This window comes from Emys orbicularis, chromosome 6 (assembly GCF_028017835.1).
Source record: "Emys orbicularis isolate rEmyOrb1 chromosome 6, rEmyOrb1.hap1, whole genome shotgun sequence".
Taxonomy (NCBI): Eukaryota; Metazoa; Chordata; order Testudines; family Emydidae; genus Emys; species Emys orbicularis.
In genome coordinates, this window is record NC_088688.1 from 46,019,695 (window position 1) to 46,091,783 (window position 72,089).

Consider the following 72,089-nt stretch of genomic DNA (forward strand, 5'->3'; position numbering starts at 1 on the left):
CTGGGTCCTCCTGGACCTGCAAGGTATTACCCCCTGAAGCCTCGAGCACCAGAGGGGGACGGGATACCGAGGCCGCTGGCCTCTCCGAGGCTCCCGACACCGAGCGGGCAGCCTGGGAAGGTTGGGTGAACCCCCAGAGGTTCCATGGGTACCATGGCGCCGGCCACTGCGCTTGGGGCCACGGGGCAGGTTTCGGTGCTGATAATGTAGTTGGCACCGCCGGTACTGGTGCTTGTCCTGCAGTCAGGGAACCTCACTCTGAGCCGGAGCTACCAGCAGAGTGGTCAGTACCGGGCGACCAGGATCGGGGTGAGTGGTGGCTCTTGTCTGACCGGTGCCGATCGTTGCGTCCTGAAGCCAACCTGTCTGAGCGAGATTGTCTTGGTTGGGCTCTCGGGGACGGACAGAGTTCGGCTGATCTGCGTCTGATACCTGGCAATCCACGCCTCGAGCTACTCGACCAGTACCAGGACGTCAAACAGGACCGGGAGGATCATCCTGAGTAGGGTGATCTCCTTCTTGGAGACGGGTGATGATGGCCCAGCAATCGGTAATCTCTGGTGTCTGATTAGTCCCGGGATCAGTACCAGGCCGTTGGAGACAGTCACGGCCGGTCCCGAAGTTCTTGCTGGGTGGCGCTTGCCCCAGAGGGTCTGCGCCATTCCACCAGCGAGGTACGCCTTGAGTCCCTTGATCGGTGCCCCTGGTGTGGGGATTGAGGCGGGCTCAGCTTATTAACAATGTCACCTGAAAGTGAGTACAGGTGTTCGCATTGCACTGTTATAGCTGCCACTGCAAGGTATTTACATGCCAGATATGTTAAACATTCATATACCCCTTCATGCTTCGGCCACCATTCCAGAGGACATGTTTCCATGCTGATGACGCTCGTTTAAAAAAAAAAAAAATGCATTTATTAAATTTGTGATTGAACTCCTTGGGGGAGAATTGTGTGTCTCCTGCTCTGTTTACCCACATTCTGCCATATATTTCATGTTATAGGAGTCTCGGATGATGACCCAGCACGTTTGTTTTAAAAACATTTTCACTGCAGATTTGACAAACCAAAAAAAAGGGACCAACGTGAGATTTCTAAAGATAGCTATAGCACTCGACCCAAAATCTGAGAGGGGTGAAGTGTGGAGCATGCTTTCAGAAGTCTTAAAAGAGCAACACTCTGATGTGGAAACTACAGAACTGAACCACCAAAAAAGAAAATCAACCTTCTGCTGGTGGCATCTGACTCAGATGTTGAAAATGAACATGCATTGGTCTGCACTGCTTTGGATTGTTGTTGAGCAGAACCTGTCATCAGCACGGACGCATGTCTTCTGGAATGGTGTTTGAGGCATGAAGGGACATGAATCTTTAGTGCATCCGGCACATAAATATCTTGCGATGCTGGCTACAACCGTGCCATGAGAATGCCTGTTCTCACTTTCAGGTGACCCTGTAAACAAGAAGTGGGCAGCATTATCTCCTGTAAATGTAAACAAACTTGTTTGTCTGAGGGATTGGCTGAACAAGAAGTAGGACTGAGTGGACTTGTAGGCTCTAAAGTTTTACATTGTTTTGTTTTTGAGTGCAGTTATGTAACAAAAAAAATCTGCATTTGTAAGTTACACTTTCATGATAGAGATTGCACTACAGTACTTGTATGAGGTAAATTGAAAAATACAATGTCATTTTTACAGTGCAATATTTAAAAAAATATAAATGAGCATTGTATACTTTGTATTCTGTATTGTAATTGAAATCAATATATTAAATGTAGAAACATACAAAAATATTGAATATATTTCAATTGGTATTCTATTGTTTAACCGTGCAATTAAACTGATTAATCAAGTCTAATTTTTTAATCATGATTAATCTTGAGTTAATCATGTGAGTTAACTGTGATTAATCAACAGCCCTCATACTGAGCAATATAAACAAGTCATTTCTATATGACATTTTAGTTTACTGACTTCACTAATGCTTTTTATGTAGCCTGTTGTAAAATTAGGTAAATATCTAGATGTACTGTACCCCACTCTGTACCCCCACGCATACATCTACCCCTGGTTGAGACCCACTTAGAAATAGGCTCTGTTAAATAACCACCTTTGACTATCTGCTATTGCTCCTCTCCAAATATGAAAGTGATGGCTTGTTAGAGTAATACTGCTTTTCCTCCAACAGGTTCTTATGAAAACTCAGACTCTGGAATCTGTCAAACCTACATTGACTTATATAAACAACTGACATTTTTGAAAACTATCTTTAAAGTGATGGAGACAAGGTGAGTGAGGTAATATCTTTTATTGGACCAGCTTCCGCTGGTGGGAGGGACAAGCTTTTGAGCTTAACAGTGCTCTTCTTCAGGTCTGGGGAAGGTAATCAGAGTGTCTGAGCTAAATACAAGTTGGGACTATTAAGCAGATGGGGCAGGGGAGGAGGGAAAAGCATGCCTGCTGTAGGAGACAACTTAACATGGAGTGGGCAATTAAGAGTTAGCAGGCTCTAGGATGTTAAAGATTGTCGTAATGAGCCTTAAAGCCAGTGTGTTGGTTTAGTCCATGGTAATATCTAGCAGAATTATTAAGTTCCCAAGCTTGTCTTCTGAAGGTGTTGTGCAAGTTTCCTTTGAGGACAAAGAGGTTGCATGCGGTGTGATGATCGTTTAATGAAAAATGCTCACCCACGTATGATTGTATTTTTCTGTGAGAGTTCATTCAGTACTTTAAACTGATGATAATTTATAGAAAAAATGGACAGTTACGACAATGAAAACATATCTAATGTTAAAACAACAAGGAGTCTGGTGGCACCTTAAAGACTAACAGATTTATTTGGGCATAAGCTTTCGTGGGTAAAAACCTCACTTCTTCAGATGCAACATATCTAATGTTGTGTATCTTCACGTACAACTCTTCTCCCAGACGGGGAGTGGAGAGAAAGCTATTACTCTGTAAAATTACATTTAACTCAAATAGCTTTTAGTCAATTTGAACCCTCTGAAGAATTTTTGACTTGTACATTCAAAGCAAACTGTGGGACACCTATTAAGTATCTACAAAATATTGGCAGTGCAGCAGTTCTTAAAACTGTAGTAATTAATACTTAAGATTCAGGTTCTAACAAACTTTTGGAAAGACAATCCAAGAGGGAAAACAAATGCTTCTATTGTAACTGAATACTTAAGTTACACTACTGTCATTTCACAGTAAATCTGACTAGTCTTTGCAATGGTAACCAGAACTTGCTGTTAAATATTAAATCAGATACTTCTATCAAGACTCTTGATTTGCAAGAATGTTGCATTGTCTTTCAATTATCCTTTCCACCCACTATAGTTCCCTTTCCTTTACTAAGCTATGAGGCTTCACATATGCTACCTTCCTCCCCATCCCGTGGGCAGGGGTGAGAGAAAATGTTAGCTAATGCCAGAAGGGCTAAGGGTAGCAGAAACAGGCAAATAAAAGGCAGTGCTGTGTTCATCTCAGCTTTGACAGAGGACAACTGTAGGATCAGATACTAAAGGAAAAATTTTCAAGGGGCCTTTGTAGTAGACAAGCACACCTGTTTGTGAACATAACTCATTTAACATGATTATATGCTTGAACCACTAATCTGAAAAGTAAATATTTGCTAGCAGCAGAGAAATACAGTGTCTATAAGTCGTGGTGGTGCAGATTCACCAGGTTCTTATTGCATATGCATGAGCAAGCATACATTTTTATTTGCAAGGAAAGTACTTTCCTCATGTAAGATCAAAATCTCAAATATTTTTACAAAGTATCTTGTTGCACTTTTCCAGTAAATTTTTTTTTTTTTTTAAAGGTACTTGGAGGACTAAGCTTCCCCCTTAACTATAACAAAAGCTTCAGAATGCCTTGGAATACAAGTCACACTTCTGGAGCTACACCTTCAGAAATGACTAATTTGTTGTTATGGAATATAGTCTTACAGGAAAACGTTAGCACTAAACTATATTGGTAATTGTGATGTCTTCAATTTACCTGTACATTTATATAATATTGTGTACAAAGACTAATGTTAATATTTTGATTTCTTTGAAGATAATTTAATACAGAATTGAACAGTGTTGCTATAGCCATTCTAAGCACTTGTACACAACTGTTTAAAATACTACCTCTGGGCAAGGCATTTTTCAGTAGCTGCTTTCAGATTATTAAACAAAGGCTTTAAACTACAACATTAAATAGTAATCAAAGCATTGTTATTTCTTATTACACTCTCTGGTGACTCTGATGATGATAAGAAATGTTAAGAAGAATGACTAGCAGCTGTTCTGGCTTCAGCAGTCTGCTTGCTGTTGGACAGTTTAGCCCTGGTAAATTAGGTGGATGTTATGTCTGCTTACTAGTCTCCTTTACTGTGACAGCAATATCAGGATATTTTAACCTGAATGAAGAGAGATTAGGAAAGTGTCCTAATTTTAAAGAGAACCCCCACATCCAACATACTCATAAGTTAATGTCAAGAATCACACAATTTAAATTTGACAATATTTCATTTATTGTGTTTAAGAACATTCAATAAATATCAAGTTTTCAGTTTTAGATTTGCAATCCTTGTGCACGGAAAGTCTGATTTCCCCCCCGGCATAAACTCCATTGCCAGCAATGGGTGTATCAGAACAGCCAGCCTGAAGAGGCTAATAAATATTTTAATACTCCTAGATAGCAGGTTTCTGAGCATACCCCTTCTAAATGGTATGTTACAGATTCACCACACAAATTCTTCACAGAAGAAAATAAGACTTTACTACAAACTGTCCTCTGAATATTATTCTTTTACTAACAGTGGTCATTTATTTCATGGAACACAGTATTTAGAAATACAAAGTAGACATGGATTGTTAAAAATATCAGGAATTTAATTTCATATAAAGAGTAAATTGAGATGCATGTGATCAGTACTGAATTGTATGAATTTAGTTGTAATGTGCCTCTTGCTAAGTTTCACAGCAGTTCGGACCAAATGCTCACAAGAGAGGAAAAGGCAACATTTAAAAACCTCTTGCATTGTTTTGTGGGTTTTTTGCTTGTTAGAACATTAAAAAAATAATCTTCAGAAGTTTGGAAAAACAGTTTAAAAGCAAATCAAAATAGTTTTAATTGCAGTGGGCTATTGTATTAAAAAATAAATATTTAAAGAAAATTCCTTCCCTTAATGAGCATCACATTCAAGTACTTCCATTTGAACATCCTTCTAAACAAAACCTGCATCAGTCTGATTTTCAATGCTTATTTCTTTAAAAGTGTGTTTAAAAAAAAAAGTGTGAACACTAGTGTAAACCAAATAAGACTATAGTTAATCTTAATATACACCTCTGAATCTTGAGGAGATTCTTCACAGCTGTATATTACTTATCACCCAACTTCTAATTTAGCAAAAAATAAACTCTCAGCCACTCTTTATATACATGAATTATCCTGCTCTGGGCCTGAGTATTTTCATTCTGCAGTCCCTCTAACCCAAGGCATAACTTTGGGTGCATCTTTCTGCGTTTTAGCTTCCTGGAAGCTTTCAGCAAACCTCTCTCTTGCTTTATCCCAGTTCTTTTTGTTCTTGCTTTTGATGATCTGAACATCTTCAACTGAAGCTGGTCTACTTGTACCCAAGCCTGCATGCATCTTGTGTATCCGAAGCTGGATCTGTCAAACACATTGAAAAGTGTTATGGATTCCATATTTCAAATACTTCGACATTACTGTCAGAGGTGAAAGTAACTTAAAGGACATACTGGTACACCGGAGTCCTGAGCAGGGGCGTGGCCTCAACCAGAAGAGGCGGGGCCTTTCAAGATTTAAAAGCCCTGGGGCTCCAGCTGTGGCTGGGAGCCCCAGAGCCTTTTAATTCACCCCAGGGCTCCCAGCCGCCTCTGCAGCTGGTACCTCCGGGGTGATTTAAGGGCCTGGTGCTCCGGCTGCTGCGGGGAGCCCCGGGCCCTTTAAATCACCGTCGGAGCCCTGCCGCCACTGCCCTGGGGTAGCAGCAGCAGGGTTCCGGTGGCGATTTAAAGGGCCCAGGGCTTCCTGGAGTTGCAGGAGCACCAGGCCCTTTAAATCGCTGCCCGAGCCCGGCTGCCGGAGCGCCGGCGGTGATTTAAAGGGCCCAGGGCTCCCTGCAGCAGCTGGAGCCCTGGGCCCTTTAAATCACCGTCAGAGAAGCCAGTCCAGTCCGGCACAGTACCGGCTCTTGCCAGTATGCCATACCAGCTTACTTTCGCCTTTGATTACTGTACACCTATCAAGCTCTGCAACATTAAGAAACCTGCTATGTTTGACTAACAATAAAATACCCAAATCATGAACACTGATTTCATGTTGATAAAAGCCTGCTACTCATCCAATTCATTTTAGAGGTGATCTGCGGGGAAAAAACAAAAACAAAAAAACCCAAACCCTGAACTTTTTAGATGCTGAACAATCTAAACAAACGTAAGAGGATGTTTTAGCATGTATGCAACTAGTGTAATTTTTAAATCTGTGAGGCACAGTCCACCCTCTACCTTTTCCATGCAAGTGCCAGATTCTCACTCCATAATATAGCACCTACCACTCTAAAATCCAAACCCCATATCTATTCCCCCATCTGCAGTCTGCTGCCCCACAAGGATCCTTTCATCTTCACAAACCGACATAGTGGCTGTGCTGGTGGGTGCAGAAGGGGTGCATGGGGGAGATGCTGCAACACAGCACTGCGTAGATTCTGGGCAGCTCGGTTGCCCTTAGGCAACCGGAACTTAAACGGAACTCCCACAGCTCTCTAGGTTACACTTTTTTTGGTGGGAGGTGTGGCGAGGAGGCCACACTGGCTTCCATGGCAGCCCAAAACTGGAAGGGTACAAAGTGGCTTAAAGCCACCGTAGCCCTTTTCTACTCCTCCGTTGGTTGCAAGTTCTGTGCTACACCACTGTGGGGCACAGCAGAGGATCTTACCCAAAGTCTGTCTTTTAAAATATTTGCATGCTCCCTATAAAAGGGAGAACAAAAAGGAAATTAGTTCTGTCTTCCTCTAGGCTTTGTGTGAAGCATTAAGATAACTGAACTACTGATTAGCTATCTAGACACAGTCTGTACCCCAGCCCCAACCTCAATTCCCTAACAATGTATACACCACTAACATTTTCCAATGAAGCACCGCAACTATTGATGTATAATTTCTAAAATACTAGATTAATAATTTAAAAGTGAGTAACTGCCCTGCTGAAATGCCCCACATCCAGTACTTCAAAATCCTGTAAGTTCCTCATGACTTACAATGAAACTAGCATTTTCAGTGCAAATGCATTTTTATATTTCTGTGTAACCTGTAAAGCAAAAGTCACAGAAACCTACCGGATTCTTCATTCCGCCACCATCCTTGCCTAGCCCTTCTCCTTTTTTCCATCCCATCTTCTCCAGCATTTTGCGACCCTTGTTGCTATCACTGATTTCACTTTAAAGGAAAGTAAAGTTAGCTAAAATATGAGGAGGACAAAACAGAATTTTAACGCTATTCCTAGTATTTGGGGTCTATTTTTCAAATGCGTGCACAACTGCTGCTCCTGAAAACTTGCCATTACCTGATATGCAAGCATGAGGGGCTGAACATGTTCATGTCTGCCTCCGGACTATGCTGAACACAATGCAAAAGTTAAACTTTATTGAATTTTTGTTGGCATTGACAAAATCTGTTTCAAGAAATGAAGTGACTTTTTTAGTATACACTAGCTTTGTGAAATCGAGTTAGTCACCTTTGCGAAAACTGCCATTTTAAGTGAAGGGACTGTTCCAATCTTGGCTAGCTATATTTTCCATGAACAGAACTGTAAAAAAGTTATCAGTAGTAACTCTTGTTCTCCAAATGAATTGCCTCCACAGAGCCTCATTGTACGGTCTGAGTCCCTGGCAGCTTGACACCCAATACTATCACTACAAACCCTATACGTCCTGAGCCCCTTGTTTCCCCATCCCAAACCACCAGCCTCTGCGTCCATCATGACCACCATCAAAACCCTCCTCTGCCCACCAATCCCAAGTGCCCTATCTGCAAGTTCTCCCATTTGACAACCTTTACTATCCTTGTCTTCCCTATGCCCCAAGTTTATCATTAATCTCCTCTTTAAATAGGAAATATCTACAAACAAACAAAAACACCTTTGTTGCCTCAGAATTAGGGTTGGCTCAAGTGTATATTCTACCAGTGCAATCATAATTAAAATCAGGGATATCGCCAGGTAAGGCTACATTAATATCCAGAGCAATGTCAATTCACCTGCCTTACTACCCAAACTTCATAATTCTTAAAGGCTTATTTGCCACAACAAACTTCTTTTAATTTCCAACATACAGCTCCCCACGAATGCATACATTCAATTCCTCTAAAACCCACTCTTAATGATAATCTTGGTGAGATTATGACTTGTCATAGTTAAGCATGTGAAACAATGTGATTTAGAACAGTGGTTCTCAATCAGGAGTCTGGGGCCCCCTAGGGGGCCTTGAGCAGGTTTCAGGGGGTCTCCAAGCAGGGCCAGCATTAGACTCGCTGGGGCCCAGGGCAGAAAGCCATAGCCTCACCGCATGGGGCTGATACCCAGGAACCTGAGCCCTGCCACCCGGGGCTGAAGTTGAAGCCTGACCAATGTAGCTTTGTGGGGGGCCCTGCGGCATGGAGCCCCAGGCAATTGCCCTACTTGCTACCCCTGATCGCCAGCCCTGTCTTTTATATACAGAAAACCAGCTATGGCAGAGGTTGGCCATGGAGTTTTTATAGCATGTTGGGGAGGGGGGCTCAAAGAAAAAGGTTGAGAACCTCTGATTTAGAAGAAATGGTTGTATGCATTGTGCGTGACTGTATGTTGGAGGTGAAGAATCTGAGTAAATGTGGATGTTACAATGGGTTATAAGTAGAGCCCTACCAAATTCATGGCCATGAAAAATGCATCACGGACCATGAAATCTGGTCTTCCCCCATGAAATCTGTTTTGTGTGCGCTTTTACCCTATTCTATACGGCTCTCACAGGGGAGACCAGCATTTCTCAAATTGGAGGTTCTGACCCAAAAGGGAGTTGCAGGGGTGGGGGGGGGGTGTATCTCAAGGTTATTTTAGGGGGGTAGCGGTATTGCTACCCTTACTTCTGCGCTGCCTTCAGAGCTGGGCGGCTGGAGAGCAGCGGCTGTTGGCTGGGTGCCCAGCTCTGAAGGCAGTGCCCCGACAGCACAGCGCAGAAGGATGACAATATCATACCATGCCATCCTTACTTCTACGCTGCTGCTGGTGGTGGCTCTGCCTTCAGAGCTGGGTTCCTGGCCACCAGTCACCCCCTCCAGCTGCCCAGCTTTGAAAGCAGTGCAGCTGCCAGCAGCAGCGCAGATGTAAGGGTGGCAGGACCGCAACCCCCCTTACAATAACCTTGCGATCCCCCCACAACTCCTTTTTGGGTCAGGATCCCTACAATTATAACACCATGAAATTTCAGATTTAAATAGCAGAAATCATGAAATTATTTTTAAAATCCTATGACCGTGAAATTGCCCAAAACAGACCGTGATTTTGGTAGGGCCCTAGTTGTAAGGCATAGGAACTGAGGTTGCTGTGGATACTAACGTAACTGGTTATTTCCTTGACTTTAATTTATTGTGTTGATAAGAAATGCACTTGAGCAAACTTAATGCTAGATTAAAGTTTGTGTGTGTGGGTTAATGGTGGCCTAATGTGAATTTGGGAGTCAGTGCAGTAACCTGAGCTGTCTCACACTGTACATTAGCCCAAATGATATCAAATCAGGTTACCATTGTAAATTCACTTTATCACCACCTATAAACGTGCACAAAAGGTTTGCTATGCATTAGCAGAGCACAGAATAAGATTTTACAGACTTACACATGAACTGAAGCTGGAGTATCGTCCCTTTGAAATGTCCCCTCACTTCCAATGGTCTCCCTGCGTTTTCCTGCTCTATCTTTGTAATTTGGATTTTTTACTGCTTTGTTGTCTTCATAGTCTGTATTCTTTACAAACACAAAAATTCCATTGTGGAAAGAGATTAGTGACAGGCTTTAAATGCTCTTTTTTTGTAAACCTGTTTTTCTTTTTCCCAAACAACTAGAATAGCTTCACCATATTTTATTAATTCAAAACCTCATGACCAAATACTATAAAATTCTCCTTCAGTAGTTCCATGTCACTACCACATGATAACGTGTTATTAGCAAGTACATCAGTTTTATGCCAGTCTAATTAAAACCATATAATCGCTCTACAGTACCATGTTCCTGGCGTAATTAAATGCATGTGATCTCCTGACATGAAGAGTCAATTTCCTCATATTAAGCACAAAACCATATTGACAAACCATTGGGAATTTCATGTATTGCAATTTTATATCTCTAAGTAGTGTCCCAGGAATCTTGCTGCCCATTAATGTCAATTACTACAGAATGAACGAGAGATTCTATACTTGTACAGATTCTGTGCTGGTGACATTTGATTAGCTGCCAAAGTAAAGGGACCCTGAAGACATCCTATTCCCCACATGAATGTGCACTACAGAGGGGCTGGTCATGACTCCATGTTAAGGTTAGGTTCTAAAATATCCTTAAAATTGGACACATATGCATATACACATAATACAACCAGTGTATGTAAATACATGCACACAAATATAGTATGTGCATATACACACACACACACACACACACACCATATTCACAATGTGTGAACAATATATGCACCACATTTTAAAGTATATAGATATGTATGGATACATATGCTACACTACTGATTGAAACAGTATTATGCTCCCCCCCCAAAAAAAATTGTACTATAGCATGGAAAAAATAAAACAAATTAAAAACATATGGCAACTTTTACAATAAACTGCTTAAGTGAGACTCAAAGAACCCTCAACTAAGCTTCAGAACACTCCGAGTATTTCTTTATGGGATGGTGGAAATAAGAGATTTAATTTTTTTTCTTAAATCCTGTCTCTCCTCCCATCATTTCTTCTCCATTGCTTTTCCTTTTTCTCCCTCCTTATTCCTCAGGCTCTCTCCTTCCAACTCTAGTTTGTGCTGAACTGCAGTGCCCCTTTCCCAGCTTGTAGTAAGAAAATCACAAGATCTCTTATCTTCAAAGGAATAGCCATCTGGCTTTATTCTCAAATCATTACAATTGGTCATTTTTTCCCTGAGCCTTTATGAGAGAACTTCCACCTCCCCCTACCTACTTCTCTTCCTCTTTGAAAGATATTTGTAAAATAGCAGCTATAATTAGCATGTGTAAGACTAGAATTTCTCATTAAACCAGAATACTTTAAATAAGTTGCATATTTGAAAACTTTCCCTATTAAAATCTATGATTTAAACTAGGAATCAGAGTAAATATAAACTCCACAGATTTCGAGCACTTCATAAACACTTATTGTGAACTTACCTGTAAACCATATTTTACCCGTATTTTTTTTAATGCTTTTCTTCTGACTAATTCTCTCTCTTCTTTGCTCAGTGCTGGACCTAAAGGAGACCACAAGACCAGATTTAATTGGATAATTAAGTAATACTGTTTTGAAGTATAGACAGAATTAATATTATAGAAAATTTTGTTCTAACTACTGTTCTACAATTGCTAAAATGATCAATACAACTGAGTATAATGACTGGATATAATAGATTTCAGTTTCCTTTCTGTTTTGTGTGTTCCTAGATCCTAAACAAAAATTGTTAGTAGCAGCAATGATCAGAATGTTGTATTTCTGTTACAAGTTAACTTCAAGAACACAATGCTACTAAATAACCCAAATCTTTTAACATATTTATGTATATGTATTGAGAGGAAAATACAGCACACGCCATATAGTACAGAAATATACCCAGTTGACAGCAGACCGTTTTCTTTTTTATAACTATTTGAAATAGAACTACCTGGTTCAGGGAAAAGGGTGACTATTTTACACTCAATTAATTTTGTAATGTAAGAGCTACTGTCAATACCATATCCAACAATATCATCACTTACCAGAAAATTCCTTTTTCTTATCAAGGCGAAGATGTGCTCTGACCTGTCCTGGTTCACATCCATCACAGGTGTCACTGCCAGGATGTATGTGGAAGGATAATACAGTTTCTCCGATCTTCACTTCATCCCCATGTTCCAGAACATAGGGGTCACATTTTGTTTTAGGCTATAGAAAAAGAATTACACCATTTATTAGAATAACTGATAACATGTACCATTACATGTATTCCATGAATATTGTTTATATGGGAGTTATTCAGTATATTTCAATTGGTATCTCGGTAATCTAACTACATTTTTTACTGGAACAGATTTCTCATAATTCCTAATCCAAAATAAATATGAAAATTTATCATAGGTACACCTAAAAACTGAGTAGAAGCAAAGAAATGATCAATGCATGGAAGAAAAACCATTCAGCAAAATCATCAGTGGTGATTTATAAGTCAGAATTTCATTTAAAATGACCATGTGACTGATCTGCTTTTCTATAATGCAATATATGTACCTAGTTTCCTAATCACAGTAAGTTGCAATGCTCACCTGTAGAATCTGATTTCCGTTAACAACAGTGCCATTCTGACTGCCTTGATCCACAAGAACATAATTTTGCAATTCATGGTCAAAATATACTTCTGCATGAAACTAGAAAAATATAATGAAATAAAATGTTTTCACTGCATATCATTTAGTTTACATATTATCTTAATATTCCAGGATGCATTTTAGTGGTCTGTTAACTTACAATACCAGATGTATGTTAAGTCACACTGTTGCAGGCTTTCTGACTTGACCAAATTGAGGAGGACATGAACAAAACCTAGTATTTCTAGCATACTAAATTCCATATTATCAGTACAACTGTATTTGTTGATTGGGCTGTACAGATTTACAATAGGGAACAATCCTATAATGGCAGAGAGATTGACGAAGATGACCTCATAGATCTTTTCTGTCTCTAGATTCTATGAATAGGATAAACCACAATTCAACTTAAGTTTATTTTCAAGGTGCTAACCCTGGAGCTTTTTGATGATCTTATTTTAATCTTTTTTTAAAAAAGATGTAAACGTGAAAGTGATCCAGACAGCAACAAAATGCTGCCAAGTGTTGCAGGTGGAAGAAAACAGCTTACTGCCACTAACTTTCTATGGTTCCATTGGAAAGTCACTTAACTTCTCCCTGCCTTAGTTTCTTCATGTAAAATGAGAATAAGCCCTGACCTCATGGGTGTTACGATATTAAAGCAGTTTGAGATTCTTGCATGATGAGTTGTTTTAAAACAACTCAACTGCCCACAAATTGGTGAATTTGGTTATTCACACTAGGAGGGGAGTTAAAAAACAAATTATGGTGTTACAGAGAAATGACAGCTCTTGACAGAAATGACAACCTTGTTCTGAGAATTTTAGGGATGTTTATGGAAAAAAATTAGGGAGGTTGTTTGGACCAGCAGCAAATACCAAAGCCAAATACAGGTAGAGGGCCTTGGGTAGCATTTGAACACTTGCAGTGAATTTCAGATGCAATTCTGTCCACATTAGAGTAACTGGGGCCTCTCTTCTTCTATCCTCCTCCTCCCCTCCCTGCAGAAACCACCACCTTTGCCCCCTCCCCTCTGAAACCAGGATCCCTCTCCCCTGTCCCCTCCCAGTCTATGGCCAGGAGGGGGCCCTGGGACCTCCCTTGTTGTGCCCCGACCCCACAATCCCAAACAGGGAGAATGGTAGGATTGGCCCTAGGAAAGCTGTCCTCCAATATCACCTAAAGCCCTTAATTACCTTGGCCAGTCCGGGGCCTGGAGCTCCTTCCCAGATGATCCTCCTCCTCTGTAATGTTCCCTCTCTCCTCCTCCACCACCACCTCCTTCTCTCCCCAGCAGAATATGCAGCTAGGATCTGATAGGATGCAAGCTGTGGTGATTGTCAGTGGGGTTTGGGCTGCAGGATTCACTGCTCAAGCCACAAGCTGTGTGTTGCACTCCAGTTGCCTAATGTGGAGCCTGCTGGCACACTCTAGGTCCAGCAGGGTCCACATAGGGCAGCTAGAGTGCAACATGCAACCTGTGGCTTGGTCCATGAATCCAGCAGTGCCCCAAACGATTCTAAATCAGTGTGGCGTGCCTCCTATCAGACCCTGACTGCAGTGTCTGCACATATGCCACTGGGTGGTGGTGAAGAATGCTACCCTGTGGCACTTTTTACTGTGTTGGTCAAACCCAAGTGGCGATGAGTGACGGACCCACACTTTTCTATATATAAATAAAGTGTGCATAGTTCAGCTTGCAAAATTTGTAGATTTAAACTTATTTAGTAATTTTATAATTACATGAAAAAATTAGGATTACAAAAAATAGGAAGGGATGGCATTTCTGTATTGAGTTGCTATATACTCCTGATTCAAACAATACCTTCCCAAAAGATCATTAATGGTCACCAATCATTTAACCATCAGAGGAATGAGGTTCTGGAACTGCCTTCTAATAGGAGTAATGGGGGCAAACAATCTAACTAGTTTTAAGATGGAGCTTGATATATTTATGAACAGGATTATATGATGAGATTGCCTGCAATAGGTAAGGGATTGGACTCGATGACCCAGGAGGTGCCTTCCAGCCCTATGATACTAATAGGAGAAAAAGGAATTTCACGGTTTTCAGTAGAAACCACTTAATTGGCATCCTGATAAATGGTATGGTTGATTAACTGGAGTGATGGTCAGGGAACAGATTCTGTAAGATGTGTTTCAGGTACTAGAAGCAAAGGATAACTGGTAGACCTAGTTTGTTTAAATAGCTTATCTGTAGGGCCCTACCAAATTCATGGTCCATTTCGGTAAATTTCACTGTCACAGGATTTAAAAAATCTTAAATGTAATTATTTCAGCTATTTGAATCTGAAATTTCATGGTGTTGTAATTGTAGGGGTCCTGACCCAAAAAGGAGTTGTGGGGGGATCACAAGGTTATTGTAGGGGGTTGCAGTACTGCTACTCTTACTTCTGCACTGCTGCTGGTGGCGGCACTGCCTTCAGAGCTGGGCAGCTGGAGAGCAGCAGCTGCTGGCTGGGAGCTCAGCTCTGAAGGCAGTGCCAATGCCAACAGCAACACAGAAGTAAGGATGGCATGGTATGATATTGCCACCCTTACTTCTGTGCTTCTGCCTGCAGCAGCAGCCACCACTCTCCAGCCACCCAGCTCTGAAGGCAGCAGGGCAGAAGTAAGGGTGGCATGGTATTGCCACCCTCACTTCTGCCCTGCTGCTGGGGGAGGGGGGAGAGGAGAAGAGGGGCGCTGCCTTCAGAGGTTGGGGCCTGGCCAACAGCCAACGCTCACTGGCTGCCCAGCTCTGAAGGCAGCGGAGAAGTGAGGGTGGCAATATCGTGACCTCCCTAAAATAATCTTTTGATCCCCCTGCAACTTCCTTTTCAGTCAGGTCCCCCAATTTGAGAAATGCTGGACTGCCCCCATGAAATCTGTATAGAATAGGGTAAACACACACACAAGAGACCAGATTTCACAGTCCATGACACATTTTTCATGGCTGTGAATTTGGTAGGGCCCTAGTTATCTGGTTCTGTCTGAAGCCTATTTACAATAGTTTACAGGTGTAAAAGGTGTTTATATAGCCTAAAGGTGCTCACTTCATACTGCTTTTCTTGATGAAGACTGCTAAATTTAAGGTCTGTACTTTTTTATTGAAGTAGTTAGTGAAATAAAAATAAGTATATAACAAAATATAGTCGTATGAGCCTCTGGTAATCTCTTAATTGGAAAAAATATTTTTCCATTGCCCTGTATCAAAGAAAAGAATGCTACTAAATTTCCTCTCCCCTTGAGAGCTCATTTTACATAACAATTACCTAGAAGATAAATCAGATGAACACACGAAAAAACTAGTGATCTCAACTCATCTGTGGGGATTTTAATATTGATATGACCAGCAAAAAGTCCTAATTAGTTTTCCAGAATAGTCCATACCCACCGCTGTAATAGGTTTTAAACATTTTGAATAACTGGGAAACTCAAGATTAAAATTGTATTTAATAAATTGCTTCCTGTGTTACTATCACAAGCTATTTAAACGCAAAGAATTTAAAAAAAAAATTTATATTGTGAATTTTTAAGTTTTTCATGTCACTGCACTTGGACACTGAAATTAAATTGCTGGTTTTGGTCAGTTTTATTTTGTTTCCTTTCCATTGGGACAGTGCTGCACTGTTTCCAAAACTGCAGGGAAATTATTAAACACATTCCTCTGCTTAAAGACAAGTTCATTAAAAAAAACTTGTTAATAGCAAGACACTTACACACACACACACACACACACACACACACACACTAAAATTTTGGCCTATATTTCTGACAGTATACTTTTAAATTTCTTGATCTATCGGAATACAAAACCAAGAATTTAAGAATTACCTTACTGACTCCAACTTCAGGAATCTGGAGGGTATGTTCCATATCTTTCTCTCTGTAAAAACAGGTAAATAGCTAGTTAACTTGATTTCTGTCATACATAATTATGTAACTTACATCATGGTACCAGAGAGATTTAAGATACTTCACACTACTTTGGTTGTGTTATAATTTCTTAAAGAAAAAGTTTTTTAATATAATCAGTGACAAAAAGCACACTTCGTACAAATCGCAATATCAAGTTTCCTTTCTGAACTATTAAGAAGCTTTACAGACTGAAAGCTATTGTGATGCAATATATGATGGGGAGAATTATGTTATGTACCTTGTTACATCTATAAATACTAACCCATGCAGCAGACAATGTACATATTAAGCTGAATCTGTAAACTTATCAGGGAAAAAAGGCTGATTCCACAGAAGCAGACAAGGCCTGTAAGAAAATGGCTTTGGTTATGGAGAGACCACATAGGGAAATCCTGCATCCTTTGTGCTCTTCAGTGGGTCTCTACTGTAGTGTTTAGGGCACAGGTATGCATTTTTAGCATCAGAGAGGGGATATGACTAGTGGAACTATAAACGACATGGATCCCTTGGCCAAAATTCCTGTGTAGTGAACAGTCATCACAATCTAGGAGCCTGCTGTAGTAACGGATGCGTGGCTGTACAGATAGTAAAGGACCTCAGGATGCAGGTTGAGAGTTAGGGGGAATTTCCATCTATTACAATCTCCACAAAGTTGTATACTACAATGTCCATTTACTGAGCCTGTGGAATCAAATCCTATATACATATCCCACCATTGAAATGCCAACAGCACGCAGCATACTACACAGCTGAAAGGGAGGAGAAATTTTGGCAAACACCACTGCTCTTACATAATATCACTACTCTTGCATAAATACATCCAAGAGAACTCTGATATCCACAAGGAGCAGACAGGACTTTTTGAAGATCTCATCCAAAAGACACCCATGGCAAAATAAACTCAAACTCAATTTATGTATTTCAGAGATGAAGAGTTGAGTCAACTCTACTGGAATGTGAGTATGTGAGACCAGGGTTCTATCATAAATATCTGATATGCTTCACTCTGAATTTCAGAATTATATATTTTTACTTGTGAAAGAGGCACTTAGTGGCCTCAAAGTCATTATCACCTTTTGGGAGGTGATAATAGCTTTCACTGATCACACTGCACTCATTTGCAATCTACTGGTTACTACTATACCAAAACTTCAGAATTGCTAATGTAAAAGAAGATTAACACAAACCTAGTGACTCATCACACAAATTTTCAATGTCAGACATGAGCCAGGACTGCACAGATTCCAGTCAATTTTACCTTCCAATTGTAGCAGCTTTCACAGCTGTGATGATATAAAGTGATCCAGTCTGCAGTACTGGTGATCTAATTACAATTACTCTGATACATGGAGGCCAAATTCTCTCTTCATCTATATTTATAAAAAATAAGTATTAGTAAAAAGCAAAGCCTACAACTATGATATCACAGCCCTCTAACTTTTCAGATGCTTGGAAAGGATTTAGCCACACCTCAACTGCAATTAATTGGTGTTGTCTGGCACAATCCTGCGTCAATCTTAACAAATGAAATATACAAGCAGTTCTGACAGAACAACTTTGATTAAGCTATTCTTCAAAAGGCTTATTTGTCTATTTCCAGTCCAAGTGGTCAGACATGTTTTTTCTCAATGTGTTGGAATGGGCTACTTGGATTACTTGTATGTATTGAAGTGCATATTTACTTCAACCAGCATAAAAAGTAGCTTTGTAGAAGTTATTGACATGCTGTTTATTTATGGGTCATTAGGGATAGTTGATTAGAGATAAACAAATTAACATTTTGTTTAAAATGTAGTTCTACTCTGAAAAGGAACTATCTAAAATATAATCTTATTCAACAAATGTGCTCCTTATTGGTATTCAGAGTTATATCTGATTACTTTAGTAACTAAAGTTTAGTTTTGAGTACTTTTTAGCACTATAGAGCCATCGCAGTTGAGAGAATGAGTAGTATTCTGTTCCTTCTTGTGCATGAAGAGAATTGTTAAATGAAGTTGAGCAGGTGTAATTAAGGGCACAATTTGAAAATACACCTCTACCCCGATATAACGCAACCCGATATAACACGAATTCGGATACAACACAGTAAAGCAGTGCTCGGGGGGGGGGTGATTATTATTTATCATTACAGTATTTTTTTACATTATGAAAACAGCAACACTTTTCCAAGATCTCACTTTTGTAGCTTGTATCACTTTGAATAAGCCTGTTATAAAACAAGGCTCCTATGTTTCATCAAGGAGTATCAGATGTGAAACAGCATGAAGGTATTTAAAAAGCCAACTCAAAAGAGTTCCTCCTACACAGGCATTCAGGTCTTGAGCAGTCCAGGCAAACAACGCACGTTACAACAAAGCTTAAACTTGTTCTTCATAATAATTTTAAAAACAATACTAGCTGCCTATTTCATTTTAAAAACAGCAAAAAATATCCACCTCCCTTTCTATTTCTTATAAGGAGTCTTGAAGTTTAAATCTCCTCAGTCTGACAGACATGCTTGCTTTGATCTGCTTAGCTCTTGGAAGTCCACAGGCTGCTGGTCCTGTGCTGCCCGGGGTCACTAGGGACAGCTCTGTCCACCATTAGGGATTTTTTTCTTCAAGAACCCCCTGTAACATTTCGCGAACCCCCAGGGGTTCACGAACCTCAGTTTGGGAACCACTGGTGTAGACATACCCTTTTAAAGGGCATAGAGGCCTCCCTGTACACCTACTCCATCCACAGCCACTCGAACATGTCCAAAGTAGGACTTAAAGTGGTCTGGAGGGATTGTGCTCGTCCTCTGCAGCGTAGATGAGCTTCACCCTCAGTGGATTATATGGTATTTATCTGGAGAACGTTTATTAATAACAGAAATTCTATGCACTAATTGGAGAATTGATCCCATAAATTACTATAAGCATAGGACTGTGATCTTAATTTTAGTATATATAGGTTACACTCTCTAGTGTATACATATTAGGACATTGCTTCCCTGTCTAAAAGCTCCTGTTACAATTTTCTCTACACAAACGATATTCAGTCTATGTAAGCAGAGAAAGAGTATCATGTTAACATCACAAAATAACAAAGATATACTCATATGACAGCTTTTACAAGAACAAAATTCATATTTGTTTTTAGTCCTAACAATAGTGGAAGGAAAGAGTGGAAAGAACACAATAAATATTGGCATAAGCTTTTATATTTCCACTGAAGACTGCAGTTTTTAAAGCTAAACTACCTCAAGTCATCCCTTTTCAGTTTTATTTTTGAGTCACTATCATTTTCTTATAGTTTGCTCTTATTTATTTACTGACTTCTGAAAAAACTACAGAAAATACTGTATATAAAAGCCATAATAATTCACCTTCATTTTCAGAGTCTTCTGAATTTACACTCTCTTCACTTGTTACTTCATCTTCAGTGCTATACTCCTCACATTCAGAGTCAGTAATTTCACCTTCTTCTGGCTCACTCTCTGTCTCTATTATTTTACTGTCATCCATAAATGCAGCAGTATCTTGTATTTTTCTGTTAAGGTGTGAATTTATACCATCTGTAATAATTGATTCTTTGGCTGTTAGTCTGTTTCTTACATCAATGTCCACTTTAGCCTTCTTTCTTGCATTTGGAGACTCCTCCTCTTCAGTAGAACTTATTTGCTCATTAGTGGTGGAAAGGCAATTCAGGCTTCTGGGTGATTTCTGCTCTTCTTTGTCCAAATCCTGGAGAGGATTTATAGAAACCAAACTTGAGGAATTAAACATTGTCTTTAGGGACTGAATTCTTTTAAACTATAAATAACACAGATTTAAATCCTTCACTAGATGTTATAACTAGTGTCAAGAGATTTTTAAATCAAGAAACTTGTGTGTGCATGCAAGAGAGAGATTCCGGATGACACCTTTCACCCATTTCAAGTGTATCCAAGATGTTATGGCTATCTTCAATTCCTGATATTGTAACTATCACTCTCTTCTTCTAATCCCTTCACTGACAGCCTCTTTCTTCACAACAAGCTTCAGGATCCTTGTTCTCACTCTCAAAGACCTGTGTAAATCCTTCCCAAATATGTCTGGCTCTGCTTTCATCTCTCCTAATTTCTCTTTCCCCCTCACTCAATTCCTATGCTCCTTCCAAGCTTCCTCAATTGTTCTTCATCTCTTCCTCTATTTCTGTCTTCTCTTTTTTCACACTGCTCCCTATGTCTGGAACTCCCTGCTATGTTCGCTGATCGACCTTCCTTTCTTTCTTCTTTCAAACTTGCATCTTTAACAAAGCCTTTCATTACAAGGCACTGCAGAGGTAGTTTAATATTCCAAGTTCCCATTATAATGCCACAGAAGATTCATACTGAAAATCTATTTCCTTACTGAAAGACTTTTCTCTATTACACATACACACGCGGCTTTATTGCATGTTTGTCCATCAGTGTTTGGCTTATGGCATTCATTTGATTTTCCTTCACAAGACCATCAAAAATTTCTCAAGACAAAATATTAAATCAACACAAAGAGTTACATCAGTTTTTCTTAAATACTCTGGAAAAGGTTTAGTCATAATTCTGAATCTACCAACCCTGACACTTTTAAGTGAACAGAAAAGCTTTGTCAAGTAAATGAAAAACATTTAAGATCCCAAATTATTTACTTATTTGGAACCCTGAACTCAGAATAGATGTTTTGCAATAAATCCAATACTCTTGAAACAAAGCAGGTAAACAATGGAAAAGTGCCTTTCAAGTATTTTTTTTAAAAGATTATTTTATATAAACATGAATTAATCTTAATGTAAACTCTGTGAAAGAAGTTAAGTATTTTCATTTTATAAATGTGGAAACAGGAATAGAGAGGTAAAGTAACTTGCTCAAGGCCACAAGGCTGGTCAATGGCAGAACTGTCATTAGAACACAAGAATTCCTGCCTCCCAGCCTTGGCCTTAACCCACTAGGCAGCAAAGAACATTTAAGTCTACATACACATTTAGCTGTTTTGGAACTTGAAAACATTTTCAAAGAGCTTTTCCACTCAACGCACATTAAATTCTCATTAAACAGTAATTCTAGAAGAACCTTAGCCTGTTCCAACCATAGGACCACCACACTGCATCACTTAGATCTGCATAGGAAGGGAGGGGATGTGTGTCTCAGAGCACAAATCTTTCCCCTTCTGCATCAAAGGGTATGTCTACATTACAAACCTAAGTCGACCTACAGCCACCGCAATGCATGTCCACGCTACCCTCCCTGGGTCGGTAGTAAGCGTTCTCACCCCCCCTTCGCCCCTCCCCCCCCCGCTCCCCAGGTGAAGCCGCCTGGGCCTTCTCGCCTCTGCACCACCCAGGGCTCACCAAGCTGTGAAATTGACAAGGCTGCCCATCTCCTGGAAGGGAGCGGGGTCCGAAGCCGCCCATTTCTCCAGGGGAGCAGAGGACAGCTGGGCTCTAGCTGCCTGGCTATCTTGTCAATTTCTTGACTCTTGCTGTGAAATTGACAAGACAACCAATGTAAGGAGCACAGTGCCTACACAGACATTGTGTCGCCCTAACTACACCAACATAAGCCTTACACCACTTGTGGAGGTGGAGTTACTATGTCGGTGTAGTAGGGCACTTACATCGGTTGGAGGAAGGCTGTAGTGTAGACACTGACATAATTAGGTCGACATAAGCTGCCTTATGTCAACCTGTATAGTGTAGACCAGCCCAAAGAGGGATTCACTTGATTGCCTCAGCAACACCATCTCTGCCTCCTTGGGTGGAGAAGGTGTAGGCCTGCTTGTGGTGAGAGGGAAAGAATGGATGCAAATCATTCCTGCTCCAACCCCACATAAACAAGGCACAAAAGATGATACAGCTCATATTGTATCTCTTCCATGCAGCCGTCCCTGGGGATGCTTGGGCTTCAAGTGGCCATGGCTGGCTCCAATAGCCGAGGAGGGACTGGATGAGAGGGTCATTAGGGATCAGAGCCATTGTCATTTATTTAAAATTGTAATTAGCAATGTGGCAACCTGGTTGGTGAAGAGGTTACACAGGTCACAAGTGCCTGAAAGAGAATTATGTTAGAAGCTTCTTTGGTCAATTAGATCATAACTTTAGTATTTATGCAAATATGTGAAGATATTGTTTTAACATCCCTTCAGATGTTGTATATTAGAAAATAGATAGTTGCCTGGCTCAAAACCTGACCAGTAAGATTAGATACTCTTGGATGAAAACTGCAATACACATTTTAAATTCTTGTATGCAGATCAAATGTTCAGAAAAAGCATGACACATACATCCTAAACAATATTTTTTTTAAAGTATCAATGCCCATATAAACATAAAACTTATACAACATTCTGATTTCAGCAGTAACAGACTACTCAATTTAAAAAAGGAAAGCAAGTGAATATACATAAACAAATTATCTAAAAGCAATCTCCCCCTCCTCCTGACAAAAATGTAGTATTACATGCGAACTCACTGCCCCAAATCAACAAATATAGATGGCTTTCAGCACATTACGCCATGTAAAAGAAAAAAGCAAAGTCAGCTTCAGAAATGTACTGAAACATCCCAATTCAGCTGTTTAAGTGGGGGCATTCAGTACTTAATAGAAAGCCTGTTTATTTAAGTGTAGATATTTGCAGATCACCTTTAAACCAACGAAAAAGAATTTAGTGTTACATTTTTAATTGACAATTTATTGGCCCAATTCTGCTCTTACTGAAGTTCATGGCAGCAGGGTCAGGAATTTATTGACTGGTTGTTTCAAATGTACAAAAACAAACGCAATGTTATTCATGATATATACTGAATACCCCTGTTGGAAAGTTCTTATTTGAGACCTGATCCTGCATGATGCTGAGCCCTCACAACCACAGACTTAGTCCTGATCCTGCAAAGTGAGCTACAAGCTTGGATCCTTATGCATGTGTAGACTACTGCTGAAGCAAAGCATTGAAGACAATGGAACTCTGTGGGCATAAGGATCCATGCTTGTAAATCCCTTTGCAGGATCAGACACTCAGTCTGAGTTCTTTGGGGAAGGCCCATGACTTTATACTTGTTCATAAAGCTCCTGGCATGCTTTGGGTACAGCAACAAATAAATTTAGGAATCAAGGATGCATGAAATATTTATGGTTTTGTTGGTTAATCCAACATTTCTGTAAAGATCTGGGGTTTATTTATTTATTTACGGGTGGCAGCTTCCACCTTTCCATTCTTAAAAGGAACAAATTTTGTTCCTTCCGTCATGCCCTGGTGCTCTGTAATGTTAAACCTGTAGACACTCTTCAATTCATTCTTAAAGCACAAGGGCATCTTAACGGAAATATGGCATCTGAAAAAAAATGCAAAAGCAGTGACGTACAAAAGAGTAACAGTGCAGAAGAAGACTTTTCATAATATATCAGTTGTAGTATTAATGCAGAACAGAACATCTCTGTAAATGTGCAACAACACATGTACTATATTAATAATCAGACTTCATTCAACATAACTACTGCTTAGAGGAAGGAACCAGTACTTTTTTTTGAAAAAGCTGAGACAAATGTCAATTCCTTAAGATTCCGAGAAATATAAACGGCAGACTTCTGATTTTTCTACTGGAGGATTTATAAGACGCTCATTCCCAGCCTGGTGACAGGGCATGGAGAATCATATATCTAAGCTTCCACTTGTTTAATGCCACCATTCCACTAATTCTCCAGTTATTCCAGTCTTCCAGCAACCCAGAACCCGAGTTTCCAATGTAAAGAAAAAAAAAGAGTCAGGCCATTTTCATATATCATAAGTTAAAAAAAAGGGGGGGGGCAGCAAAACCCCCACCCCAGTCCTTTTGGCAGGCACCTTTACAGAGCAAGCAGCACAAATGTGATTGTTACCGTAAGAACATCAAAGGTGATTCTTGGTTAGTCAAGACACCATATATTGATGTAACAGGATGCTTAATATTTCTTTTGGCAACTATAATTTAGACAGAAGGCTTGTCAAAGTTTTCTGCAGATGTCTGGATTTGTACATTTCAGTTCAATTAGAAAATAATTTAAAAACCGGATTTGATTTATGGCAAATAGGTGCAATAAATTTAATCCTATTTCCTCCAGGTAAAAAAACATTTAAACAGCAACTACCCAGCTACTAAGAATTTTTTTAATCTATCAAGGTTAAAGGTAAACATCCACAGACTAACGTGTTTGGTGTCTCAACTCTACCTTCACCAGAAGCTGCCAATTCAAAAGAAGAAATCTTCAGATTAGCCATGGTTTCTGTCAATTGATGTACCTAAAGACAGGATGAATAGCAGCAAATAGTAAACTGCACACTGTAAAAAATATCATCTGTTTCAAGAGTTCTATGGGAAATATTTGCTATTAAACGCTGTCTCCTGGAAAGATAGCTAAGATGCGTCTAGTTTTGAGATAGCCTATTGAATTCTGTCAGAGAAGTGAACTGTACAGTCAGCATGGCATCAAGATAAAAATGTTGGACACAGACAATCAAAACTAGTTTCTATTGTGATCAAATAAAAGCTACTAATGTGTTTATGAGCAAATTACATAAGAAACTGGATGCAGCCAACAGGCCTCAAATTAGTAATTTTGTGTAGTCTCTCAGGCCCCAATCTGGCAAATAGAGCCACACAGAGACATCATCTTTGCACCTGTGTGGAACCCACAGCTCTAGTTACAGTATCAGAGGCCTATGTTTATCATTTATCCAATCCTTGTTCGGTTTTTAAAGGTTCTGTTTTTTATTCTCCCAAATTCACTTACTTTTAAACGTTTTTTCCATGTATGAAGAGGATCCTCCCCCAATATTATTCTTTTTCAACCCCTCACAGCCAGAAGAAATAGAAACCTGATCCAATGCCCACTGAAGTTAACAGAAAAACTTCAATTGACTTCAATATGTATTGCACCAAGCCCTTATGGATCAAGGAAAACATAAGTTTATCTGATTCTGTGTCCTATCAGAGACAGACGTTAGGATTATCTATTAAAAACAAATTTCTTGGGCAAAATTCTGTTTCATGCCTGCAAAGAAAAAATGTCTGTAATAAGTGACTGTGGAGATCTAAAAGAATGAATATCCCTATAAAAATATATCTAAAAGGAACTAGCATACATTTCCGTTATTTATACAAAAATTAACAGCTTTGTTTTATAGATGATATTAAAGATGGAAAAAAATATTTTAATATTTTTTGCAATAAAAGTGCAATATTTTAGTAGACGCCTTCTATGGCTTTCTATTATGTAATTCTATTTCTCCAAAATATGTAAAAAAAGTGTGGGATTTTTTTTTTTTTTTTAAATTAAGGTTAACCTTTTGTGTGCCTACACTTATATGTCTCTTTAAGGAACATTTCAAATGTTGGGAATATATTGCTCATTAGTATGGTGTTAGGAAAATGTCCTGAGTTGCTGAAAATAAACTGATATCTGTTTAGATTTTTTGAGACTATAGTCAATAAATGTATCATCACTGTGGCTGCAAAAACAAATATTAAAAGAAATGTGGTTGAGAAGAATAAATGAGAGAAATTAGTCAATTTACTGCCTTTATTAGATTAACTACTGAACTCTGAAGAAAAATGGTTTAAGTGGAATAAACTGGTAAAAATTCATTGATTACTTTTGTGGAAAAAACCTACTGTATTAGTACTGTATGTCACCGTATACCTAGAATAACTCAACCTATACTGTCTCAACTCTGAATTTCCTTACTTTCTGTATTTGGAACTCTCTCTTTTAATACTTATATAAAAATATTTATATCAACAATTTTGTTTATATTTAATAAGCTAGTAACTAAAGTGCACTTCTACTCTGAAAAGTTACTGTTATAAAGGATGGATGGGGCTCCAGGTTTATTGTTTGTCAATTAACCTTTGAGATCTAATCTGTTTGTACAGGAGTTTTAAACAGTACAATTAAAAATTCCTTCTCTTCCTTTATTTTTTTAAAATCTGCTAACTCTGCAAACTCAACCTGGAGTCTGCAAGTCAAGCTGGGTTCCATCTGACTTATGTATCACCAGAAATAAAGATTCTGCATTCAGAATTTAAGTTACCAATTCTGTTAATGATGTGCAAACCAAAATAAAATCCAGCTCATTCTCTCAGCTATATAGGCTCTGGAAGAGAGAAATGTAAAGTAAAATGTAATAAAAACTTATCTCTTTATGTTACTGGCTAACTAGGACTATGAATGCAAACATGGACCTGGTCAACTGAGTAAGAAGTTGCTTTTTTCAGTCACTTTTCAGAATAAATCTGCACTTTAAAGTAATTGGTAACTCACTGTGAAATAACCAGAAATAATAATTTCATTTTCAAAATAACATTACTAGTCCAATGAATATTTGTAGGCAACCTCCAAGTTTCTATTACCTACCCTGGGGGATGCTTTATATTTTGTCATAATGAAATTATAATGGACTGTTTAGGATTCCTGATATCAAGCGATAGGACTGATTACAGTATAAAGCTGGGAAAATTTAAATTGCTTTTCTCTTAAAAGAATGCTTTATAAGACAAAGAGACATGAATCAGCATCCCTTGACTATGCAATATATATTCTCTGATCTCTACAGTGACAGGAATGCAGAGTAGATCTAAATTTGTATATACTGATACATAAAGTTGGAGTGCAAGACAAGAGATATGACTTTTTCAAACAGTATTTAAAGTAAGGTATCCGGCAAAGATAATGGTTCAAGCAAGATTTAGCAGCAAATCTATCTGCATAAGATACAACACTGGAACCATAAAACATTACTCATTACAAACAAACCTGGTTCATTTTCAGATTAAAAAGACATCTTTAAAATGCTAAAATAATTACTATAAATTGACTATCTTGTGCCTCAAAAAAAAAAAGACTAGACATACAATGTTGCCAAGAAACATTACCTTATCAACATGAACTAATGACTTCTGACAGCAGCAGCAGTAGTTAATAAGGTAAGTTTTACAACAGGAAAATCTTCCTTAGTTTTTATGTAACAAGTGTTGTCATAATTTCTACACAAGCTGGTAATTTTCTTATTACTCAATATATTTCTTTATATAATAAGATGATCACTGAAAATGGAAGTATTGCAACTCAACTAGGTAAGATGCTTAAGAACACGACAATAATAAAAATGTATATAGTTATATAAAAATTCTCAAAAAACCTTTCAGTGACTATTTTCAATATAAATTGTGACTATAACAGACTATTTTTACACTTCATTTTCTATTTATGTTTTGCCATTTGCTTGTATTTACAAAACAGCAAAAAGTAATTGCTGTTAACTTTGGAAACACCATTTCTTTTTAATTATTGTGCTCAAAGATACAATAACTACATTTAAGAAAATAGTGCACTGCCTATCTTATTTACTTTGGATTTTTTTCATGTTAATGCATATCTTGTTGCCCAATCAAGTTGTAAACTGATTTGCCTGCTTGATCAAGGTACATAGTTAAAAAGCATCTAGCATAGACCACATCATAAATTGTGGATGTTTACCCTCTTGCCTTTTGACTATATCATCCAATCTCCATACAAGATTTAATTTGCTAACAAGATTTCATATATAAAATATCTTACTAAAAATCAAATTAATTCAATCCAAGAGGCCATATGGAATATGATTACATAGCAGAAGTGGAAGAAGACAAGGGCAATGTGGAAAAGCACCAAGATGTGTTGATATGCTTTTGCTAGCTAGGGTAGAGTGTTCCCTTAACTTGTATGGTGCTTTATTCTTGTAAATATTGTTAGATATGTGAAACACTTTATCACTCAGAACTGACTAAGTAGTCTACTCTTTTTTTGCCAACAGACAAGCGTTCACCATTCTGACTTTTCAATCTTGCAGATTGTCATTAGCGGAATTAAGCTCTGCATCTGTAATATACTGGGGGAGAAGTGGCATCAGTAGAGTTATGCTTTCACATTACTACTGATTTGGACATTTTGTACAAAATACAACTATTTTTAAATGCCCCCTTCGCTAGCTTTCCCCCCCCCCCCCTCAAGCCTAAGAGTTCACTGTGCTCTTCAACGGTGCTAACTGCATGCTTTCAGACTGGGATGGCCTGCTGCCTCTGATATTCCAGAGTGGGAATCTACTCTACTCATGGCAACTGTTCTAGGTATGGAACTACTTCCACTAGCACTGTGAAGGGGGTCAACTAGAGGCATCTTCACCTACAATGAAAGAAAACTAGAGATTAATCATACTGTGAAACCTGTATTAAAAAGCTACCAAAGGGGTCTGACAAATATGGGCTCCTTAATGGAGATGGTCTTCTAATAAAGATGGAGCACAACTGTATTCAGTAAATTTGTGCATACTTTGGACAGGTCTCTCAAAACCGCAGGATGCCTAAAAAGGTAGTCTCATCCTTCTCCACCTTGTCTCTCAAACAGAAAACTGGAGGGAGTCTGAGGAAGAGCAAGGAAAATAACTTAGTTGCTTCAGCTAGAGTACCCTCCAAGTTATTTGTGACAAAAAACATTTTTCTCACAAAGAAAGGAGAGAATGTAAATAATAAACAGCTGTTTCTGGTAGAAATGTATGATACATGCTAGATAATGATGCAGAATTTAAGTGTAGATGTACTTACTGACAAAGTAAAACACTTTAAGGCCATTATTTTTAACACTATATTTTAGGCAATACTGATCTGACCCTTATGACAAAGCAACACCATTTTAAGCGCCTGTTCCACACAAATTAACTCTAAGTTTGCTATGAAAAATTATCCAATCCATCATTAACTGAATAAAATTCTGCCACTCCACTTCCCCCCCAAAGGTAGCTTTCCCCTGCTTTCTGATATAAAACGTTTCTATTTTATTAACAATTCTCCCAAACAACTGAAATGTTTCTATGTAACTACTGAGCATGACATGCCTTTGGATCACTGCTACCAGGTGGAGTGCGGAAGGGCAGCCAGGCCAAACTTGAGTGAATGGCAATGCAATCTAGTGCATGTGGCTGTAATGCCATTAAAGGTTCCAACCCCTCAGGAGAGCTCAAAGCACTGAGCCTACAGGTTAAGGGTGTGTGGCTTCCATGGGGGTAGGTCCAGAGCCCTTTCCTCAACCCCCCTCCTCCCAGAATCCCTGTCCAGAGCCCTAGCCATTATATTCCCCTCCACAGCCTACAGCCTTAATGCTGCTACTTCCCAGAGGCTGAAGTGGAGCAGGGAGTGGCTGGAGTTACTATTAAGAGCCCGTTATTGTACAAGAAGCTACGTCCACCCTTCCCCCCGCAATTCCAGGGATTACCAATGTGGGCACCTCTGCAGCTCTCCAAGCCCAGAGGCCCAGTGCATTGCCAGACCTAAGGTTGAGAAAGGGGAGGCAATGTGCTGAACCCTGGTGTTGCCACCAAGTGATGTAGGTAACTGGAGGAGTAGAGCCAGGAACCTGACGTCTGTGCCCTTAAGATGCCTGGTTAAGTAACCTACAGGTGCAATCAGATCATTACTAAGTGTATGCAACTACAGGTGTAAATAACAGCACCCACAGAACTGGAGGCCATTTTTATAACGTTAGGCCTGAGTGTCTTGTGGATGGTGTTAAGTACTCTATCTTTGGATTTAGCTCAGGGAAGTAACTGCAAACAGATAATGGAACCTATTTTCTGGGGTTGCCACCTGGTATTGTAAGTAGTTGGGGGCCAGAGACCTGAGGTTTATACCCTTCCTCTCCTTCAGGCATTTGGAAAATCCAATTTTGCAGTTCTTCTAGTGCATAATCATTAGAAATAGCTGCCTTGTACAGTACATAAAATGGATCAGTTTTTGTGGCATGAAAAGAGATGGTGATTGTATTAGTGCTTCATCTTCGAAGAAACAAAAAGTTTGGAAATATGAAGAAAGTTACTTGGAAATGGGATTTACATTTATTGGCACTGCAAATGAACCTCATCCACAAAGCATTGTCTGTGGTGATGTACTGGCTAATGGCAGCTTGAAGCCTTGCAAATTGAGATGAGACATCGTGGACTAGAGGGTAGCCACCTGACTTTTTCAAAGGAAGACTCAAAGCATTAAAGCAGCCAAAAAGCACTATAAGCAAGCATGCTACACTGCCTGCAAAGCATCTTAAACCGTCATATGCCGTGTCATACTAAGCCTCACACCACAGCAGACACACTGATTTTGCCAGTTGTAAAGATTTGTTCCATTATGTCTGGGGAAAGCTCAGCTCTGCAGGATGGTGCCATTCCACTTTCAAACAACACAGTGAGTTGCAGAATTTCAGAACTCAGTGGTGTGAACCATCAAGTGCTGAAATATATTCAGATGAGTCAATACAATGCAATCCAACTTAAGACAACAGATATTGCCAGAGCTGTACAACTGCTTGTCTATGTCAGTTTTGTGCACTGAGTCACTTCTGAAGAATTTTTTTTGTCAACCCCTTTCAACATACACCGGGCAACAAATCTGAAATGCTAGATCAGTGGTTCTCAACCAGGGGTACATGTACCCCTGGGGGTACGCAGAGGTCTTCCAGGGGGTACATCAACTCATCTTGGTATTTGCCTAGTTTTACAACAGGCTACATAAAAAGCACTAGCCAAGTCAGTTCAATCTAACATTTCATACAATCATTGTATTGCTCTCTATACTATACACAAATGTAAATACAATATTTATATTCCAATTGATTTATTTTATAATCATATGGTAAAAATGAGAAAGCAATTTTTCAGTAAAAATGTGCTGTGACACTTTTGTATTTTTATGTCTGATTTTGTAAGCAAGTAATTTTTAAATGGAGGTGTAACTTGGGTGTCTGCAAGACAATTCAGACTCTTGAAAGGAGTACAGTAGTCTGGAAAGGTTGAGAGCCACTGTGCTAGATAATATTATTAGATGACTTGGGATTTGCAGTGCTTGATCCATGATGGGAAAAGCTCAGTAGTTTTATCACCCACATTCATTCAGTAAGTAGCCACCAGTGCCAAATGGACACACTGCATTATACACAGAGAAGCTTCGGCTGCTAAGAAAATGCCTCAGCCTTGAAGTCAGTTATGCAGCAAGCCGTGTAGGATAATCAATTTTATAAAAGCACGGCCACTTAATGCACATTTATTTTCAGTTCTGTCAGGAAATGGGATCTAATCATTGTGATGTTGGCAGACTAGATGCCAACTCATGCCAAAGGCACAGTGCCCCAGTGTACACTGACAAATGCATAGGTGGAAATCAGTCTGGCTTACCTGTGGGTTAGTACAGTTAAAATAGCTATTAGTGTTATATGAATGTATTTAGTGTTTAGACTTTATGGAATGTTTGTAGGATGTTTAATGTATTAATCCTACTTATAATATCTGTATCCCATGATATAAAGTTATACTGAGTATTTGCATTGTAAACCTCTAATTGTGTAACTCGCCAAACAGGAAAAGCAGCATTAATTAAGGTAAAGTGCTTGTCCTGAACACAAGATGGTCCACTGAAGGCAAATGAGGCATTGTGTAGCATCAAAGGACAAAGACCTTGTTGACTGCATTCCTTACTCCCTCCATGAAGGGGAGACCTACACATGAACTTATCCCATCAGCTTGGATTCTGGAGTGAAGCGGATAAAAATCTCTGACAAGGAGAAACTGGATTTTTGTGGTGTCTGGACTTTGAGGGGAAAAGACTCCTAAACATAAAAAAAGATCCCCATACAGTTTAGCATGGGTCAGCCCTAAAGGACATATAGATATGCTTACTATAGGAGTTTATATTACCTTTTTAAATCTAAGACTGTAACTAATTTGTGTGTGCATGTGTTTCCTGTTTTAACCTTGTAAATAACTAATTTCTTTCCTTAGTTTATAAATCTTTAGTTAATTTATTACAGGATTGGCTACAGGTGTGATATTTGGTTTGAGATCTGAGTACAAATGACCTGGGATAAGTGACTGGTCCTTTGGGACTGGGAGTAACCTGAATATTGTTGCGCTTTTTGGTGTAAAGTGACCACCTATCACAGAGCCCAGCTTGCGTGGGTGGCAAGATAGACTGGAATGCCCAAGGAACTGTCTGTGACTCCATAGTAAGACTGTTATATTGAGCAAATTGAGTTCATCTTGTTATTGGGTTGGTGAAATCTAATTATAGAGCATACAACCAGTTTGGGGTTTCTGCCCTGCTTTTTGAGTCTGCCCCGAGGTTGGCATTCATGGTTGTGAGCTACTCCAGACAGCATGACAATAATCACCACCTACTACTCCAAACCAAAGGTAGTTATCAAGAGAAAGAGTACTTCGCCTTTTTGAGTTATGTGAAGAGGTTAAAATCATCTTAACTGATGCAAAGTCTGATCTAGTTAACCACCTTCGTGACTACCTTTGGCTGGCACTGTTTGCTTACTTGGTTAAAGTTTTCAACCATCTGAATTCACTAAATGCATCTGTGCAAGTGAAGAATAAATCCTCCTATCAGACAAATTAAATTCTATTCAGAATCAGGACATGTGGGCCTCTTGATTTGCAAGTGGAAACTACAACATTTCCCACATTTTCAGATTTCCTCTAGGATTGTGAGGTGGCAATTATGCTTGGCAGAACTTATTTTTATTTTTTTATAATTCAATGGCTAATATCTGTTTATTTTAAGCTTTTACTTTTAGCTATTTAAATGTTCACACTTGTGGAAAATTATGGGGGGCCCAAACAGTAATTATTTAATGACAGATATTGATATTCAAGCTTTATAACCATTAAAACATGAGTTGTCAGCATCATGTCAAAATATACAAAGTAAATAGCCTTAAACCAAACTCTAATAAGTTTTCAAGCAGCAATTTTCTTACTTTGCCTATCTGTAAATTTCAATTATTATTGATAGAAATATTTTTCATTGGCATGTGTGTATATGGTAAAACTGACATTTACTGATAAAAATCTAATCCTTTCAAGCCTAATTATGATGAGCTACAAGCTGCCGTTGTTGAACATGTGATGGGACTGAAAGCACTATTCAGTTACTACTTCCAAGAAGACTGCAGCTCATTTGCCTGGACTCATGATCTGCTCATTTCTGTAGGTTAAAGCCATCTTTCAGGGGAGGTAGAAGTATAGCAAATTGAGCTGAAATGCCACAGCAGACAGGAGGACAATTTTGGAACTTTTTCTCTCTCAAACTTCTGGCTTTCAATTACAGAGAAATTCCCAGAGCTCTCTACGCTTTCTACCTTTTGCTTCATCATACCCAGGCAAAGTTGGGTTTTCCAGACTTACAGCACTGAAGACAAAGTATAGAAACAGCTCCAAGTAGATGACCCACAACTCTGCCTTTCAAACACTGAACCTCGCACTGATCCGAGTTCCAATACCAAACAAGCCCAAACCTCTCTCACTGACTGACATCGGCAGCACTAATACAGAGAAGGGGTGTTTTTTACAGTACCATTTGACTTGCATTTTAAGTAATTTGCCTTATATCTCCTGAACAAATGCATTAGCAACACTAGGTGACAGTATCCCACTCACTATTGTAAGGGTGGGGCGAGTGGGAAGGGCTCCAATTGAAAAAAATAAAAATAAAGCTAGTTGGGGACTTGATTCAGGAAGGTTGAGAATCCCTACATGTAAAAGCATGAATTTTTTTTTATTCTAGGTTTTAGACAACACGACTGGCTGAAATCTGAGATGCTCATGTAATTTCATGGAGGAAAATAGATAATACTGCATTCTGTTTTAGAAATGCAAACTAGCAAGCACTGTGAACTGAGGTAATCAACATGTATAATTAAATTAGTAGTAGAAAAAAAAACTTGATTTACAATTCAAATGGTGTTCCTCTGCAACAATCATGATATAGCAAATATTGATATGCATTAGGAAGATGTTTCTTTAATTCTGCTATAAGCATCAATGGCAACAGAACTTGTACCACAACTTGTACCACTTGAAGATGATAGTATGTCTAAGTACAAGTTCGAAATGTCTACTTATAATGTAGTACACAGTAAACTGTTTTAGCATTTGGGAGACAAAATGTAGTAAAAGAGGCGCTAAACTTTTCTTAAAATATACATTGATTTCAGTGTCCATTTACGTATTAAGATGTATATCACAATAGTTCAGTTGACACAGTAGATGACAAAAAGATGGCCTGAACAAATGGTATCTGAATAGAAGGGTGGGAAAGAATATTAATTAAAATAATTCTATGAATATCATATTGGATCCAAATGACTATAGATTCAAGAAGATGTCAATAGAATGGGCTTGTGGGATAAAGATATTCACATTGATTTTTCTTAAAGTTTTCCTATATTTTTATACACAAAAAAGGAATTTAAAAACAAACACATTAAGGTAACATTAGTGTTCTGATATAAAAGCAATTATATTCAAACTAAATCTGCTACTCCCTTCCTCAATTTACCTTGTTGTACTTATCTACTGCAGAGTTATGACTCGTGTGAGTTTAAAGTGTTGTATATACTTTGTGCTGCAATTACAGTTCAAACTGAGAAAAACAAAGACATGCTGACTTAAGGCCCCCCCTTTAGCCCCTTCAATCAGAAAATTATTAACACTTTCTAGTATTAATTCTTAACTTTTAGAGATGCATTGGTCACATTTTGGATACATATCATTCCTTCAGTTCACAAAATGCACACACATTTGTTAATCACAAGTTGCATCACAGAAAAATAATTTTTGCATTTGATAAATATTTGCAAATCTGAAATAAATTACCTTATATTCATTTGCAGTAATCCACTCTGGATCTTTTCTTTTCTTTTTCCCTTTTTTATCCTTAGTCTGAGTGGTTGAAGCCTGGTAAGACTGCAGATCCACTCGTGAATGAAACTGATATCGGCCACTTTCAACATCACAATAGTAATAAATTCCAGTGGTTGGATCATAATAAAGTTGATTTTCCTTTAAAAGGAAAAATAAAGCACAATGCATCCTTTAATCTGATTTATGTACTGCCTAGCGAAACATCAAATTAATAAAGAACTGTGCGTGAAGTTCACATACATGTAACAATGTGCTAAATACTATTACATATTACCATAGCAACAGTCATTAGACAAGAAAATACAAACACTAATTTGGAGATATACCTATCTCATAGAACTGGAAGGGACCTTGAAAGGTCATCGAGTCCAGCCCCCTGCCTTCACTAGCAGGACCAAGTACTGATTTTGCCCCAGATCCCTAAAAATGGCCCCCTCAAGGATTGAACTCACAACCCTGGGTTTAGCAGGCCAATGCTCAAACCACTGAGCTATCCCTCCAATTAACTGTGATACAAAATGAGGCTGGATCCTATGATTCCAATCCTGCAAACATTTATACACAGGCTTAACATTGCTTCTGTGAGTAGCCCAACAAGCTTCAAATGTTTGCAGGATTGGAGCATCAATAACACATTAACAATACTGAAAATAAAACATTAGGAATAAGCATCCCTAAAAACAGAGAGTAAAACAGGTGGTGGTGCAGGGTTGAGCCAAAATGGTGAGTGTGTTGGAAAGCTTGTAAAACCAGTGTCTGTGCTGTAGCTGTCCTTCACTTTCTAGTGCTGTCAGTATAGCACTTTTCATGAGTATTACATACATTTCCAAAGCATATGACTGAGTTTGCCCATGCAGTGTTGCAAATTCAAGAGTCTAGTCTTCCTTCAGTAACTTCCATTAAGATTAACATTTATGCTCTTGCATTCATAGCAAAATAGACGCCTTACAAAAGAAAAAGACATCCACATTTGTAAATGAAGACTCATCTATATTGCTGAAGCTGAATAACTCCAAGTATTTTGATCCACTTTGCCTGAGGTCTTGGGCTATGTCTACACTACATTATTTACAGTGGCACAGCTGCGCCGCTCCAGCGCTTCTGGTGAAGACGCTCTAAGCTCTCTGTCGGCTTAATAACTCCTGCCTCCACACTTAGGTCAGAATAATTTATGTCGCTCAGGGGTGTGGATTATTCACACCCCTGAGTGATGTAAGTTATACTGAAGTAATTTGTAGTGTAGACAGTCTTAATATTCTTTTTTATTTACTCCCAAAATTATTTTCAATTAAGCATAAGAGCATCCAGCTAAATGGAATGGTTTCCTACACTTTCTCCGAATATGCTTTTGGTAGCAGAGAAATCTCAATCACTCAGGGCAGGCTACTACAATCTGTTTTGTTCAAAATTTGACTTATTTTTAAGCTCAAGTTTCTAAGTCTAATTTGTAAAATAAAGACTCCAACAGAAGCTTTGCTATTGTAGAATAATTTGCTGCAAAAATAATTCTCTTCTTAATAAGAGACATCTTTGTTAATAGTACAAAAATGTTAACAGTACACAGGGTCTGCAAGGAACTAGATAAAGGCCTAAATTTGCTATTCACACTGACATTTATCATCATTCAGCAACTGCACTTTTAAACAGCATATGTGAACTGGATGACTGCACAAAACACTGCAATTGCATGTGTGAGGAACCTGACAGTTTGAGAGTAAGTGTTTGCACTGATCTTTGAACTACAGTGAATTTTAATTGGTTCACAGAAACCGGAACACCATCAACTTAATAATGCAAAAATTATGGAAAACGCTATTAAGAATTCCTTAAATCACAGTAAACATGATTTATATTGTTCACATCAAGGGACACATTTTTGTGATTTTTTTCCTCAGACTGAACCAATTAAACAGCTTGATATCCCATGAAAAACATTCAGCAGTGTCTGACCTCTGTTGCATTGGTTTCAGTCTAGAGTTAAACCACTGAAAACAATAGTGTTACTCCAGTTTTGTCACACTGTTTAGAAAAAACGTGCTTGGATATGAAATTTTCCTTTTCTTTTCAAATTATTTCTCAGGATATGAAAACAATGAAAACAATCTTTATAGAAAGTACATTTCTGAAACTAGCGCTTATTTCTACCTGAAATCACTGGCAACTTTATAAATAATTATCAAGTTGACATGGGGATAGCACACTCAATCAATACTTACTTTAAATTATAAAATCAGCTTGGGTTTTAGTTCTCTGTTGATTCCATTAATCTTTATTACTCCAACTTTTGTTATATCAGGCAAATGGTACAGATCCATATATGCAAAACATCAATGATTTTGAAAAAGAAACTTACCGAATTATAGTAGAATCCAGTGCTATGGTCATAATACAATCCAGTATTCTCATCGTAAATAAACCCAGTCTGTGATACAGCAGCTTCTGCAGCAGCTCTCAAGCTTTCTGCTAATGTACCTTCTGCTAACGAAGTATCTTCTGATTCCTAAGATCAGATAATAAAAAAAGTAAGTTGCCTGCTACAAGAAAGGTCAGCTTTTATTCTTCCATTGTAACACACTTCAGTTTATTAAAATGGATATTTCTTTAAAATGCTGATCACCCAAAGCCTTTCATTTTTCATTAATCAATACAAAAGTGACTTAGGTCACTGACAATAGTGAAGAAAAGTTACCATCTGTTGGCCCCACAGTGACCTTTATAAAATAAATTTTGGTTCTCAGTTCAGTGTTTAAGTACTAGATTGCAAAACCAGCACCACAACTGAGATACTTTGAGAGGTGGTGGACTGACAGGCATAGAGTGAACTCCTTTCTTATCCCTATATATTGTCCACCTACATCGGGGGTAAAGCAAACTGACAGCATAGGGAAGTGGGAGAGCTGGCACTGCCAATGCCCATGTTATACCTATTCTGTTGATAAAAGATTTGAGCGTAAGTACTTTTAATCCAATACTGTGATCGACATAATACTTATGAGCACTGCAACTATGCCCATATAGGCCTACCTATGCATTTATGTGTTCATCACCATGCTATCTGAGTAATTTATAAATCCAGCCATACACTATATGAAGGGTACATTTATTAGTTTATAAAAGGTTATAACATCTATTACTAATTTATTAAGTATGTTATAGACACGAGTAGTATGTGTTGGAGATTGATATCCATGTCATTGGGTTGCATATAACCATCTAGAATACCTTCTGTTGTACTAGTATCTATCACTTATTAAAACATTCATAGATCATTTATTAACTATTTATAAATGTACCCTTAATAGAAAGTGACCATAAACTCTATAACAAACATCAATGTCACTGGCTTGAGTCCACCTCTGCTGAGATCCCCTATTCATGTTTTCATCCCCTCTCCCATTGACTGATGAAGCTCCTTTCTCTAGAACCTTTCCAAATTCTAGCTCTCCAGTTTCCAGCATGCACATGATGCTACTGTCTGCCTTCTCAAGCATACAAAAGAAGTATAGCCACATCACACACCTTTTCTCAAACTCCCCCCTGCTCCCCATTCATTTCAGGATCTATTTAAAAACGAACTGCTTTGGTTTTAAACTGTGTATACTAGTTGCAGCCTACTCCAGATACTATGGTGAGAAGCACAGCATCAATTCTTTGGCCATCTCTACACTAGCACTTATGTCGGCAAAACTTTAAAAAACACACCACACACTGAGTTACACAAGTTTTGCCAGCATAAGCTATGTTTCCCACCGACATAGCTACCGCTGCTCATTGAGCTGGTTTTATTATGTTGACAGCAGAACTCTCTCCCGTTGGCATAATGCGGCTACGCAAACGATCTTACAGTGGCACAGCTGTATTGGTACAGTTGTGTCGCTGCATGCTTGTAAGTGTAGACATGGCCTTAGATAAGATACCTCAGACCTTATGTGTCTCTCTCTCCTCTGCTACTTCCCCCCCCCCCCCACCCCATCTTCTGGTATCGACCCTCTCTCCCAGGCTTTTCCCACAATTTCACAACTAATGGTACAAAAGCCTTCTCCTTTGCAGTTCCTACTCATTGTCAGAGCCTTACCATTGTTTTGATCCATTAATTCCATTTATCTTCAACTCGTCTAAAAGCATCCCTTTTTTCCCTTTCAGGTTGCTACACTTTCTCTTTCCCCACACATCTGGAGCTTCTTCCCACACTCACCTCCAATGCAGTACCTCTGGCTGCAATCTCAATTTCCTTGTCCACTTCTGCATACCTCTCCAGCTGCACCTGCAACCTATCTGCTCACGTTTTGCAAATACTTCTGGCTGGGCTACTTTTCATGCTTCCAGGCCATGCCAGGCCAGGCCCACGCCACCACATGCACACACACATGCACACTTCCTTTAAATTGCTCCTTAAAAGAAAAAAAATCCCATTTGGTTCCAGCTTTACAGAGATGGACGAATCAGTGGACTACTATCCCTAGAGGATGCAAAGTTATGTGACTGCTTTTTATAAAAAAAAAAAAAAAAAAAAAAACTATAAATGCTGTTGTGTATTTATGGTTCCACATAATGCAGATTAGAAGGATGTTCCCTGTGTAAAAACATGATGCAATTATAGCTCCTAATCTAAATTCTATGTATCTTAAATTTTCTTGCTTTAAAATGTGCATACACCTTTACAACCTAGCCCCGATCCTGCACCCAGATCCACACTGGTGGACCTGATCGAAGAACTGGGACCCTAGTTTTATTGCACAAAGGAGAAAAGTTTGTAAACAATCTTCAGTACTGGATCACTGAAACAGCGATCTCATATAGTAATATCGGAACTGAAGCTAGACTTTCAAAATCATAGACATGTTGACAGATTAAGGACTCCAAAAGTATTTCAAAACACACAGTTCTACTACCTGTAAATTCTCGATTAAGTTATCCCCTTGTCCACATTCAGCAAGTTCTGTGCTACCAATGTGTGAATGAATATCACCACCTGCCTGAGACTGCTCTGTAGAATTAGGATTGGGACCTTCACTCTCATGGTTCTGCTGCACTGATAGTTCAGATGTGTTATCTTGAGCATCAATGTTGTTACAATAATTCTGATAATTGTAATAATCTGTAGAAAAAAGTTTAAATTGCATAAATTAGCAAAGTAACATTTTACACAAATTAGCCTGAGGGACCCTAATGCATGTGCTTCACTTTTCACAGGTAGGCCAACTGGAGTCAATTTCCAGGTAGCATGGACCATTTTTTGTTTACCCCACTTTTGCTGAGCAAATGAAAACTTGCTTAAATGTACTTATGCAAGGGCTGAAGTCTATGCACAAGTAATTGTTATTTATTCTTCTATTATGCTAGTGCCTAGGAGCCTCCATTAAAGATCAGCACATCATTGCCCAAGGCACTGCACAGACAAGTCAAACCAAACAAAACAAAAACAAACAAAAAGAGCTGAGCTCCTTGCCCTGGAAGCTCACAATCTAGAAATCAGACAGCACATAATAAGTGGATGAAATAGAATGGACTAGGATGATGAAATAACAATAAAATGAACTGTGTTTAGTAAAAGCTTAAAGGGCAACTCAACATTTGCCTAATCAACGCCAGAGAGTAGTGATTTAAATGCAATGCAGCAGAAGTTGTTTTTAGGGAGATATTTAAAAGAGGATAAGAGGATGGGATCCTAGCAAGTGCCCCTTCCCAATCACTGACTAGGACTGCTCTGAAGGGAAACCAAGCCTCTCTGCTCTGGATCCCCTTGGGTTTTTAGACTGTGGTCTGAGTCCCTTGGGCCATCCAGACTCTGGAAAGCAGATAGGGCCCTCCTTCCTCATGAGGCTTCTATATGCTGGGTGACTTTTCCTTCCTGGACTTGACAAAATGGACCCTTGAGCAGACCAGTTTCTACCCTTTTAAAACCTTCAGCCCCATGTTCAGGGGCCCCCTTGCCAGCTTCCTCACGTAAGCACAGGCCCATCAGGTGACTTACCAACGAGACCTCCCCCCATTAAACTAGTTCTTCAGCGCAGGGACCAGTCTTTTAGCAAATTAACAACTTTTGTGTATTTAATGGTCAACTCCCCTCTACTGTTATTCTTCTGTCACCAGCCTTTTGAATGCCAACCCAACATGGAGGCAAACAGACCTTGGAGAAGGACAGAAGGGTGTACAGTCAAAACAGAGTTTGCAATCTGACACAGAGACCTAGGGTGCATAATCTCACACAGAGTTCAAAAATTGTAGAATCATATTCCCAGTTCCTCACAGGTAGCTTTCCAAATTTTGATGAAGAGGGTTTTTTGCATGCATACAGGGCAGCATGATTGCTTGAGGGAGAAGCAGACAAGTGGACAATCAAAGCTACATCACCAGCAGTACAAAGCCGAGGTCAGCAGTTGGATTTCTACAGACAATGGCAGGGCTTAATTGTGAAAGGCCTTAAAGGCAATGACAAGAAGTTGTGTTTGATGCAGGAGAGCAAGGGGAGCTACATGTGCATATAAAATAAGCTTCAAATTAATAAGAAATGGAGAACAATATTTACAGGGTTAGTTAAGTCAGAGAACTAATTTAACTAATTAATGAAAGTGTTAAGGATCTCTTTCCACTGTTTCTAGTGCAATTTCCACTGGCTACCTGATTGTTGCCAAGAATCATAGTCTTCAGTTTGCACTTCTACACTAGATGTATCTCTCTCTCTTTTCTTCCTATCATGGACTTCCTTACTGAGCTCTTCAACCTGCAAGAAAAAGCATGCATTATAAAAAATATTAAATCAAAGCCATTATAATTATCCATCTCAGAAAACTATACTGCTCTATTTTCTTGCAGATATTGTAGAGAAACAACTATTTATGTCTACCATAAATACCATAACTGATTTTAGTTTCTTGAGACTCCCATATATAAGACCAGTGGGTGTCATAACAAAAGATGACATTCCAGTCATATTAAAGTTATACTGATTAAAGAAGGCAATGTGAAGGAAGGGACCTAACCCCTAATTGTTTGTAGGATACAAGTTTAAAATTAAAACACCCATTTTTCATGGGTCCCTAAAGGATAATGTTTATCATCTTAGTATACCACAGTTGGTGATGTGTCTGAAAATGTGTAAAGGCTATAAAACCTCTATGACCCATACTGTCCCAAATCTTTACCAGGCTGTCATCCATCTTTTTCCTTCTCTTGCCTCTCCCTAGTGTAATCTTCCCTTTTGATTAAGGAACCAGGTTTGTAAGTCTGAATACGATATAGAACGTACTTGTAGTTGGTGGTTTCAAAAATGCTGGGACTAAGTTCCAATGCTGGGCACTCAATTTGAGAAGCTAAATTAGATCAAATATCCCTGTAGGACTTTCCCTGGACTGAAGAATTTTAGAGCTTATGATTGTCTGGTGCTGCAGCTGAGGAAAACAGCTCAGCGACATGATGGGCTAACAGGGCCCAAAGCCTGTCAAGAGCCAGAGGGAACAAGGGGCTGGGCTTGCAGACCCGGATCTCTGAGGGAAAACCCTAAAAACTCAGGAATTGATGAGGTGTCTGGTTGCTAAGGGAAGGGCAGCGCCAGTGTGGGAAGGGGGCTGTCTGGTGGGGGGGAGGGGAGCAAACCACAGCGGTGAGGGGAGGGCGTGTCCGGGTGACAGGGGGAGACTCGGGGAGGGGACAGACCCGCAGCGGCGTAGGACGGGGTCGGTACCTGTGTCTGCAGCGCCTCGTTGCTCTCCTGGGCCTCCCGGTAGAGCCGCTCCGTGTGGCGCAGCAGCCTCTGCACCTGCTCCAGCTGGCTCCGGCAGGACCCCAGCTCCGCCTCCAGCACCTCCACCTTCCCCTGCAGAGCCCGCAGCTCGGCGCCCGGCTCCGGGAGCGGCGGGGAGGCCATGCCCGGGGCTCTAGCTCCCAGGGACCCTCAGCGGCCGGAGCAGAGGCGCAGCCAGAGCCAGGAGACAAAGCGGCAGCGGCGGCCTCCCGCCATGGCCCCACCCCCGGGACTCCCTCGCGCCCGGCTAATAACGCTCCTGAAGAAAAGTTTCCGGCGGGAACGAGAGGCTGCGGCAGTGCGCAGTGCACTACACTAGCACCAAGGGGCGGGGCAGGGGCGAGTGACCCGGAAACGGTCCCAGGGCAACAGGAAGTGACCGAGGGTGCTGGGGCTCAGCTATGCGCCTGCGCAGTGCGCCTAGGTATATAAATAGGGAGGTTTATGGCGGTCTTCTTTGGTGTTCGTTCAGGGGGTGCTCGGAGTTCAGTGCACTGGGCACCGCCATTGGCGGGGTGAGCGGGAGGGACTCCGCATTAGTGATGCTGTTGGAGGGCAGCATGCGGTGGTGCCTCACAGGTGGGGAGGGGAGGGGAGTAACTGGCTACAAGGGGCTCAGGACGAATAGCCGGCGGGGTAGGAGAGCCTGATCCTGGGCAGCCTGATTGCTCAGGGCGGGGGCTCTTCAGCCCTGCTCGAGAGAGTGGCCCGCCCCTGGGCAGACGGGGGCCGGGGGGGAGCGCGCGCGCGCGCGTGTGTGTGTGTGTGTGTGTGTAACGACAGCTGCAGAAACGCTGAATAGCGACCCCAGTCCCATTAATCACAGCGAGCTGGAAGACTCTGCTGAGCAGCCTGTGGTCGTCATTGCTCTGAGCACGCGCTGAATTGGAGTCAAACCGGACAGAGATTGGGTCTGTGTTAGGTTAGATTTTATCCTGCTTGTATCTTATACATTGAAATCTGAATATGGTACAGAAACTGGTGTTTCCAAAAAAGTTGACGTACATGTACTACTATGAGTGATAGAGCTGGATTAAATTTTAAACTACTATTTCACTCCCCTTTTCCTGCAAACTGGTGTAATTTCTTGCTGATGTGTAAGTCAGAGCATTGTCTTATAGGGATTCTTAAAGCATCATACAGTCGAATCCAAGAGCTATTGTATTCAAAACCCTGAATGGAAGGTATTAACAATAATACTTCCAGTCAGATTCAAAGAGTGCTACACAATTTATTAGTAACCACATATTTATACTAAACACATGCAAACATTGTAAACAGTAGCATATTTCTGAAATAACTTTTAAAACAAAAACATCCACTCCATCTTTTCCCTCTGCCCTCTCCCCTGAGACGGGTTCCCCCTGGGGTGCTGTCTGGAACTGGGGTACCACTGAACCCTCTGACCCACCAGCTCCCTCTCTCACTGTGCAGTTGTGACAAGCTGCAGACCCACTCCCGGTCTTACACTTCCACAAGCATTCATACAGGTAGGGACACACCCAGCTGCAGTTACATGCAGGCTCTCTGACTAGCCACTGCACAAGCCAACAGTAGAAAGGCTAAAGCCAAGGTAACTCTCAGCTCTCCAGACACATACCCCCTCTGGAGCATAAACCCAAAATTATACCATTTTACGCTGCACAGGGAACTGTACAGTGTAAGCTCATAGAGTTCTTCTCCCTCCTCCCCCAATGTGGAGAGGAATATGCAACAGCCTTTGCCCTTTGAGCTACAATTTCCCACACACTTCACTCCAACTCACTGGTTTAGATAAAGCAAAAACAAGTTTATTAACTACAAAAGATAGATTTCTAAGTGATTATAAGTGATAGCAAACAGATCAAAGCAGATTACCTAATAAATAAACAAAAACACAAACGAAGTCTAAGATACTTGAAAGATAGGATATGAATTAGCAAATTCTTACCCTGGCTGATGATACAAGCAGGCTGCAGATTCTTAAGGGACAAGTTGCACTTGCTTTATAGCTTGGAATTCCCAGGTCTTTCATACATAGGCTAGAAATCCCTTTAGCCTGGTTCCAGCACTTCCCCCACTTCAGTCTTTGTTTCTCGGGTGTTTCCAGGAGTCTTCTTGTGTGTGGGGAGTAAAGAACCACAGATGATGTCACTCCCTGCCTTATATAGCTTTAGCATAGGGCAGGAACCCTTTGGTTCAAAACTGGGTTCCCAGACCAGTTTGTGGAAAAATACTGACATCCCAAGTTGGAGTCCAGAGACATGTGGTCTGGTCACATGCCCTTGCAGTGTTATAGCTGCCATTGCTTATAGGCTGGCCAAAATGCCCACAGGAAGGTTAAGCTCTTCCACAGTCCATTGTCTTTGCTGATGGCCCATCAGCCCCATCTGACTTCTTCGCTATTGTACCTGAAAGGCTGGCTGTGGGTGTTTTCCAGAGTAAGCCCATTTGAAATACAGATCCCTAGTCAATATTCATAACTTCAGATACAAAAACGATGCATGCATACAAATAGGATAATCATATTCAGCAAATCATAACTTTTCCAATGACACCTCACATGCCCCATCTTGTACAAAATGCATCATTATTATATTAGATTCATACAACTGCAGTGTCACCGCTCAACAGTTGAGGGGTGCCAGCCCTGCTCAACAGCTGATTGGGGGTACAGGGCCAGGGCCCCTAGAGCAGCAGCCCCGGCCAGCCCCAGGGGTGCTGAGCACCCCCTATTTTTTCTCTATGGGTGCTTGAGCCCCTGAGCACCCACAGAGTTGGTGCCTGTGCTTGCTGCAGCGCTCAGTAATTTCTCAACCGTTAGCTCTCCGAATGTGAGCAAATCCTCAGTCATAGCCACAGCAGCTACTAAGTCCTCTTTTTCCATGTTGACTGGAAGTGGAACATCGTTTAGGGGTTCGTCAAACTCTTCAATATTCTCATCTTGCACACTTTCCACCGGCACAACACATTTGTCTTTCCTGAGATAGTTGGAAATTGTGGTTGGCTTTTACATCTTGCTATGCCTCAGCAACAAGATGAGCACAAGCTAGCAAATTTAAAGTTTTCAGGATAGTCTGAACATCTGCATTGGGGTCTGCATCAAGAGCTACAATAATCCAATTTGTGATTTTTTTGATCGGTAATGTCTCTTCATGTTCTTAATCACACCTCAATCCATAGGTGTGCAGAGCAGTTATCCAGGTAAAAGTCATATTTTATGACTCTGCAAGCAAAGCTGACAATCCCACTTTTTTAGCCAGTTGATGGCTAAACCCCATCATCCAGGCATTCGCTGAGCTGACAAAATTGAGGGGAAGTTTACTGAAATCCTTCAGAAAGCACGTGGGTCATTTTGACTTCCCGATCATGGACGGTAGGCATTTGTCACTCCCATCCATGTTGGCACAGACAAGCACAGTTTCCTGCCCTTTGAAGCTTTCCCTCCTTTTAGCTTTTCATTTTTTTCTACATGTCCTCTATCACAGAGCCCTTTCAGATAAAGTGCTGTTTTGTCAGCATTGTAGATGTCAAACGGGGAAAACTTTTCAAGAATGAGGAAGTTTTTCACACTGTCACTGCTCAGCTGCTGGTTTGTCTACCAACTGTTTTTTGCCAGGCTCTTTTTTGTAAGCAACATTGAAGTGTTTCTTCCATCTGGTAAACCATTCAATCTAAGTTCAATCGTTCAATCTAAGTAAAGCGGCAAGCTGAAGGGCTAAGAGAGCCTGGTGGACATCAGGGACTTTTCCTTCATGCCTGCACTTACGGCAGCTATTAAACTGTCCGTCTTTGTATTTAGCCAAAAGCTTATCCTGCTGCTTCCACATTCTGCATACAGCCAATCTGTGCAACTCCCACTTGACTGCACATTGGTTTTGAGTAGCCCCTGGAATTTGACAGTCTTGGACTATCTGTACTTTTTCTTTCAGTGAGAGACTTCTTGGCATTTTGTCTGTTTCTGCCACAAAAAAATGATGCAAGTAAGCAGAGGATGTGATGTCATGACATCACAAATGTTGCTCTTACGTGGCAGCTATGTTGCTGTTCCGAAGTGGACAATTCATGGAAGGGAAAGTGTTCCCAGGGGAAATGTTGCTCGTAAGTGGCAGTTGCTCTTACAAGGTGTTGCTGCAAACAAACGTCTACTGTACTGGGATTCTATGGTGGCCTCCTTGGCATTAATCTGATTTAGCTCCCCATAGTAAATACATGCACTGGGAGTGTTACTGGAGATCTTGTTTTTGTCTTTAATGTTTTTGTAATTCTGCCAGAGTTCTTTAGCTCTGGCATCACACTGGGCTATATCCTGGGAGTTTCCAGCACTTGTTGCAATATGTACACATAAATGTTTGCATTCCAGTGACTCTTGGAAAGATGGAACTGGACATGCTCCTCTCCCTAAAGAGCAAGGAAATCTAAGACTTCTGGATGGGACCATTTAGAAACATGGATGTGATTGCTATAATGAACTTGGCAGGTGAACTTGACATGACCTTAAATTACAAATGGGCAAGCATGGGTGTGTGCTAGCATTTTTTAAACAGACAGATTATGTCCAGTCTAGATGACCCTGTAGTTGTCGAAGGCACACAGGCAGTCAGACAGGCCAATCCAGTGTGAAAGCAATGGTGAGTGGGAAGATGCCTGAAGTGGCATAGTTAATTTTAAATGATGATACATCCACACAAACCTTACAGCTATATAATTCATTCCAAAATAGTTATCACTTCTAAAGCTGATTGATTAAAGTGGGATAAGTTACCTGATAAAAAAACAATTTGTGGTGTTGGACATAAGGCAGCTCGTGGTAAAAAAAACTAAAGATATATCAAAAAGCTTCCCTTTGTAGACAAGGCCTAAGAGTGCAGCCATCTCTGTGACTGTACCTGGGGTACAAAACATGCCAATCCCGGAGGACCTGTCAGGGCTCCCTGGGCGTGTACTTGTGATAGAGGCCTGTTCCTTCAGTCAGGCTCCTTCCAGGAATCAGCCCCTTTCAGCATTATAGCATCTTAAGTCTTTTACCTGCCAGTCAAACTAACCCACTGGTAGCCAACATTAGAATAGTCCTTCAGTCATGGGCATCTTCTTGACCACATGTAGGCGAGTGGGCTGGCTCACCAGTGTGGGGAAATAACCAGTCAGTCCAAGTCATTTTATAGCCCTTGCCTCAGGGCTTTGCTTATTGTCCTGAAAAAAAGAAAATGTGGAATGACAACATAAAGGAATTTTCCAACAAAGGTTGTGGGCTCCAGTAGTTCAGTGGTCAGGGCCTCTCCTCAGCCTAGGGAAGTCCACAGGGCCTACTGCCTGCTCACAGTCCTTTTCTGCATTACTTGCAACCTGGACTTTAGTTACAGCAGAGCACTTTCACTATATCTTTAGCTGAATCCCATAACTTCTTTGTGGGACTTCTAGAGCCTAAAGAGTCAATACCAAACTTCAAAGCATACTTTAATATTGAAAAAAACTCCACCATCTAAAACCTCCCCCTTCTCCTCTTTTACTCAGGTGCTGTGGAGGACGGTACTGCTCACGTAATTGCTTTTAAGGTTCATAATTTTTTATCTGCTTTTTCTGAAATGATAGTTCTGTCTCCCTTGTCCAGATACTTGGCAAGTGAAGCAGCTTCTGGAGACCGTAGCCACCCCCACCCATTTTTTCCCCAGGTTCTGGGACAGGTTGCAATGACATGCAATTGCAGAGGTGTGCTCTTCTAGAGTTTTTCATGTCCTCTTGGGTTTTTTAAATATCCTCTTCAGGGGATAGATGTGGTTGGAGGGAGAGGTGCCCCTAGTATTTTGTTAGATGATGGCCAAATGTGCTCTAAATTTGATGACGGTTCAGCTTTTTTCAGCTGCTTCCATTGGTGTCCAGTAGATGGCACTGGTTCATTACAAAATTTTCATGTTTCTGTTTTGGCATCATGGATAGAATGGCTGAATTTTTTCTTCATGGTGGCCAGCAGGAGGCTGATGAAGGAGCTTGAAGAAATCCACAAATGTGGAATGAAAAACTTCCGTAATATCCAGGTTGATGAAGCTAATTTATTGACTTGGCAAGGGCTTATTGTTCCTGACAATCCTCCATATGATAAAGGAGCCTTCAGAATGTTCCACCTTGTATTTAGCTGTGACACTCCGAGTACATTTCCCAGACCTGAAGAAGAGCTCTGTGTAAACTCGAAAGCTTGTGTCTCCCACCAACAGAAGTTGGTCCAATAAAAGATAATACTTCACCCACCTTATCTGTCTTTTACTTCTACAGTCATTCAAGCAATGTCAATTTAACAAGAATTCATTTCAAGCAGTTTCTACTGTTTTCTGTTCAGTTCAGGTTACAAAAAACTAACTTTTCTAGAAGTATAAATTCCTTTTTTAGTAAACAAGTGTATTATGTTCTCCCACACTTGGGGGGTTTGTGGGTTCCTCCAGCAGTTTGTGCAAGCATTTTCTGCATTCTATAGGTTGTGCCTGATTGAATCCTTCCAGCCTTGGTAATCACCTGGGAAGGATGAATAAATTGCTAGAATTTCTTCATGGTCTGGCATAGCTAGAGTCTCTTCTGCTGTGATTGGCTCACTAGGTAATTGAGAACAAGGTGCTCTGCACGGGCATAAACTTTTAAAAGTTGCACCACAGTGTATTCAGCCTTATACAGAAGAACTTTATGGTCACTGTCCCAAGGCAATTTAAGATCTAACTTGAGAATATGCTCAACTAAGTAAATGTTGGCTGTAGATAATAGCTTTCACTCTTTCTCTGGTTGGATGTCTGACACTCAGGCTCTTTCCCTCTTCATCCCATAGTTGTCTTCCTCCCAGACCCAGTGAAACAGAAATGCTCAAGGAGCTCTTGCTGATGATATGTGACATGGTGTCTACAGTCCTCATTGCTTTCTATAAGGATAGGATCTGTTGTGTTAAGAGGGTGTCTCCAGCCCAACAAGAGGTAGTTGTTAATGAAATACTTATTTGCTATTATAGCTAGACAATTGGAGGATTGGGCCAAAAGAAATCTGATGAGGTTCAACAAGGACAAATGCAGAGTCCTGCACTTAGGACGGAAGAATCCCATGCACTGCTACAGGCTGGGCACCAACTGGCTAAGCGGCAGTTCTGTAGAAAAGGACCTGGGGATTACAGTGGACAAGAAGCTGGATATGAGTCAATAGTGTGCCCTTGCTATCAAGAAGGCTAATGGCATATTGAGCTGCATTAGTAGGAGCATTGCCAGCAGATTGAGGGAAGTGATTATTCCACTCTATTCGACACTGGTGAGACCACATCTGGAGTATTGCGTTCAGTTTTGAGCCCCCCACTACAGAAGGATGTGGACAAATTGGAGAGAGTCCAGCAGAGGGCAACAAAAATGATTAAGGGGCTGGGGCACATGACTTATGAGGAGAGGCTGAGGGAACGGGGCTTATTTAGTCTGCAGAAGAGAAGAGTGAGGGGGGATGTGATAGCAGCCTTCAACTATTTGAAAGGGGGTTCCAAAGAGGATAGAGCTAGGCTGTTCTCAGTGGTGGCAGATGACAGAACAAGAAGCAATGGTCTCAAGTTGCAGTGCGGAAGGTCTATGTTGGATATTAGGAAACACTATTTCACTAGGAGGGTGGTGAAGCACTGGAATGGGTTACCTAGGGAGGTGGCGGAATCTCCATCCTTAGAGGTTTTTAAGGCCCGTCTTGACAAAGCCCTGGCTGGGATGATTTAGTTGGTGTTGGTCCTGCTTTGAGCAGGGGTTTGGACCTCCTGAGGTCTCTTCCAACCCTAATCTTCTATGATTTTATGATTTAAACAGTTATGTATGGTTCAGGGTTTCATGTCAAGTTGTCGCTGCTTTTTTCCCCATTGTAACCACCAACACTACAAATTTTCATCTACCTTTTATTAAAGGCACAGTACAAAGGAAAACAGTTAAAGCATTTGAAATGTAAAGTGTTACACCTTTCATTTTACAGTATTTCTTCCTTCCTTTCCCTTAACTGTACAGTCATTTATAGAGAAATCCATTTTGACTCTTTAAAAAAATATATTAACTGTCCTTTTTGGGGAAAAGAGAAAAGGTTAGCTGGATTAGAGCTGTTGTTGTTTGGAGTCTGATCCTGTTTCCTTTAAGACAGAACAACACAAAAGGGAAGAGAAAAGAATAGCAAAGAGAAAACACAGCTTCTGTCTCTGGTGCTGACTTATTTGCGACCTCGCTGCTGGTCCAGCACGCAGTCTGATGAGCTGTACCATCATAGGTGCATTACCCTCCATTAGCCTTTGGCTTCATAGGGTCGTTCCTCAGTTCTTGGCAGCAATTGCTGAGGGATATATTGTGCTTGAAGGAATTCTTCTATTGAGCATTAAAAAGAGGAAGTCGCTATGAATTCCTTCACAGTATAAGCTGCAATTCTTTCTTAGCTGAGGTTTGTCTTGATGGAGTGTTTTATAGCCAGGTGTGATGCTGTATGGAATATGGGTGACCATTTATAATACTATTTATACCAATATTACAAAATTGCAATTAATCTTACAAAATATGCCATGTAAGGTATCAGTTGAAATGGTTTGATTTGCTAAGTATGATAATCATGTTTATATATATGTATCATCTTTGTATTGTGAGTTATAGAGATGTGTGTTATATTGGTATATCAAATTTGTGCTGTGCACAGCAGAAATGGTTTCTGAAAATCAGGGCTGGCTAGGACAGGTTGTTTAGATAAGACTCTTTAATACTCTGGAAGCCCTTTTCACAAGCCTCCATCCATATCACCTTGTCTGGCTTTCCTTTCTTGATAAGGTCTGTTATTGGAGCAACAATATCACTAAACCCCTTTACAAACATCTTGTAGTAGTTGGCTAGGCCAATAAAGGATTGGACCTGCTTCTTTGTTTTAGGGGCAGGTCAGCTTTTTAATGGCTTCTACTTTTGAGGGTTCAGGGTGAACCAACCCATTGCCCACCCTGATTTCCAAGTGTGACACCTATGAGGCTTCCATCTTACATTTAGAAACCTTAACAGTTAGCTTAGCCTCCTTAAGGGCTGGTCTATATTACGAGGTTAGGTCGAATTTAGCCGTGTTAGGTCGATTTTATAAGCAATGTGGCTACACAACCAACCCCGTTCCGTCGACCTAAAGGGCTCTTAAAATCGACTGCTGTACTCCTCCCCGATGAGGGGAGTAGCACTAAAATTGACCTTCTTGGGTCGAATTTGGGGTAGTGCAGACGCAGTGTTGTGCAATTCGACGAATTGGCCCCCAGGAGCTATCCCAGAGTGTTCCAATGTGATCGCTCTGGACAGCACTTTCAACTCCAATGTAGTAGCCAGGTACACAGGAAAAGCCCCGGGAACTTTTGAATTTCATTTCCTGTTTGGTCAGCGTGGCGAGCTCAGCAGCACAGGTGACCAGGCAGTCCCAGAATCAAAAAAGAGCTCCAGCATGGAGCGAACGGGAGACACTGGATCTGATTTATGTATGGGGAAGAAGAATCTGTGCAAACAGAACTCCGATCCAGCAGAAGAAATGCTGATATATATGCCAAAATCGCTCAGGGCATGGTGGAGAGAGGCTACACCAGAGACACACAGCTGTGCTGTGTGAAGGTTAAGGAGCTCAGGCAAGCCTACTACAAGACAAAGGAGGCAAACGGTCGCTCCGGGTGAGAGCTCCATACATGATGCTTCTATGATCAGCTGCATGCCATTCTAGGGGGGGACCCTACCAATGCCCCACCACTGTCCGTGGACACCTGCAAGGGGGGAATCTCACGCAACACGGAGGAGGATTTTGTGGATGAAGAGGAGGAGAATGTGCAGCAAGCAAGCAGAGAATCCGTTCTCCCCAGCAGCCAGGAGCTTTTCATCACCCTGGAGCCAATACTCTCCCAAGGTGGGTTCCCGGACCCTGAAGGCAGAAAAGGCACCTCTGGTGAGTACACATTTGTAACTACACTACAGGGGTTAAAAGCAATTGTGTTTAATGTTTGATTTGCCCTGAAGAATTGGAATGCATTCGTGGCCAGTACAGCTACTGGAAAAGTCTTGTGACAGCGTTGGGACTCACCACTGTGGCGCCGCCTACTGGTCGTCTCGGGGAATTGGTTCGATCCAGTAGAGCACCCCCTTCTGGTGACGTCCCGCCTGTCATCTCGCCTTCAGTCGGCGTACGGACTCACGTTGCTCCCAACGCACAGCGTCCTCTTCTGGAACACTGTCCTCCGACAGTGTCCTTCTGTCTATTCGCACCCCCTTTCGGGGGGGTTGATCAACAGCTCCACACCTTTGAGTCCGGTCCCTACAGTTGAGGATCGGGCGTGGTTCCATCCGGCCGCTCCCTGTGGCCTATGGCTGAGGATATGGCCCAATAGAACAATAAGGGGGGAAGGGGGGGGGGGACTCAGGCCCACCCACTACTCTGAGTCCCGGTCCAGAGGCCCTCTGGCGACAGTCTTGCTGTCCTCCTTCTCCTTCCTCCTCTGACTACTCCTCTGGACCGCTTCCCCACCAGCCCTTCTCTGTGCTAGGCCTTCTCCTACTCTCTAAAGCTGGCCTGCACTGCGCTGTCCGTGGTGCTGGCCTCCCAGCTCTGGAGACAGACCTTCCCCTCTGAAGGCCTGGGACAGACCGACTGCTCTCGCTCTGAGCAGCCTTTTATATGGCTGAGCTGGGCCCTGATTGGCTGGCCCCAATCTGTCCTCTGATTGGCTCCCAGTAAGCCCTTCTCTGATTGGCTGCGCATCTACGCAGGCGCCCAGGCCTGCCGCAGCCCACCCTCTCCGGGCGTGGGGCAGCCGCCCCACCACAAGTCTGTTAACGTGTCTGGGGTTGGAGCGGGAATCCTCCAGGGACATCTCCTTGAAGCTCTCCTGGAGGTACTCTGAAAGCTTTTGCAGAAGGTTTCTGGGGAAAGCTGCCTTAGTTTGTCCTCCATGGTAGGACACTTTACCACGCCAAGCCAGTAGCAAGTAGTCTGGAATCATTGTAGCACAAAGCATGGCAGCAAATGGTCCTGGGTTTTGGTTGCATTCATGCAACATTTGGTCTTTATCTTTCTGTGTCAGCCTCAGGAGAGTGATCTCATTCATGGTCACCTGGTTGAAATCGGGGAATTTTTGTAAGGGAACAGTAAAAGGACCCCGTTCGTGCTGGGCTGTTTGCACTTAGCTAAAAGGGGAGAGGGGTGTGCCGCACATCCACTCCAAAACCGCATCCCCTCCTTTTAAACAGCAAACCCAACCGGCATTGATTGCTATGGGAAAGGAGGGCGCTGCAGTTTGAAACCATTCCCACATGTTATGAAGGCGGAAGAAGCCAACCCCGCGAACCCTTTGGCTTACCATGGCTGCCTGGAAACCGAATTCTGTTGCCCAGCCATGTGTGATGTATCACCATACTAGCAGGCGCTCAATATAAAAGGCAAAATGTGACCTTGTACCTAAAGCACATGTGCTGTCTGCTGTGAATTGCTTGATTCACTGTGAAAGAGTCTCCCTTTTGTTCTCAGAAATGTATCTTCTTAAATAGTATTCTCTTTTTCTATCCCCCCTGCAGGTGCAAATGTTTCTATGCTCCCCGTAACAACTCCGTCCCTGAGGTTATCGCAGATTAGAAGGCGAAAAAACTGCACTGGCAACGACATGTTTTCCGAGGTCATGCAGTCCTCCCGCACTGATAGGGCACAGCTGAATGCATGGAGGCATTCGGTGGCAGAGGCCAGGAAAGCATACAGTGAGCGTGATCAGAACACGCAGGAGGAGATGTTGAGACTAATGGGGGAGCAAACGGACATGATCAGGCGTCTGGTGGAGCTGCAGGAAAGGCAACTAGAGCACAGACCCCCGTTGCATCCATTGTATAACTGCCTGTCCTCCTCGCCAAGTTCCATATCCTCCTCACCCAGACACCCAAGAACGCTGGGGGAAGGCTCCAGGCACCCAGCCACTCCACTCCAGGGGATGGCCCAAGCAACAATCATTCAAACAGCTTTGATTTGTAGTGTGGCTACAATAAACAATGTGGCCTTGTCCTTCCCTCCTCCTCCTCCACCCCACCTGGGCTACCTTGTCAGTGATCTCCCTTTTTAAAAAAAATAAATAAATAAAGAATGAATGGATTCAAAACAATAGGGACTATTTCCTTTCCCTGGCACATGGCAGAAAAAAAGTTTCTCCAATAGCGTGTGGTTTCCCAGTATTAGCTATCCAGTATGACACAGCAAAAGATGCCTTAAGAGCTTTCTCATTTGCAGTTACTGCTATTTTCAGTACTGTCTTCTGGCCCTGTAGCTCTCTCAGCTTTCGCTGAAAAAAATAGCGTGGTTTTGTTTGACAAGAACTGTGCTGTGTCTGCATGTGCCGCAACATTTTAGACAGTTTTAAACTCTCCTTTGCCAGAACTTTGCCACACAGCACACACTGTGGCCATGGGTCCTCGTCAAAACAGTCCCTGTAAATCCATATTCCAAATACTTCAAATCGTATTTGCAATTTCTTAGTTTTTTACTGTTCGGATCCTCGTTGTCAGCTCTTCTTTTGCTGCAAGTGGCAATCAACTCCCCTTCCTTATCCCCCTTTCCACCACTTTTCTTCAGAAAATGGTCCATTGCTAAAATTATTTCTACAGCAACTTTTCAAACTAGCTTCAACCACAATGTGCTGAGTCAGTTGCTAGGTAACCATTTCAGACAGTTCTGACAGACACGTGCCTGAGTAGAGAAAGTGACGCATTATAAAATAAAATAACTTTAACTTAATAGAACCACTTTTATTACTATTATTATTGTGTCATTTGTCTTTGTCTAGGCGACCCCATTAAAACAAACTTGTGATGCACTCTGAGGTCATGACGCACAGCTTGAGAACCGCTGCACTAGAACTTCTAGGTTAACCTCCAACGTAGCAGGGTGTAGGAAAATGAACAGGAGTTGGAAGGCTGTTGCCAAAGTCCTGGCAGACCTGTGTTACTGTGAAGTACCAGAGCAAGGGGAAGACACCAACCCAGGCCCAGGACTGGGGTTTGCCATTTCCTGACTGGAAACACAGACCAAGCTTTCACAGGGCAGCTGGATGTGAAGTGTCCCAGTTCACCACAGCACAGGCTCATTGCCAATTTTTCTCTGCTTCAGAGAGACGAGGCTGGGCTTGGCTAAGCTGCGTAAATTTGGGCTGGGATGGGGGCACCGGGAGTTGGCAGACCAGACCTTCTGAGGCTGGAGGGGTTCGAGATGCTGGCCTTCTCTAGGCGGCATTCCAATAGCTGGTTGTCAATCTTAATACTGAGTTTGATCAAGGTGTCCAGACCGACCTGTGGCTCTACTTGCGCCAGCTCATCATCGATCTAATCTTCAAGGCTGATGCGGGAGTGGTAGCGATGCTCAGCCTCGTTCCATGTGGTGTCAGCTACCAGATGCCAAAACTCTGTGACATAATTAGCAACTGGCCATTGTCCCTGCTACAGAATCTAGAACAGTGGTTTTCAAACTGTGGGTCGTGACCTAGTACTGGGTCACGGTGGTTCTGGTCAGCACCACCGACCGGGCCGTTAAAAGTCCCGTCGGAGGTGCTGCCTGGCTAAGGCAGGCTAGTTCCTACCTGTTCTGACACCGCGCTGTGCCCTGGAAGCGGCCAGCAGCAGGTCCTGCTCCTAGGCAGGGGGGTCACGGGGCTCCGCACACTGCCCCCGCCTCGAGCATTGGCTCCGCACTCCCATTGACCAGTTCCTGGCCAATGGGAGATGAGTGGGGAGGTGTCTGCAGGTGAGAGCCGCACAGAGCTGCTTGTGTGCCTCCACCTAGGAGCCGGACCTCCTGCTGGCTGCTTTCAGGGCGCAGCACAGTCTGCAGTGCCAGGACAGGCGGGAAGCCTGCCTCTGCACCCTGGCTGTGCCGCTGACCGGGAGCTGCCAGAAGGAAGCCCATGCCCCAACCCCACGCCCCAATCCCCTGCCTCAGCGCTGAGCCCCCCCAAACCTGGAGTCCCCTCCTGCACCCCAAATCCCTCATCCCCAGAGCCTGCATCCCCATCCCAGAGCCCTGACCCCCTCCCGCACCCCAACCCCCTCCCCCAGCCCAGAGCCCCCTCCCACACCCTGAACCCCTCATTCCCAGCCCCACCCCGCACCCCAACCCTCCTCCCCAGTCCTAAGCCCCTCCCACATTCCAAACCCCTCATCCCCAGCTCCGTTGGGTCGCGGACATCAACAATTTTCTTCAACTGGGTCGCCAGAAAAAAAATGAAAACCACTGATCTAGAGTGCATCCTCAGCTATGCACACACAGCTCAGGTCATCAAAAATTACCACTGTGGCTAGAACAAAGTCCTCAACCTGCTTCAGGAGGTGTCTAAACTCTTCCAGGAGCAGGGAAGCCCAAGCCAATCCCTTTCCCAGTCAGCAGGCTAAGTCCCACCTGAGATTTGTCAGCGGGAAAAAGACTGCACTGGTCCATAAAACCATGGAACTGGCTGTGGTCACTGCCAAACTTGTCTGGCAGGGGAATTTTAGGTTCCTGGGCGGGGGGGAGGAGTTGCAGGTGACACAGACTGTGCCTGCAGCGCAGCCTTCTGCACCTGAAAGGCGTCTGCCTGAGGCCTTGTCTACACTACGAGAGTACTTCGATTTTAGTTAATTCGACTATGTGGAATCGATATTACTAAGTCGAACGTGTGTGTCCACACTAAGGACAGTAATTCGACTTTGTGAGACTTTGTGAGTCCACACTAACGGGGCAAGCGTCGACATTGGAAGCGGTGCACTGTGGGCAGCTATCCCACAGTTCCCGCAGTCCCCCCTGCCCATTGGAATTCTGGGTCGAGCCCCAAATGCCTTCTGGGTAAAAAAATGTGTCGAGGGTGCTTTTGGGCGCCTGTCGTCATCCGTCCGTCACTCAAGCCCTCCCTCCCTCCCTCCCTGAAAGCGCCGGCGGGAAATCAGTTCGCGCGCTTTTCTGATTACTGACAGCGCGGACGCCACAGCAGTGCGAGCATGGATCCCGCTGCGACCATCGCTGCAGTTGTGGCAGTTCTCAACGCCTCGCAGCTTCTCCTCCACCTGTACCAGAGGCAGCTGCAGATCAATCATGAGAGGAGGCTACGGCACTACCGTGACGGCATGAAGTCGGACACTAGCTCCGACCTCTCTGAGAACATGAGACCCAGCGCCCAGGACATCTCGCTGTCACTGGGTCTTGTTGATACTGTTGAACGGCGATTCTGGGCCCGTGAAACCAGCACGGAATGGTGGGACCGCATAGTGCTGCAGGTCTGGGATGAATCCCAGTGGCTGCGCAACTTTCGCATGCGGAAGGGGACTTTCCTCGAACTGTGTGAGTTGCTGTCCCCTTCCCTGAAGCGAAAGGACACCCGGATGCGGGCAGCCCTGACTGTCCAGAAGCGAGTGGCCATAGCCCTCTGGAAGCTCGCAACGCCAGACAGCTACCGGTCCGTCGCTAACCAGTTTGGCGTGGGCAAGTCTACCGTGGGGGTTGCTGTTATGCAAGTAGCCAGGGCAATCGTCAAGCTACTGCTATCTAAGGTAGTGACCCTGGGAAACGTGGAGCTCATCAGAGATGGCTTTGCCGAGATGGGATTCCCAAACTGCGGTGGGGCTATAGATGGGACTCACATCCCTATCCTGGCACCGGACCACCAGGCTAGCCAGTACATCAACCGGAAGGGCTACTTTTCCATGGTGCTGCAAGCACTGGTGGACCATCGGGCACGTTTTACCAATATCTACGTTGGATGGCCTGGCAAGGTTCATGACGCTAGGGTGTTCAGGAACTCTGGTCTGTGTAGACGGCTGCAGGAAGGTCTTTACTTCCCGGACCACAAAGTAACTGTTGGGGATGTGGAGATGCCAACAGTCATCCTCGGGGACCCTGCATACCCGCTAATGCCCTGGCTCATGAAGCCCTACACTGGCGCACTGGACTCAGGGAAAGAACTATTCAACTACCGGCTCAGCAAGTGCAGAATGGTGGTGGAGTGTGCTTTTGGCCGTCTCAAGGGGAGATGGAGAAGCCTACTCACTCGCTGTGATCTCAGCGAGACCAATATCCCGATTGTGATAGCTGCTTGCTGTGTGCTCCACAATTTGTGTGAGAGCAAGGGGGAGACCTTTATGGCGGGGTGGGAGCTTGAGGCAAATAGCCTGGCTTCTGATTACGTCCAGCCAGACAGCAGGGCGATTAGAAGATCACAGCGGGACGCGCTGTGCATCAGGGAGGCTTTGAAAGCCAGGTTCCTGACTGAACAGGGTCTCCAGTGACTTTTTACTTTGTGGACACAGATGCTGAACCTGCCCCCGTTTCTTTACCCAGTTACTGTTGACTATCCTTCCAAGTTACATACCCCCTTCCCCACCTTCCCAACAAATAAAATCTGTTCTGTTCTGTTAATGAACAAGGTTCTCTTTTTTACTGTTTTCGCGGGAATGTTTTAAACCGGGGGCGCAGACTGTGGTGGGGGGCGGGCTTAGTGTTTTGATGCAAATGATGCTTCTAAAGTCCGGGAATGACAGGCTCCGCAGTGCTGGATTGGTTGTTTCAACGCAGGCTGCCAGCAGTCCTGGGCGGGACTGGATGTATGTGTCGGCCAAGTGACTTTCTGGCAGGGGGCGGAGGGTAACAGATCCCCTGCTGCGTGGCTCTGTTATCCAGGATAAGGACCGCGGCATAGGATCTCTAACTGCCCTCCCCCGCCACAAAGTCACAGATCCACCCCCTCGCACCCCAGAACAAGAAAACCGCCTCCCAGACTGACCAGGGTAACTGGTGACTGTGCTGTGTATGTGTCCTCATGCTGGACCTGCCCCCGCCTCTGTAGCCTGGTACAGGTGACTGTCCTGTCCAAGTAACAAACCCCTTCCCCCCCTTCAGACAGAATCCCCTCCAAAAGACACTCTCGGAAACAGTACTTAACAGAAACAGATGTTTTATTATGAACCGCACATGAAAAGGGGGGGGGGGAGGAAACTTGGACATGGGCTAGTGTGAGATGGGTAGGAAAGGACTTTTCAAACTTTGGAACGAGAGCCTTCCATTGCTGCAGCAGTGTGCAGTGGCCGACTGACAGTTTTAACGGACCTTGCCGCCCCTCCTTCTTTGTACTTTTGGTGAGGGGGGTGTGGGACTTGGTGGCGGGGGAGGGCGGTTAGAGATAGACAGCAGCAGGGCTCTGTCCTCCTGCCTCCGGTCTTGCAGAACATCCACTAGGCGCCGGAGCGTCTCCGTTTGCTCCCTCATTAGTCCAAGCAGGGTTTGAGTAGCCTGCTGGTCCTCCTGGCGCCACCTCTCCTCCCGTTCCATGACTGCTCTGTGCATTTGTGACAAGTTCTCCCTCCACTGTGTCGTCTGGGCTGCCTGCTCTCGTGAGCACTCCATAAGTTCATAAAACATGTCTTCACGAGTTTTTCTCTTCCTTCTTCTAATCTGCGCTAGCCTCTGGGAGTGTGATGCCAGGCTGGGTTGGGAGACAGTTGCAGATGTGTCTGTGGGAATGGGAAAAAGGGAGTAAATTCCTGAGACAGATAAATGAAGTTGCTAACAAAGAGCATAGTCTTTCTCTGTGAACAACACCATGCACTGCACCTTTCACATGCGCACTCAGGACAAGGTCGAATTTTCGGCCCTCGCCTTATGTGTCTGGGGTCCTGCAGTTGCGATCAGAGAAGCGTTGCAGGACACCTCTACTTCTGCTGCAGGAAAACATGGTAAGCCGTAGACTTGTGGCAGCTTAAACATGTAATAGTAGCACTGGGCTCCTTTCGCACTGAATGCAAGGCCACTCTCTGCTGGCAGCAATCAGGGAAGCATGAGCTCTGCCCCTGTCCCACCACCTCGCGGCTGTCCCCGGGAAAGATCCCTGTATGCTGCCCCTCTGCCGCCTCCACAGCGTGGCTGTAAAGCAGTCCCAATACTAACATTCCCCTCCCTAATTTAAAGCAGGGCGTCATGTGTGACATAACACTCATGAGGATCTCGGAGACCGAGAGGGGAAGGATGCTGCGTGAAAGCATGCAGAGGCCTGGGCCGTATGCCGCCATGCTGTGCCGCGCACTGATCCCCGACTACCTGATGGACTCATGGCGTGGGAACGTGTGTTACCACGGGGGACCAAACAAGATCGCCCTGCCGTTGAACCTCGTGCGCATGCTGGAGCGGTACCTGCAGGAGAGCTATGCCGAGCTATCCCAGGAGGACTGTCTGTCCATTCCCGGGCACATTGACCGCCTTTTCATTTAAGTTCAGCATTACGGACTACAGAGTGGAGCGTCCTGTGGTGGACTAATCATGAATATCCGGACAGTACTTGATTTTCTATACATAGTTAGGAGTAAATAGTTCACTAAGCCAACTAAATCATGAACAACAAATTACTAATATAGTTAATATTCCTGTTTTGTTATAAATAAAAGTTTCTGTGTTTAAATGAGTGACTGAAAAGCCCATTCTTAACAATATAAATATTCCACTTATGTTAAAATGAAATGTTTAGATGTTTCAAGCACTCACTGCTTGATCCTTCCCCTGATTCGGTGTCCGGGGTAAGGGCTGTGGACGGTTGGTAGGGGATCTCGGTAAGGGTGATGAAGAGCTCCTGGCTGTCGTTGAAATCAGCGGTGCAAGTGCTGTCGACTGCCTCGTCCTCCTCATCTCCTTCCTCATCTTCCCCGTCACCTAACATTTCCGACGAGGAACCGGCCGTGGACAATATCCCATCCTCGGAGTCTACGGTCAGTGGTGGGGTAGTGGTGGCGGCCGCACCTAGGATGGAATGCAGTGCCTCGTAGAAACGGGATGTGTGGGGCTGGGATCCGGAGCGTCCGTTTGCCTCTTTGGTTTTTTGGTAGCCTTGTCTCAGCTCCTTGATTTTCACGCGGCACTGCGTTGCATCCCGGCTGTATCCTCTCTCTGCCATGGCTTTAGAGATCTTCTCGTAGATCTTTGCATTCCTTCTTTTGGAGCGCAGCTCTGAAAGCACGGACTCATCGCCCCACACAGCGATGAGATCCAAGACTTCCCGATCAGTCCATGCTGGGGCCCTCTTTCTATTAGATTGCACGGCCAACTCTGCTGGAGAGCTCTGCATCGTTGCCAGTGCTGCTGAGCTCTCCACGCTGTCCAAACAGAAAATGAGATTCAAACTGGCCAGACAGGAAAAGGAATTCAAATTTTCCCGGGGCTTTTCCTGTGTGGCTGGTCAGAGCATCCGAGCTCGAAGTGCTGTCCAGAGCGTCAACAGAGTGGTGCACTGTGGGATAGCTCCCGGAGCTATTACCGTCGATTTCCATCCACACCTAGCCTAATTCGATATTGCCATTTCGAATTTAGCGCTACTCCTCTCGTTTTCGAGGATTACAGAAGTCGAATTTAAAAGAGCTCTATTTCGAACTAAGTAGCTTCCTGGTGTGGACGGGTGCAGGGTTAATTCGATGTAACGGCGCTAAATTCGATATAAGCTCCTAGTGTAGACCAGGCCTTAGTCTGTAAGTTCTATAGGGCCCCCCTATGTCAGATAGGGAGATGCTGGCCTTAACAGGATCCATTCCAGTACCCAACCCATTCCTACTCCCCTTCTTTACCTTCTCCTTTTTTGTTGGGCTGCTCAAACTGTCATGTACTAGGGCATGAGGAGTAAAGCCTAGTGGTCAGAGCAGTGGTGGTCAGGCCTAGTAGTCAGAGCCGGAATCAAGACGCAGGAGTCAGAGTCAAGGGTCAGAGTCAGGAACCAGGAGTCGGAAACTGAGCAGGCCTGGAGCAGGGCAGGAACAAGGTGTTCTTTTCTTTGCTAAGTCTTTACTTTAATCAACACACATTGCCCAATATTTTCCTATAGATTGTTTGGTTTTTTTCATGCAACAAATCTGCTAGCACATGAATCAAAGCATGTAGGTATTCCAGACTTATATGACCATACTGGTGGTTCAGCTCTTCCTGTGACTTGGGATTACCTTCAACAAACATTGCAAGTAACTCAATAAAATTCCTCTCATTATGTGAATCATTGCTCTCATTTTGCCCTCTGAATGCTAGACTTTGCTGAGCCTAAATAATTTGTGACTTTGAGAAGGAGCATGTATGTGCTCTTGGTGACCATTTACTGCATCCCTTTGATTCAAATTAAAAGCTGACGCAACAACTTGCCACTGCCTGTCTGAATTGCCTGAAATTCAAGCCAACCTTTGAAGGAAGACATGGAATTCAGATTTCATACTTGTTAACTTTGTCAAATATTTTTTTCCAGTTCTTCATACCACTGTGACAATGCTGCCCGTGGGAGCCAGCTGAGGTCACTTAATTAGTGTGAACTGCAAACAGAATGGGGCAGACAAATCCCAAAAGCTGGTGGATATTCCAATATTTAGATTTACCAAGCCAGCACAAAACAGCTCTATATTATCTCACTGGTTACTCAGAAGTTCAAATAATGCAGTTTTCTTAAAGTGCCCAGCCTCAGGCCTCCATCCCGACACACATGTCAGATATGATGATGATTACTGAAAATCTTATCTCATTATATAAAAGAAAAGGTTCTTCGAACCCCAAAGGATCAGCCACACACCTAGGTCCAATTTAGATCTTGCCCAACATACACGCTTATAGTCAATTCTTGTTAACTAAACTAAAATTTATTAAAAAAGAAAAGAGATAGAGTGTTGGTTAAATGATCAATATACATACAGACTTGAATTCAATTCTTGAGGTTCAGATACATAGCAGAGATGAGTATCAGAGGGGTAGCCGTGTTAGTCTGAATCTGTAAAAAGCAACAGAGGGTCCTGTGGCACCTTTAAGACTAACAGAAGTATTGGGAGCATAAGCTTTCGTGGGTAAGAACCTCACTTCTTCAGATGCATCTGAAGAAGTGAGGTTCTTACCCACGAAAGCTTATGCTCCCAATACTTCTGTTAGTCTTAAAGGTGCCACAGGACCCTCTGTTGCTTATAGCAGAGATGAGTTTGTAGTCGCCAAAAATCTTTTTAGAAATAGTCCATTGGTTATAGTCCAATGTCCATATTCAGGGTGACTCCAGTCAATGACTGGGGATCTCAATTCTTGTGGCTTAAAGTTTCCTCCTCTTGAAACCCAAAGCAGATCTGTGATAAAACAGAATGGTGTTCCAGGGTTTTTATACATTTTCTAGCAGCCGTTTGGCCTGAGAGAATAAGCTTAATCTTCTGTCTCCCAAACATCCTGGCAATTAGCATAGTGTAATTTATCCATTAAACAGTTCATATACAGTTTATCACAACCTTCAAAGAGACATATAAACAATAAGACTATTTCACTCAAGTGTCATCATAAATGTTAATATTCTTTTTTTGATCTTTGAATCAAAGCTATAGCAATAGACAAGAATTGTTTGCTTACATCACAAGATCTGAGCAAACATCTACCCTTCTACCTCTAGCAATGCGGGCTCGCATTTCAAAGCTCTATTTAAACCTAATGGGATAGCCCACTTATCATTTACATATCTTCCTAACAAGTCTTTAAAGGTCAGCCATGGGTCATGTCAGTCTGTGAGTTAATTAACTCTTTCTGACCCCATATTATATTACACTTATAACATCACAACCATTATCAATAAACACTACCACTAACTTCCCTAGTTTCCCCACAGCTCCCATTGGCCAGGAATGGGGAACCTGGGCAGCACGTGGAGCCACCTGTCCCTCCCTCCTCCCTCCCCCCAGGAGCCACTGCCGGACATGCCAGCTGCTTCCAGAGCAGCGCGGGGCCAGGCTATGCCTTAGCCCCGCTGTATCACCTTCTGGGAGCCACCTGAGGTAAGCAGCACCTGGCCGGAGCCGCGCTCTGAACCCCTCCTGCATCCCAACCCCCTGCCCGAGCCCTGACCCCCCCCCACCCCAACCCCCTGCCCCAGCTCCCTCCCAGAGCCCGCATCCTGGACCCCAACACGTTGCCTGAACCCTGAGCCCCCTCCTGGAACCAGCACCCTGCACCCCAACTTCCTGCCCCAGCCCTGAGCCCCCTCCCGCACCCAAACTCCCTCCCAGAGCCTGCACCCTGAACCCCCTCCTGCACCCCAACCCCCTACCCAAGGCTCAGCCCAGAACCCCTCCCACACTCCGAACCCCTCGACCCCAGCCCAGAGACCGCATCCCCTCCTGCACCCCAACCCCCTGTCCCAGCCCAGTGAAAGTGGTCTTGTGTTTAAAAGGGTTGGAGACCACTGCCATAGAGGTTCCCAACACTATAACTGCCATCAAAGCCTTGAAAAGCACTGCTGTTCATCAGAATGAATATAAATAGCATTACAGTGAAGGAGTCAGTCTTTGCTGGAAAGCCTGTCTCAACTCCTAGGATAGGATTCTCTGGCCCCATGATTGATTCTCGTCCTCTTCCTGCCCCATCGCCTTATGTGTGTTGTCTGGTAGACAACACATAAGGAAATCTGTTCCTTGTCTCAAATCCTGCCTCCTCACTTCATGCACATGTTCTGCTGCCAGTGGGCATGGAGGTGAGGATAGAGAGGAGGTGGGGAATGTCAGGCAAAGGGACCTCCCCTTTGCCTTGGACCCATATTAAAATAATTTTTTACATAGGATACAGAATAGATTTACAGTGGTGCTAACATGCATTAATAACAGACATTTACATTTTTCCTTGCATGTAATATAGAAACTTCACTTCCTTAATACATGAAGAAAGGTGCTTAAGCTTTAAGTATATAGTACTCTTCAAGGTATATCTAATCAGTGCCCAGGAATTTTCCATTATACACCAATAAAGCTGTCTATTCCCTTAAGCAATGCAGTTCCTTTCCCTCAGTTGGAGTTCTTCAGTGTAGGATTTAGTTTACAGAGCAAATCCGCAGATATCTGCTTTATATCCATATCGGTGGATGCAGATGTGGTTGTATTGTGTACCATCTTTGTGGATTGCAGATCGGATGAGGATCCACATTTTTGTGTCTGCGCAGGGCTCTAACAGTGAGATAGGGTGCAGATAAATATAAAAGGTGGAGTGCAGCTCATGGGTCAGATGCGAGTTAACTATTGCGGATCGGATATGGATCCAGATTTTTATGTCCACGCAGGGTTCTATTAATTTGCCATTAAGCTTTCTGACAGCTTGCCTACAAAGTTTGCAAGTGCACACCAGCTGAGGTGTAAATTCTAGTGCATACCAGGTCATGTTCATAGAATCATAGAATATCAGGGTTGGAAGGGACCTCAGGAGATCATCTAGTCCAACCTCCTGCTCAGAGCAGGACCAATCCCCAGACAGATTTTTGCCCCAGATCCCTAAATGGCCCCCTCAAGGATTAAACTCATAACTGTGGGTTTAGCATGCCAATGCTCAAACCACTGAGCTATCCCTCTCTCCATAGTTGCATATCAAAACAGTAGTATGTCAACATGCACTAAACTTTTAGTGTGTTAGCAGGGGCCACACAGCTACTCAGTGCATGACACTCTGAGGCACACTAGAATATACACTTCAGCTGCTGTGCACTAATGCATTATGTTCACAAGCCCTGAAACTAATTCTATAATGGATATCTGAGAGCTCCGTCCTGCCATACATGATTATAATTGGTGAAAATACCATAGTTTTAGATTGTCTGTGTAGGCACTGTGATAATTTTTAATTGCTTGTCATTCAAGATGCTAGTACTTCTTGCCATAGAAAAAATAGTTCCCTAAAATAGCATGATTTTGCTTTTGATTCCTTCAACTGATGCCCTTAAAAGGAAAAAGTGTAAAGCCAAAATGAGGGGCTATCATTTATACAATTGGATAGTCTCCTATGGTTGAAGGTTTCCTAGGTTACAAATTCATACAATATGCTGAAAGGATCCATTCCTAAGAAGTGCTGTGTGGATGCACAAGACCCACAAGGGACAGAAAACCAACACAAAGAAACCCCGTGGAAGAGTACAACAGTGTTGTACCCAGTCTTTTGTCAGCTGTCAGTAGATAAGAGACTGGAAACAGGTATATCTTATGCAAACAGGGGCGTGACCAGCTACTACAACTACATGCCTACTACAAATGCTCATAAACCAATACAAACAAGTACAGTAACTAGCCACAGAACCTATTTCGTGCATTGTAAGATCACACTGTGAAGACATTCAACTCTATTGTATACTGTGGAAATCATATTTATGGAGAGTCTGCCATTCTAAATACAATAGAACTGCAGATTTACAAATACTTCGGGAATGGAAGTTGTTTGTAACTCTAAAACATTCGTAACTCTGAACAAAACATTATGGTTGTTCTTTCAAAAGTTTACAACTGAATATTGACTCAATACAGCTTTGAAAAAGGAAGAACAATGCTGCTTTTAACCATCTTCATTTAAATGAAACAAGCACAAGTTTCCTTACCTTGTCAAATCTTTCTTTTTAAAACGTTTCCTTTATTTTTTTAGTAGTTTACATTTAACACAGTACTGTACTGTATTTGCATTTTTTTTTTTTTTTTTTTGGCTCTGCTGCTGCCTGTTATGTACTTCCGGTTCCAAATGAGGTGTGTGGTTGACCTGTCATTTTGTAACTCCAGTGTTCATAACGCTGAGGTTCTACTGTATTACTTATCCAAAATAAAATGGATGTAATGAAAAATTGAATTCAAACTCTATGCCACAGGAAGATGGATGCTTTGATGGCCAATGCTCAACATACAATATGTGCTATCACGCAGGAGCGGATTTACCATAAAACAAACCTTGCAGTGGCATGGGGGCCCCTAACGACAGGGGGTCCCCCAAAATGCAGGACAAATATCTGACAACTTGCCCCTGAGTCCCAGCCGGAGGTGCAGCAGGGCTCAGGCAGGCAGGCTGCCTGCATGCCATGGCCGGTGACCCCACGCCACGCCCGGAAGTGGCCGGCTCCTGGCACGTCTCTGCACACCCCTGGCGGGGGGAGAGGGAGGCGGCTCTGCGCGCTGCCCCTGCCCGAGCAGTGCACAGAAACCTGCTTCCCCCTCTCTCCCCAAGGGGCACGCAGAGCCGTGACAGCAGCAGGGCTAAGGCAGCTCCCTGCCCACTCTGCCTCCCTCCCTCTGTGCCGCTTCGCTCCCGGAAGCAGCCGTCATGTCCCTGCGGCCCCTGGCGGGAGGTTGTCTCCACGTGCTGCCCCGCCCCAAGTGTTGACTCTGCAGCTCCCATTGGCCGGGAACTGTGGCCAATGGGAGCTGTGGGGGCGACGCCTGCGGGCAGCGACACACGGAGCTCCCCTGCCCACCCCCCACCTAGGAGCCTCTGCCAGAGGATTGTGTGTGCCAGTTGCTTTGGAAGCCATGCCGCTCCCCTCCCCCCCCTGCACCCCAATTCCCCGCCCCAGTCAAGGTACCTCACTTTATTTTCATTTACTTCCCATTACTTATACTATAGGAAAAGGATGAAGAAAAAAAGAATTAAAAAAAAGGGGGCGGGAGATAAGAGAGAATGTTCTTTTTCTTGGCTGGGTCCCAAGGGGGGGAGCTGAAAATGAAGCTGCGCACAGGATGCCACTAACTCTAAATCCGCCACTGCTATCACGGCATCCGTTTCCTCACTATCTGTTCCCTTCAGTCATTCACACAAGTTATTGTTCTGTAAGTTGCTGTTACTTTACCTTATGGAAAGTTGAGAGACAGCTTTAATCTGTTTGCAAAAATAGCATTAAACTGTGAAAAATATCATAAAAAGCTATCTGCCGTCTTTCATTCATAGTAATTATTCAGTAATGAAATACTTCTGTTCATATAAATGTTAAGCTGGTTTTGAAACCTTGCGATAGGCATGTGGGCTGCAGTTAATATATGCCTCCTTATGCCAAACATACCCAGCTTTGTATGTTGCTAAAGAGGCTTTCTATAAAACTCTGGCTGTGTCTGAGGCAGCTGACTCTATTTTGCTTTAAATAATAAAAAGATGTATATACAAAGTGTTAGACATCCTGAATCATAACTGTTGTAATATTAATTAAATAATTATTCAAAAAGGAACTCAGCTACAAAACAGCTCCTTTCCATTCTCTCACCATTCTGGGAAACATACCCTCAGCCCTCTTCGAACCCCTATCAAAATATATGTTTGCAAAACCACAATTCCCCAGTAAGCTTTCTGTTAAATCCTTTGAAATAAAGCAGCATGGCTTGTGGTAAAGAACCTCAGGGCAATCGCTGGGCAACTTCCTATTAAAGCCTGGTGCCATAGAATATGCATTATTCTAAAAAGGGGTTCAGATCAAATCAAGCATAAGAGAACAGCCACAGCTCATTCACATGTTTACCTAGAAATGGCCCCATCACTCAGCAATGTAGTGAATTCAGTACTGGTTCTTGTCTCAATAGCCTAGTAGATGCCTCAGGCACCATATAAATTCTCTGTCTAAATATCTAGAGAGCAGATATAAAACTATATTAATTCTTACATTAGCGGCACTAATAAGGCAATACTGAACTGAGTGCTCACACAAAATACAAAGTAACTGGGCCAACATGAGTTTGCTTGCCCATTGTTGTTTGGGCACTAATTGCAGAACTAAACATTTATCTGATTCACAATGGTAGCTTGAATGACACAGTCCAATTAAGTATATGCCCATTGGAAATGATGATACAAAAGGACACCTTTAGACTGTAAATGATAAAAAGCAATTAATGGCTAGTGAGTGCTACTTTTAGGTGCTACTCTTAACATGTGCTAGTGGTACAGAGGAGAGAAAGGGCCTAGGGAGGGCACAACTTGCATATGAGGGAGTGCTGCTTCCCATCTGTCCTAACACCACCTTTTGTAGCCACTGGCATTAATGCAAGTATGTGGGCATAGTGGGAATTAGATGCTGCCATTGTGCTATGGGTGCAATTTACATCCACTTCACATTTACTTGGCTCAGGTGACTAAGGGTACAAAAGGTTCAATGCAGCAGAAAGCTTCCTGGAGGCATACTGGATGAGAGGGCACTGCTGGAGATACACAGGAACAATTACTCAACATGAATTTCTGCTGAAAGACAAAAGGCTGCACATTTATTTTGTTCTACATTTGTATCCACATCACCATAACTACACTATAAACCTGGAGTTAAATCTTTGCAGCTTAAAGGTTTTCAGGGCCCATAAGTCCTAGTCTGACTGCACTGTCACAGGGCTTGTCTGTACAATCAAGTTGCACTAGTATAGTTTATACTGATTTAATTATACTGTTGCCTCTTTTGACCTCATCAGCTAGTCAAACTCTGGGGCCTCGGGACATTCTAGTTGAAAACAGGAACTGATGGAGTCTGGTATTTTCTTTGGTGCCATCTTGTTTATTTCCAAGGAATGTACAAAGTCCTGCCTCTCTGAATGCAGAGGGGATGAGAAACAAAGGAGCAATTTCTTAGTTTACAACCTCTTTAGCCAACAACAGACCCAAAAGCGCTCTCTCAAGCTTTTTCCAGGGTCACACTGGGTATGTCTACAAAGGGATAAAAGACCTCTTGCATGACTGCGGCTGGCTCGGGTCAGCTGACTCAGGCACATGGAGCTCAGGCTGCGGGACTAAAAATCTCTGTGGAAACATTCAGGCTCGGACCTTGTAGGGTCCCAGAGCTCAGGCTCCATCCCAAGCCCAAATGTCTGCACAGTGATTTTTCCACCCCAGAGCCTGAGCCCCACAAGCCCGAGTTAGCTGAGCCAGGACAGCCACAGGTTTTTTTAATCTCTGTGTAGAAATACATTGTGTTCACAGTCTACTGTGTGGCTTTCTTGGTTGGTTTTTTTTGCCTCTGCCTCTCTGTTCTGTGTGTTCTCAGTTTCTGTGCCTTCCCTCAGAGACATACCTCTCTGCCCTCCCTCCCCCCCACATACCTGGTCATAATACCCATTGGAACCCCACACCCACATGGCGGTAGTCTCTGGGCAGATTCTATTAGGCCTTGTTTTAAGTATGGCCCCTGAAGTGGTTCTTATAACTATCCTAAGTGAAAGGTGTATTCACATATTAGTTTGAAGAGGTTTTTACTCAACCCATAACAAGGTTTCACCCAGCTCATAATACCAATGTAACTAATCTGATTGTGTGAGTTCATATTGCTTTGCATGCACTGGTTTAAGCCACTTTGCTTGTGGAGCAGTGTGTCCACACAGCACAATGCTCTATCAATATAAACACTTTGCAGTCTGTGTGGCATTCCAGGGTTCAAAGCACTGCTAATAGGCTTTATACATTCTCAGTGCTTTTCACAGTGGATTGTGGGATAACAGCCAGTACTGGGTGGAAAATTAGTATTCTGGGTCAAACTCCCATTATTCTTCCTGCTGCATGCTATAATTCATTGGGTTCTTGTTTGCTGATCCATTTTCAAAGAGCTGTCGGGTAGCATAGAGGAAGCACTGCTAAACATCACAGGCTTGTCCAGGATCATCCTGCCTGCATTAATTGGTAGATATTGGCAGCTGAGCAGCCAGGCAGCTTTAAGTAAGACTGTGGATCACCGCTGTGATTCTGCATAGCTACTCTGAGAGGAGGAGGAGAGATACCAGCAGATGCTCCTGCATGACACATTCCTTGATCATCTGCATTTGGTGGAGTGCTGCTTCTGGACCTGGCCAGCCAACACAGGACAGCATAGTGATGTAAACCTAGGATTTACGGCACAAGATAAACTAATGAGACAGTTTCTGTTGGGAAAAATAAATACCATTATACTAGTACAACTTTTCCATATAGATACAACCATAGCTAAGCCTGCTGGCCAGTAGCCATCCAACTAGATCAAGTTGCAATGATTACTTAGCACAAGAGACAGCGAGTGTGTTACAGGGCTGCTCTCCCACAGACCAATTGTTAAGAATTCCTCAAGCCATTAATGATGGATTCATGATCCAGGCTGAACAAGATACCCATGTCTAACAATGTACCTATCAGGACAAAAGACCTGAGGACAGTGAACTTGAAGCCCAGCAACTATTTCCCCCCCCTCTCCCCTCAGAACCAGGCATAAGTGCAAATATCTTTATCTCCTGGCTGATGTTCTTCCTGACCCAATTCACAGCCACCAGATTTTGTCACCTCACCATACTCACCAGGGAAGGAGCCTGGTCGGAATAGATGTTTCAAGTCATCCAGTCATGTTAATCCTTCTAATCACACCAGC

General features: G+C 42.5%; 1 protein-coding gene across 1 annotated transcript; it reads right to left on the bottom strand.

Moving 5' to 3' along the window:
* Nucleotides 1–4,544: 4,544 nt before the first annotated feature.
* AGGF1 (angiogenic factor with G-patch and FHA domains 1) lies at nt 4,545–43,129 on the bottom strand. The gene is made up of 14 exons (XM_065406138.1): nt 42,947–43,129; nt 41,884–41,986; nt 40,155–40,360; nt 37,616–37,762; nt 35,215–35,400; nt 19,872–20,229; nt 17,781–17,892; nt 16,439–16,490; nt 12,560–12,661; nt 12,017–12,182; nt 11,435–11,514; nt 9,884–10,011; nt 7,353–7,452; nt 4,545–5,666 (listed from the first exon to the last, which is right to left on the bottom strand). The coding sequence occupies exons 1-14, from the start codon at nt 43,127–43,129 to the stop codon at nt 5,466–5,468; spliced, it is 2,124 nt and encodes a 707-aa protein (XP_065262210.1). The 3' UTR covers nt 4,545–5,465.
* Nucleotides 43,130–72,089: the final 28,960 nt, after the last annotated feature.

Excerpts from the sequence above, each read along its gene's own strand:
- AGGF1 (XM_065406138.1), bottom strand. The coding sequence starts at position 43,129 with ATGGCCTCCCCGCCGCTCCCGGAGCCGGGCGCCGAGCTGCGGGCTCTG. Across the intron at positions 41,987-42,946 it reads ACGAGGCGCTGCAGACACAG|GTTGAAGAGCTCAGTAAGGA; the intron begins GTACCGACCCCG and ends TTTTTCTTGCAG. Across the intron at positions 12,183-12,559 it reads ACGGAAATCAGATTCTACAG|CCTAAAACAAAATGTGACCC; the intron begins GTGAGCATTGCA and ends CTTTTTCTATAG.